Raw genomic sequence first — 59,851 nt, forward strand, 5'->3', positions numbered from 1 at the left:
CCTTCCTTTTGTTGATAAACTTGTATTGGCTAAGAAGTTTCATCACATAAAACATGCAATTTTTTTCACAAAATATATAAAAATATATTGATTGGAAGTGATTTCTGATAACTTTACATATGTATCTAAAATGATCTTGTTTATGATTTTTGACTGAAATTTGTTTTACATAAAATAGGCCCAAAAGCTGTAACGATGGAGGATTTCTGGAGGATGACATGGCAAAACAATTGTGGAAAAATTGTCATGCTGGCAAATCTAGTGGAACTTGGAAAGGTAAAACCCGATTTCTTAAGATTGAGTTTTTTGTAAATTAAGCATTACAGGGAACATTGATGTAAGTGGTTTTGTTGTGTTTATTACGACACGTAATGATTGGGAACAATCCACTATGATTCACATTTAGCTTGATTGCACGTAAAGGTGTACAACAAATACGCAGCCACGGCTATGACATGATTTTGTTTTTTAATCATACACAATAAGAGACATGGTTTTGTTACTGTCAATCTGGTTCTTCATTGTCAGTTACAGTTGTTTTTAATAATGAATGTAAAAGTTCTTAATATAGTACAATCACCTTTAGGTTAAATGTACGACATACTGGACAGGAGATGATGGACACCCCTTGGAGCTTGGTCTATTTCAAGTGACAATGCAGGAAGAGATGACTTATGCATTCTATACCATTAGGAAACTTTCAGTGAAGAACAAAGAAGTGAGTATTATCCTCATCATTTCTCCTAATAGACCTCTGAATCTAATATTTGAGAAGTCACGCAGTGTGGCCTGAGGTTAATGTACGAAATTGTCAATGATGTCAATGTGACTATGAATTAATATATATATGACACTAAAGTTGTAGATAAATGCTGAAATATGGATTAATTTATAGACAAACAGCACAAGACAAATAACACAGTACCACTTCACAAGATGGCCAGACCACGGAGTACCGGAACCTTTTGAACTCCTTCAATTCCAAAAGCGAGTGTCGAGTGGACATACCAAACATAAAGGTCCTTTAATTGTACACTGCAGGTATTTAACAGAGATGTTTAAGTGAAAAGGCTTATAAATCGGATTTTATCCATAACAATTACATGAGTAAACATATGTATAGATATAAAGGCAAGAACAAGAAATCTTATTTTCATTTTACTAAGAATAATGTTTATGATATGGAATGTGTTTAGGAATGGTTGCGGAGAAAACAACATACTTATTTTCTGTCTGAGTTAACAAACATTATGTTTTGTGTTGCGGATATTTTCAGTGCTGGTATTGGACGAACTGGCACTTACATTGCACTCGACGCTTTGTTACTGGATGGAAAGAACAATGGAGATATTGACGTATTTGCGTACACTGAAACAATGAGGAAAGACCGAATGAATATGATACAAACGGCGGTAGGATTACTTGCTTAATATTATTATGTATTTTACAAAGGCCACATTTGTATAGTATTTATTAATACAAATTTAAAGTAAGAAACAATAGAACAAAGCAACGAATTAAACTGCATCATACAGCTATTTCGTCCTTCTAGCACTCGTCAGTGATGCTACGTCATACGGCTGTTTAGTCCTTCTAGCACTCGTAAGTGATGCTACATCATACAGCTGTTTCGTCCTTCTAGCACTCGTAAGTGATGTTAAGGGCCTAAAGTTTGAAGCGAAGGGGGCGACTAAGAGAAAACTAAAGTGATCGGAAGAAAAGTCAAAATTTAGACTGGGAGGTGCTGCAGCATATATTAGCTATAGAAAAAGTCTACTTCCCTGTCACAAACACACTTATTGAATTATTTGGAGTTGGTAAAATAAATGTAAGATCTTGCTTTTTCCTGTTGGATTTAATAAGAAATACTGTTATACAGACATATGAATAGCGCTGAAAGTCGATCGCAGAAGTGCGTCAATATTTAGGAAGTCATTGTAACAATAATGAGAGAAAACAAACGTTTGCAAAGGTGCGCCTTGAAAATATCAGTCAACACAGTTTGCATACGGTTCACATGGATGACATATGAAGCTATGTTTTTATATCTTGTATGTTAAATCATTTCAGAAACAGTACGAAATGCTTCATTATGTACTATTGGAGGCTTTAAAAGTTGAAACGGAAAGCATGTCAAAGACGGACTTTTGTAAGGCTATCGCGGACATGTTTGAGGACAACATTCCAACCCAGCAGTATGCAGTAAGTAGTGCTTATTCAATAAAAACAACGTATCGGTATAATATACCCTACACAAACACAACATAATAGCATGACATAATAATGCATAGCATGATATTACTTAATATATTATCTATTCACCTTCATTGCATATGATAATACATAATGTTTTGCAAAGTTACGGGGAACAGTAACATTAAATGCGACAATACATAAACGTTAAACTGCAAAAAAAAAAAAATCCCTCTTTGTTGTAATTATTACTCAATCTGTACACAAATATAATGTTTTCGTTTTATCTGAAGGTAAATTACACCCAAGAATTTTATAGTAATTCATCTGTTTGTCAATGAAAGACTACACAACACAAAGTTTATTCAAACAATTGACTATTCAATATAACATGTGATTGTTCGTAACTAAAATTAGTTTTATTAGCAATACTTTATCTTGTAGATGGTAAATTTAGAAAGACCTGAATATAATACCAGTGACTATAAGACAGCTTTAACGAACAAGAAGAAGAACCGGGACCCATCAATCTTAGCAGGTTTGTACAGACTCAAAGGTGTTTTTACCGGTCATAGAAAATTTACGATTTGTCGCTTGTAGCTTATTTGATCCAGGAAGGAATGGTTGTTTGAAACAAGACATCTAAAAGTACCGATAAAAAACTTACCAACATTTAAAAAAATATATTGTTTTCAGAGTTAAATCAATTTGAAATAGAATGAGTATAACTTATAACAAACATGATTCATAACTTAATCATCTCTTGCATTTTATAATACTTTCAGCAAATGTGAGAGAGGAATATCGTTTGATGCTCGCCTGATGGTTCTGTTTTTTTATACCCTGTTAACATTTGAGAACGTGACATTAGTCAATTGGATTGACTTAGATTTGCATGGCGGGTGTCGTCGATGAAACACAGGGTCTTGTTCGTCTTTTGCTTTTTCAAGAGTCTTCGTGTAAACCTTTTTGTTCCTATTCGGGCTAGTTTTATTGAATTTGAGTTTGGATTCTGATTGTGTCGACATGTTGGTATTTTCTTGTTGTTTATTAAACATATCCGTGTAGTTTAAGTAAGTTTTGAAGAAACATAACACTAGTATCATCTTTTTATTCTGGAAAAATGCACCCTTTACTTAAAAATGAAAGCTGTGTCTTATCCTTACAGTTGAAAAGTACAGGACACGTCTAATGTCTACGCCATCGGGGTATATCAACGCTGTCAACATACCGGTAGGAGGACATGTATTTAAGATAATTCTATTTCAAGGCACAATGTAGAAAATGTCAATATATTTTAACTGGATATATGTACTTTAGTATCTTAATCAAGAATTTGAAATATTTTATTCTTCCGAGTATTCCACAATTTACTTTTACGGTTTCTATGAAATACAATTTTTGCTTTTAGTTTTGATATCATTAAAGGAATTGTCAAAATACACAATGTCAAATGTGTATCGATTCTTCAAAAAGCAACATCTTCATTATAGTTAGATAATGAGTTAAACTACATTACATCCTGATAAGACCTGTTGAAATCTAGGAGGGAATCATGGATATTTGAAATAAGCTGAACATATTTCATATTATAAATAGCATGATGCCAGAACACATGAAATCAATATCATGTTAACATTATTTGGTTCCGTTGTCAAACATGCATGTACAAAAATATTGGTATTTTCATTTTTTAAGAACACGTCTATCTGTATTTTTCTGCCCGTTGATCTATACCAAAATTCAAAGTTTTAAATATTAAAAGGTCTTACTAAATATGCTAGGCAGTTCTTGATAATTATACTTATCTGACTCTGACCTTCACCCTCTTTCGTATTTCTCTCTTCTGTTAAGATTTGTTTCTTTATGAACTTTCTAAACTAAACTGAATGCATTAAAATTCATCTGGATAAGTTAATCATAATTGCAACAACTATCTGCATTGTGTATATATCGCCGCCCTGAATGTAAATTCGTGAGAATTTTAATTCTTTAAGTGATGGAATTGGTTCACTTCCATATCTACATTCCACGCTTTTGTGTGATATGGTATTAATAGGTGCTATTAACTTGTGTCTTTTATACAACACTTAAACATTTTCCGTTGTGTCTATTTAGTATAAATGTATCCATAAATGATGACTGAATTTGTTACTACAGGGATACAGAACCCCGTATGGTTACATACTTACTCAGCATCCCCTGGACTACACCGTCACTGACTTCCTATCTTTGGTGGCAGAGGAACGATCGGGAATAGTGGTGTCAATTGGTTCTTTAGAGGTTTGAAAAACTATCTGAACTAACCATCAATCTTTTTATACATGTAAATTGACGGTTGTATATGCCATTTTATCATTGATATATGTGGGACATTTTCATTACTCTTTGATATTTTATTTGTTTTATTGACCTATTTATAAATATTCTAAAGTAAAATGAACATTCCACAGCGGTTGGTAAAATGAACACGAGGAGAAGTAATTTATCAGAGAAAGAGACTCCATATATTGAATGTCTTTCCTTCCAGAGTAATCCGAGTTGGCCTACAACAGCAGGATCTCAGGCAAAGTTTGGCAACTTTCTTATTACAAATATTCAAAGTAATCACCATTCTCTTGGATCTGAGCGAGTTGAAGAACGGCAGCTTGCCATAGAAAATAAAGTAAGAACTCTTTCTTTGGTTACAAAATGTTTCATTCAATAAGTTACCTGTGTTTCTAACTGACTCCTCGAAAAAAATCAATTTTTCTTTTCAAAACAGGAAACCGGGGCTGACACAAAGATAACACTTTTCGAAACACCTTCTTGGGGTAGAACATTGCCAAAGTCAAGCTTTATGATGGAACTGATACAGACAATCCAGTGTAAGCGAGGATTAGATGCACCCGCTGTTATCATCACATGCAGGTGAACTTGCATTTTGTACTAGTTAGATATAATGTAATCTTTTTTTATTTCAAATAGAGTAACAACTTTAGATAGCCGTTGCCACGTTAGGTAGCCATGGACGAAACGTGATAAAAGAATCTTCTTAAAACTGTTGTAACATTTATATAACCATTAATATCAGGATTACACCAGGTTGGTGTGTGACATCAGGTTATTTGATCTGTCGACAACTTAGTCATGGCTTAGTCTGGAGAAAATTCTACACATAGAGCTAGAAAGAAGTTAATATTGTTGGTTGATCATCACATCTATACTTACATTAACTTTTAACATCAGTTCCAGACTCCTTTCCTGAATTTCGAAACCCTTCGATATATATATACAGATATTTAATCACTCACATATTTCATATTTATAAATAATGGATTCTATGTTTTCTTGTACAATCTTTTCCGGATTGGTGTACATTTGTTTTACTATATTCAGTTTCGCCTTAGCTTTTCATACTCTGCTATTAAATTATTGAAGCTAATTTGGTGTTTAATGAACGATTAAAATGACATCGAATACTTTACATTAAATACTACAAAAAAAAAAAAAAAAATCCCAAAAAACAAAAAAACAAAAATATTAATTTCAGAGATGGCGCTACAGAAAGCGGTCTCTTATGTGTACTGTGTAATGTAATGGAGCGCCTAGAAGTCCACGGTGACGTAGACATCATGGCAGCGGTCAGACAGATCCAGATTCGGCGACCACAGTGTATCTCCAGCAAGGTATTGCATGTAAAATAATATACTACAGTTAATCAAACTACGTGATGAACTGGCCCAGCAACGTCGTCATTACTGTCAGTATATTCTGAATGCATATTCATTATTTAATTTATCATGTCTTGGGACTCTCTATGATGAATATTGTTAGAGCGACGAATTCATTTTGGAATAGTTTACAGGGTGTTTTAAACACAATCCATTGCTATCTTACTTATCTTTTTGATAGATAGTTACAGTGCAACATACAAGTTTCTTACAATAGCCGTATTTTTTACTTGAAATTAAACATATGTTTGATATCAATTGTTGACATAATGCAATGATAATGGGGCCAGACGTTTCTAAATTCTAATTGTCTCCTGTACCATCGATAAAGTAAGTCATGTAGATCTTAGTAAGTCATGATGTCAAAGTACTACAGAGTAGGTACAAAACAACAGGAAAACACCAACATCTCAACATAATTATAATTCCAACTCCAATTCAATAAAATTAACGCAAAAAAGAACAAAAGAAAGATCTACACGGAGACTCCTGAAAAAGTGCGAGGAGAATAAATCCAGGTGTTACAGAAGAGTAAGCATTTTCCGCTTCATCGACGACATGTATTAGGTAAATCTGGGTCTATGTAATTAACATCATGTCCTCAAATAAGAAGGTTAAAACAATATAACCAATAGACAAGCTATCGAGTATTAAACACGTTCAGCTTCATATCACACAAAAAAGATACTATTCGCAATGATATCACTATATCGACCGTAAAATTTACCCACAATTTTTATCTCCAACATTTGAAACCATGTGTTGACAATTTGCTGCATGAAAATCGCGATAAGGGAAAAAGACCCTTGAATATCGAATCGCTGCGACATGCTAACATCCTTGGTTGGGGATTCAAAGTTTTTGCTATCCAGAAATGGAACATTCACAATAGGGAAGTTAAAGTCAACAAGATTATCATACAACTTCGTGGAAAGCTGTTTATGTTGGACACGTTGAAGGAAATGATCGATATCAGGGGCTGATATAAAAGAGTTTGTAATGACCTTCACTTCTAGTTCTGATGGGTATATACGATGCGCGTGATCAATAAATTTTTTGTTATATAAAGACAAAACGTCATTAAAATATCTGTAAGTGAAATTAAACTTTGTAAGGTCTAAGGTCTGTTTTTATAAGCTCTTCAATATATTCAGCCTCGCATGAAAACAAAAAGTCAGCCAGCAGAGGGGCACAGTTAGTTCCTTTAGGTATGCCGAGGATATTGCCAACGAATTGGACGTTGTCAAGAGAAACTCAATCCTTTTTATGATTTCGTCCTCCGTATATTTTTTTATTTGAACGTTTTTTCCCCTCGAAAAGCGCCTCAGGATAGTTCACAACCATATATTTGTACCGTCGTTCATCTGTCTTGGAAAGGAACGTCCTCATAAGAGCACGAACAAAATCCTTCATTTTAGAATGGGATATGATGGTATACAGAGTTGAAAAATCCAATCATACTTTAGCAGGTATTTAAACAAATATCGGACACGTCGAACGAACAAATCGGGAATGAAATACCCCATCCCCCCCCCCCCTTAAAAAAAGTCGCTGATAAACATCACACACTTGCAACCCTTGATAAAATTCTAAAGAAGTTTGGCTTCAACTGTCGGCATTGTTCACAAAAATCGTTAGATTAGGAACAAACCTTTGAATATAATAACAACTAAGACATGCTAATACTGCAGGACAATTAAGGAGAAAACTTTTATTCAACTATGCAAGAAAAACAAACAAAATAAGAAAAGTAGACAGAAAATCATGCTTTTCATACGGCAATTGGTAACGTGCTCCTGTCAGCTACACTGTCCGAACTATTTAAAGTTTTCTCTTGCGTAGTTTGTGATAATGTTATGTTTCAGTTTATGAGAGAACATGTATGTTATTTACATTTTTCAAAATTCGTACTATCTCATTTGTTATACACAGATAGTGTTGTCCATTTAATTACTTCACTTCTTGTCTTATTTTTGTTATATTACAGGAACAGTACATATTTTGCTACAGATTAATACAGGACTACCTGGAGGCGAGCACTGTCTACGCCAATGTGTAAGAAATCGGTAAAGCATATAGACAATGGGAGTTCTTGTGAATTTGAAATAATATTTAGATGTTTGCAATTCCATGACCAATTCTGATAGCCTTGCAATATTCATATCAAGCAACAACAAAGCAATACTAGTATACAGTTAAAGAACTTTCAAGTTGTTTGTCAGTCTTCGTATTTATCTACAGCTGTCCTAAAATCGACCACCTATTAAGATTGTTCTCATCAACATCATTTGATTTACATACAAAGCAACATTCTTTATATCTTAGTAATTTGCCATATGGTATATTTAATCATATATGCTAAAGCACTATGAATACACCAAGCAAAATTACGATGAGGTGGAAGAAAATGAGGTTTTATTTGGATTTTATGATGACATACACATTAAATACCATTATTTTATCGCCAGGAAAACTTCAATATGTGCACGGTTATTTTATATGAAAATATGCTAGCTTATTTGTTTATTTTGATAATTCAGTATTTACTGTCGGGGAAGGTATTTTTAAGAATATATAAAGCTTTCATGCTAATTAAGTTATGTCCTGACCTTATTACAAGACCAATCTATCATATAAGGAAAAACTAAATTCCATTTGTGGAATGTGTAAATGTAAGCATAATAATCGATTGTTTTGGAACATTTTAATACGTTGTAATGTAATGTTAACCTTAGTTTTGTAATGACATTTGTATTTCATTACGTTTACTCATGTTATTGAAAATGTCTATATATACTGCGGGAGATAGCTCCATCGCCTGTACCAGTCTGTTCACAAATAGTTTACCTGTAGAGTAAACTTAGCCTTCACCTTGTGCACTATAAATGCACTTTTAAATATTATAAGGTGAAAAAGAACAGTTTGCGCTTTCTATAAAATATCAATTCAGGTTGTTGTTGAGCGCAAACGACAATCTTGACCGCAGTTCGCCGAGTGGACGAAAGTGTTAATTCACCTGTAAATTGTGTATGCCAGACATATTTTCAGTTCCATTTAGACTTTTTCTGTATAAAATATCTCGAAACAAATTCCTGCTTGATTTAAATGTAAGAAGTTAACTTATTTTGTCTTGCTAAGCTTTCCGTTTCAGTCTGTTGATGTTAGATGAACTGGTTCGAAAAGCGATATTTATTTATTTCAGTCATGTTCCTGATTAAATAAAAATTTCGTTTGATGCGTTAGTCGACACACGTCGGTTATCAACTTTTACTTTGATATGCTCTAAACTTTAATCAGGTGTGAATAATCACTATATTCCCAGTAAATAAAGGTTTACATTCTTTGACACTTGCTTATTAATTTTTTACATGCCAATGCGGAACTATTCAAAAGAAATAATCCGCGATAGGAACCGAAACAGCCAGGAATTTTAATCTTAAACTTAACGAAAACTGAAACGTTTAGTTTATATATATACATATATATGTTAATTTTTGAAAGCATAGATTCTGTAAGAAAAGAAAATAATAAAGGCGAAATAGGTTACACTTTCCGAAATCATGTCTTTCCAAAAGGATAGACTTGTCATAATCATATTGAATTGTGTGTCGTGATAAACACGTTTAGCATATTACTAACGAAAACACTGTGGTGTGCCTTTCACGTTTATTACAGAATTGTTAATAATGTCATCAGCAGTGGGTCGATTCTCCTATCAATTTATACTAGTTAGATTGTATTACGTTGGTTATTAATGCTTTGTCTTTATATGCCCAAGGTATCTTATCAGTGTCATTTATCATTAAACATAATTTTGAAAAATGAATATATCTTAGAAACTCTTTAACTGTTGCATAATTAAAGTGGTATTGAATAGCATATATAGATATACTTACTCAATCTGTAAAGATTAAACAAACTAAAAAAGTCTGAAAATTTCAAGAGGAAATTGCGATTTCGGATGATATATGATTTAAGAAATCCTTATGATGGCAAAAATAAATACAATATTCATAATAATTGAGAAACATGTCATCACTTACAGCTATTCTAAAACAATATTTTGATATACATGTATTTGAATAAATTGACATTGTATTAATTTGATGTTGATCCCTGAATGCTTTATGCTTTTGCACACTCTCTCTCTATATATATTTACAATAAAAACCTTTTCACATAACATTTATTGTTTATTCTTTTTTAATACATTCCTTTTCGTTTTTCCATAATACTCATTGCTTATCAATAAACGAACAAATCGAAAGCGTGTCCAAGAACAGAAATGCCATCAACTATCAAAATTCCCAAGGCAAAGAGAATTTCAAGATTTCACAAAGAAGAAATACCCTTAATAGGACCTAAACCTCAACTATATATATATAAATGAAAGTGATAATGAATGGTGGTGCTACTCTCTGAGACGATCAAACCATATGTACAAAAAGCGGCTGTTTAATTAAATAGGATGAATCTCAAATGATAAGTATCAAATTCTAATAATCATATAATTGAAATAATTCCATCTCAACATCGATCGTATAGATCATTGAGATAGTACTTATAGTAGAGGTCTTCATCCGTACAATCGTTTTCTCCGAGTAATCCATGGTTTATTCAGTTTTCGATAATGAACAAATAATTTCTTCGATGAGAGATGTGATGTGAGTATACAAATGGTTCCAGTCGTGATTCGTAATTGATAATGGTTTCAGATGGTTTATAAAGAGGACTTAACTACAAATATTAATATAACGATATAATAACTGACATCAGCTGTATTAACTAAAGTTAATCTTATTATCAATTGTGAGGACTTCTGTTTTCACAGAAAAAAAATATGATACAACGTTATCTTACGGACCAAGGTTGATATTAATATGCAATGAGATCTTTTAATCTGACAGCGCAGCAAATATTCCTATTCACTGCCTTTGCTATTATTAGGTTTCGGCGCTTTCAATGAGTTTAGCCCAAAATGACGGATGTAGTCATGCATTATGTAAAATAAAAATTGTTTTAAATGCTGTCTACTCTAAATTTCCGTTCAAAATGCGCTGTTTGTTACCCGCATTGAAAGCATTATAACCCTTTGATGTTCATTAAAATCAATCTACTTTTTAATACAAATATGAAACAGGAGTAGCATATTTTGTATGTATATGAAACTGAGCTGCTGTATCATACAATATCAGGTGTAACTGAGTTGCTGTAGCATGCAATATCAGTTGTAACTGACCTGCTGTGTCAGCAAAATACCAGCTGTAACTGTGATGTCGTATCACACAATATCAGGTGTAAATGAACTGCTGTATCATACATCATTTGTAACTGAACAGCTGTATCATACATCATTTGTAACGGAGTTGTTGTAGCATACAATATCAGTTGTAACTGACCTACTGTGTCAGCAAAATACCAGCTGTAACTGTGATGTCATATCACACAATATCAGGTGTAAATGAACTGCTGTATCAAACAACATCAGTTGTAATTGAATTGCTGTATCATACATAATATGCAACTGAACAGCTGTATCACACAACATTTGTAACGGAGTTGCTGTATCATACAATATCAGTTGTAACTGACCTGCTGTGTCAGTAAAATACCAGCTGTAACTGTGATGTCGTATCACACAATATCAGGTGTAAATAAACAACTGTATCAAACGACATCAGATGTAATCGAACTGCTGTATCATACAATATCAGTTATAACTGAACTGCTGTATCATGCAAATCAGGTGTAACTGAGCTGTTGTATCATACATCAGTATATGCAACTTGAATGCTGTACTATACAATACCGAGTGAAGTTAGCGATAATATCGCTTAACACCAGGTGTAACTGACTTGATATGTAACACAGCACTTATCCTGAATTGTGAAATACAGAACTAAAATATTAAACCTTCATTAAATTATAACAACAACACAATTAAGTGTACGGTTATATCAGGAATGTTTATTCAAGAGCATTGCATTTCATATGCATGAATGGTTATTCTTTTATATGTTTATGCCAGGAGAAATATCTTCACAGCTCATGAAAATGTATATATATATATCTTTGTAACTATATATATATGAAAATGCAATAGGTAAAAAAGTAAATCGGTAAAAAATTGAATTGCGTCATTAGTAAAAATCATGAAAAGATGAAATAACAAATAGGTTGTTTAATCAAAAGTCCCAAACTAATTCTGTAACTTCCATGTAACCTCAAATGAATTGCCGATCCGAATTTTGTTTTTGTTGATGATCGTCCCTTACTGACCCGTTAAGTAAATTGCCTATTCTGACAGAATTATACCACATCTCAGTGGTGCTTCTTAGCAAACATTTATATCAATCACTACAAAATCAATATTTCAATAATATAATCTGGTGAACACAAAGCTACTTTTCGAGCAAAAACATCGTTTAGATTGATAGGTGTATGGGAAAGTTCATTGGATATTCAGGTTAACATAATTGTGTTATGAAGGGACTCCCTAAATTTTATGTTGTGAAAGTTGCCAGATCTCAATAAGTATGACTATGACTTGCGAAATAAAAAACGATATAAAAAATAAATATTTGCAAATGAAATATATCCCTGCTTTGTGGAATACGCCCTGGATATCATGTACGCAACAATCAGGTATAAAACATTTATAATAATCTTTATTATGCCAAACTAATTCTATGTCTTTGTAGGACGTGGTATGTTTGTACTTTGGTGTTTTTCGTTAAAACACAGGTAGTAGAATATAAGTTACATATCATTTGATAGGTATTTTTGTTACTGATTATCTTGAAGTCGTGATGCTAACCTGCCTCAAATGTGTGACCGAATTGCTAGTCAAGAAGATTTGATATCTGTATATTGGAGATTATATATTCGCAACTTCAGAAGAAAAAAAACAACATGGGTATACTGATACTTACAAATGTGTAAAATTGCACCTTTGAACAACGTAATAAATGATAATGACGAATACAATGCTAGCAACGTATGTACTACTTACATATTATAAAAAAAACATACAAAGTGCATGAGATCAGCACATTTCATTAAACAGCTATGATACTTTATGGATAGATGACATGTCTTGTTTCAAAACTGTATTTCACAGTTACTGTTGTTTTGGTATTATCGATATGCATATTTATTCTGCTATCAAATTGGCAACATATAACAACAGATATATATAATGCATTATTCAGACAGATGATGCAACTATAGAACTATAACAATAATCGATATATTTATACAATAATTACAATTAATACAACAACAGCAAATTATGAAAAAGAAATATTTGCACGCACACCTCTTAAAAACTAAAAGGAGGATAAGACCAGGTGATCCAGATGAGCGCTCGTCTTCTGCTTCGCACCTGTCATTTATATATATTTATTGATACATCCGAGTTGGCAAGTAGGTTTAAACGAGTGAAGACGAAACGAATATGCAAACTATAGAGCATCAAACAAGTCTAGCTTCATATCACAAAAAAGATATTTCCTATAAGATCTCTATGACATTCACATCTATTTAGTCACTACGGTTAAAACATTGAAGCATGAATAGTATATTTTAAACGCCTTTTCAATTGAGAATATTTTATCTATTATACAAATACTTTTAATTGTTGATCAATAAAACGATATTTTTAAGAGACATTTAACAGAATTAATGTACAAGCATATAAGAATTGAAATTAATGAATGAAGGTAAAGTTAAAAGTGTGCATACTTTGTGAGTATATTCCGCGTTGGTGATCAAACAGCATAGTGGAGATTTCAACTCAGATCTAAAGTACCTTATCAAACATATATGTCATTAAAAGCATTTCAGCTTTGGCAGGCACACCATATAAATAGCAACCACATTTAATTTTTGCTGGACAATTAATTACAAATCGAAGTGAAAGAAACAACGTTACTTTTTTCAATCAATGTTCACAATTTTATTTTTTTATCCAAAAGACGTCAAACCTGCCCCCTTGTCTTTAGTTGATGTATACGTTAGTTGAATCGAGGTACTGTCCGATGAAGCTGTAACAATACTGGTATTGTTCCTAAACAATAAATAAAAAAGTAATTAATACAAACGGTTTATGTAGCTCGCTTTATACGTGCAAAACACGGACTGATATGCAAAATTAAAAGCATTGAAAGTAACATTGAATGTTTCTTTAAGATAATGAATGATGCATCATTTAAATAAAAACACTCAAAATTCGTGCTGAAATTGAACAATAACGCACAGTAATCGGTCTATTAAGTAAATAAGGTATAGTAAATATCTACCCCTAACAGTCGTCAGTAATGTTCGATATCTAAAGATCTATAAAAATACAAATTTGCTGTTTTTTAATCTATTTTTTACGTTATGTGTGTATAGCGGAATAACTCACCGCTTATGTATACGCTTGCGATTATAATTATATTAACCTGGCAATTAACTTGTTGTATATATTTTTTAAAAATTTTAAACCGTTGCTCTCATTCCAGTAGTGCAGTGGTCATGAACTCGTCATCATTTGGGAGTGGTAACCAAATAAACACAGCCATGTCTAAAAGCTATTTGTCGTCAATCTTTTTAAAACAACTTTTATGAAATACAACACAACCGTGAAGGAAACTGAAATATGATTTCTGTAAATGTCATTATAGGATTTTTTTTGCAAAGAATTACGTATTGTTTAAAACAAATACGCTTCAATCCTAAATGAGATTCAAATTTCACCTAATGGTATGTATATCCGATAAGAGAGTAGATATCACCACTTACAATGTTTCCGAGAGCTTGTGGCCGTCGAATCTGAAGTTGTCTACAGTTTTGAAATATGTCGACTTCATCGTCCATCTTCATCTGATCTCTTGCGTTTGAAATACAACAGAACAGTCCACTCTGTTTGCACCCATCCCTGTTCGGTGAAAAAGATTATGTGTGAAATGTCGTGTATAGTAGATTTTAAAACACTAACGATTAAAGAAGATTTTATTTCGATGAATATGTAGCAAAATAAATTGCATGCAATGTCACCAACGCATGGCGGGGTGAAAGGATAATCCACTGGTTGTTCCATCAAGTGGATATCATTACGCTTTTCTTACATTAGGAGATCGTTTATATCATAAAGTGGTTATCCACGAACATTTAAAGATATGGTGATGTCAATGCGCCCGAAATATAAGTGTTAAAGAGATAAAATGTTACTAAGATAACCGATTCGTTAACTAACCCGTATATAAGCATCAATTTTCGAAACGCAAATATAACGTATACGTTGAAACATTAATCGCTTCATTTTCTTGAATGGGTCAGGCCGTGAACTTACCGACACATGACGATCACTGGTTTGGTATTGTCTGACCGGCGCCTGCTGTCCAGTTGTTCCAGGAGGAGGAGAAGTGACGAGTCAGAGGGGGGCAATAAGGAATCGGAGGACCATTGCTTCATCGTGAACACCCGTATTGGAGTGTCACTATGGGACATCTGTAACTCATACAAATATAAAGTTAGTGCCTGGTGCAGGAATTCAGATCAATACAAATATAATTAACCAATTAAAAAAGAATATCCAGTTTTCTTGTCGTATATCAAACGTTTGGTGATTATATAGATATTTTCAGTTACTTATAAGTTTTGTAAAACTCTCTGGATCAGGTGTCAACATTTTTAGTGAAATCCGTCAGGTGTGAAATTTAAAGACAGTCAAATAGAACGAAACAGAGTTCTTAAATTTAATCGATATTTGTTCAGCTGAATTAGCAAAACAAAGATCCATGTTATATTTAGTTATCACTTAAGTTTAATAATATTATCAAAATATACACAATCTTACAAAGCACAATTAATATTACGACATGTATTCGTGAGTCAATATTTTTGAAGATTGGTCTACAAAACAAGAAAATCGCAAAATTCAAACTCAAAATTGATGATACAGGAAATATCACAAAACAGTATCTTAAATGTGTGGGACCAAAGACTTACGATCTGCCTTACAACTGGGTGTAACGTGTTTGTTATTACCTTGCTTGTGATTACATAATCGACAATATCCACATCAGTAATCACCTCCAGACTGTTATCTTTCTTCACATATACTTCATGGGCATTATCTGTCTCACTCTCCTCACGGAGCCAGTGCTATGACATTGCATAATGTATATGGAATAAGAATATAAACGTTAAAAATATTTTTCGATATCATTAATTTACTTATAACTTATTTACTAAAACTTATTAAGGAATAGTTTGAAAATAATATTTCGTCTTATGATACATGAATTAGTAATTAGAATTAGAAAATAAAAACACTAAATACAACTGCATCATAAGCTATTGCGTCCTTGTAGGACTCGCCAATTATTCTACGCACCTAATATATTTAAAGTTAGCAATATTAACACAACTGTAGTGTTAGTAAGTTGCTCACCTCCGAGGGTGTTCCTAAGACAACGATGTTTTCACAGTTGTAATCAACCACTAATGTCCAGAAGTCATCAATTGTGTCCTTTAATGGGAATTGGGTAATAAGATAGCCAGTCTTCGATCTGTGTGACTAACAGCAAATAAATGAAAGATTAATTAATGATCATGGTAAGAGACATAATTTGCATTAGACTATGGTTTAATAGTATATTCAACAAATACCAATATATTTACCTGTAACAAAACGGCATTGATGTAATCAGTCCTACCACGTCCTTGAGACCGCAGGAACGCTCTAAACATGTCAACTAAATAGAATAATAATACAACTTTATAATAAATATGAATATATAAACTTGCGATTTATCTTTGTTCCCTTCACTTCTATGCTTTAGTAGCTGCGGTGGCGGACTGATCGGCCTGGCCAGAGCCATTCTGTCAGTCAGTTAGAAGTAAATCATACTTTCTTAATAACATAACACTAATAATAAATATTAATAATGTTTCATTAAAAAAAAACTCACCAGCCATTTGGAAGATTACACTGCTTTTAATGACATTGATTCAGATGTGCTGTTTTATTTTCATCCTATTTGGGGATGAGAATGGTTTGCAAATAAAGGGTGATACTTAAGTTATAAATATATGTAGCTTAAACATGCGTTCCGTTTTCAAAATTTCACCAATTTTTTTTTTAATTTAAGTTAGCATAATCAATTTCTATTACTATTTGTTTTGAAAAGATTAGTTAGGTAATTTTGAGGCTTCAATAAAACCTTATATCATGCAATCAGAGAATTCTACTTGTCAAAGTCACTCAGTACACTAATTACGGTATGATTTTGCCGATAAATGTTGGCGATATATCAACATGCAAAATCAGCAATGTTTATTTCAAGTATCGTTTTACTACAAATATATCATACATTGGCACAACATTTCTGCGAGCCTTGAGTCTTGAACAATAGTTTAGATTATAACGCTTTTCCGCTAATTCAAAATTCAACTTTGGGATTTTTTAATTTGACAAGATTTTGGAAAATATCTTTTTGTTGGTTCGTAACCTTATCACCATGAGAAACAGTGTCATCTTGTTCCTCGCTATGCTTATATTTATATAATCCTAGTTTCGACATTCAAAAATGTTGAAGAAAATAAATGACGACGAATATAAGATTTTTATAACATTTTTTATTCATTTTAATACTGCGGAAAAATAATGCTGTCATGTTTGACGAGATCGATGTCTTTTATTTTGAAAATCTATGCAACAATCCCAAAAGTATAATTTGCTTATATGTTTAATAACAGACGAACTATGAGATAAAACGATTGAACTCTATGTCTATTAGACATTTATGCTGAGTGAAACATGTCGGCATTTATTCTTATAGAATCTATTAGAAGCAACTCGTTTATTATCGTTTTAGGTTTTTCAGTAATGTTAAATATGATAGACATAAAGCGAAACAATGCGTACATCAAAGTCAGATTGTTTAGTGACAATGTCAATCTAAATAAATTTCAAACATGTCATACATTACATGTGATATATGAAAATACATACCTGCAATATTTGACATTGTTCTGTTTTTGTCCTTGTTTTTTGCCATCATTCCTGCTGTGTAGGAATCCGAATTATATATTGGAATGAGGGTCTGCAGTTTCTGAAAACAGTTAAAAAATGTTATCATAATTTTTTGAGAAAGAAAAAATGTATATATTGTCATAATAACAGAATCATAGTTCAAACATATGAACAAACCTTCAAATGGGGACTCCTAAAAATAAAACAAAAAATATGAACTGGTATCCCGGAAAGGTAATTGTCTTCTGCAAAACCGGTCATGTAATTTTGGTAAATGTTAGTAAATAGTATCACGTTCCAAAAAGAATACAAGGCAAATATTCCTGGGACTACCTGACAACACGAGACACGTGCAAATTCATATCGTGCAAAGAAAAAGAAGTTAATTTAATGTTATAATTTTATCTAACACTTACTCCAAATTCTATTCGCAATTTTGTTTGATTGGTTGGCTTCCCTGCAGGTAGAATATTTTGCAGGGCGTCAGGAAATTTCATTCTGGAAATCAGGGTGTTCGATAGATCTGCTGCTTCAACAAGCAATTCGTGAAGAGCGATATACTGCTCCTGCAATACAAATCAATTTAGATAAAAAACAAAAACAAAAAAACAAGCGTTCCTACATCATTTGTTCTTACCTCGCCTTCATCATAATGAATTGATTCAAATGTACCACATGTTATTCATCCTGTAATTTAGCAGGCATATCATTTAAGTATTGATCCAGTAATTCTATGTTTTGGTTTGTATCGTTTTGTTTGGATATATGCTGACCTTCATACATATAAATACATATCTTACATGGGTTTGAATCATATTCATTCTGTCCTTCCTCATTGTCCTGATGTACTCTAATATATCCACTCGTCCCGACTCCCTTTCCGCCTTGGAAAGAGCATCAAGGCCTATGAAGGTCCCTGTTCTCCCTAGTCCAGCACTAAGACCAATAACAGAAACATATTTTATCAAAGTTTGTTTCTATGTTGTTTTAATCGGTGTAACTTAATTACTGGATATGCTATTTTCACAATGGCGTTGTTCATTGAAATTGAAGTTGTGACTTGTATTGAAAACCATAATTGTGGTTGCTGCCATCACAAAACGAGAAAAGACTAGATTTGGCAGACAGACTTCGAGCGTCAGCTGCAGCAAATACACTGTATTACTAAATGAAAGTAGAATGTCATATTTTGCATTGTACCGCGATATTTAGTTTAACATGCTTAACATGAAGCAGAAATCCTGTCAAAATACATTTCTTTATAAAAGAAAAACTTGTTTTCTTGTCATACGGTAATTATATTATTTCTTGGGCCTTTCATGAAGGAAGTTATGGTGCGTATGCCTTCTGTTATCAACTGTACCTGCAATGTACCACCATTTGGCCCGTCAAATGTGTGACACATGACGTCACACGACGGTGAAAAAGAACCAGTTCAATGTTGTTCGGAGTACCGTGATCCGGCCACGCAGTAAAATGGAACTGATGAACTTGGCGTTCTTCCTTTGTCTGTCGGATAAAGGAAAAGAAACGATTGACTAGATATTTCTTCAGCTTCAAAATTGTCTTGGTAGTTGTACTTGTAATACAAGAAAAAAACTTTTCACTTCATGGTTTTGTGAAGGCTATAAAATGGGTAATAAATATAAATGACCTACTGTAGTTAATTGTGCTATTGTTTTCAATCATATATATATACACACACAACTATTTACTGTTGATAAAGTATGATGCAAAATAATGGTTCGATAATATTGTTCTTTAGATATATATTTCATGAAGACGATTCTTTTGTGTATATATTTTTGACAGACAAGAAAATATCTGTTCACAGAAAAGCTTTCATCCTCAGAAGAAATGAATAATGTGATGGTATCCATTCGTACTGCCAATGAAGTTGCTGAAGGTTTGTTTAAAATAAATGAGTAAATCACATGTACTTGATTATATTACGACTTGAGTTTGATAATTTTCTATTTGTGTGACTTAAATGGGTTTTTTTTTTTTTTTTTTTGTTTTTGTTGATTTTGGTTAATTTCACCAGCAACACACGATGTTTCTTAGACACAAATGGTATTGCACTACATGTATTCAGATACAGGGTGTGAGCACAGCGCATAGTCAGCATATGTTAATTTTCTTAAATATTTTAGAACGACAAGAAGTCGTTTTCATTAAAAACACGAATGAAATGAAAAAAAAAAAGAAAAGTCAAAAGCATTAAAACTGTATAAACTGCAAGTGGTCTGCTGATTAGGAAAAAAGTATAATGAAATCCGTACTAATTAATGATACGTTAATGACCCAATCTTATCCATAACAGAATGCCATCTTTTTACCGTTTTCTTGCTCAGAGAAATCTCCCGTATAACATAAAATGCATATGTTCTCTCCCGATCTAGTGTGATGTTGAAATGCCTCGTATCCAGCGGTGAACCTTCGTTAGGCCAGTATTGGTAACATTTGACCTGATGGTAGAAATATGAGAAATATTTCAAGTTATTAATTTAAAAAATAGATAAAATACAGCCACGACACGTTAGCGAACCAAAATATTGTAATTTAGATCATTTTTGTTTTGTTTATTGTTTTGCGGTTTTAATGCTATTTTTAACATATAAATTAAGTAAGCTAAGACTAATATTTCCATCGGTAGTTACACGGTTACAAGTTTATAATTGCTTACATGAAATAATTCTTAAAGCGTAGAAAAAGAAAAAACCACTAATTACATGTCCACCTTCTACAAGGTTTGTCACCATAACGATCTTTCCTGTGTTCAATTGCCATATCATTCTCCAAAAGTCGTTTACGGTTTTTTCCTTTGGGCCTGCAAATATTCAATTTACATGTAAGCACACTGTATCAATACAATCACTTAAGCTACGTTTTAAATTATTCTTTCAAGGCTCTCATCTTTACAAAATTGCAACTATACTTTCCGAATGTATACTTCAAAGAACATACACTTTATCTGTAACGTATTAGATATAGAAAAAAGATGATTGAAATTATTGTTATCCATGTATACCAACACCATCCCTTTTTTTGTCTAATAGTTTTTTTCCGAATCTAAGAAATGATTGCCCGGCCCTAATTTTGTTTCATCTTTGGTTGAAATTCACTTTGGTGTTAAGAAGGGTAGCTTTTAAATGATAATTTCATAGATGCCGCACGGCATCGACGATAGATGAAACACTATGACTATAAATAGTAATAAAGAAAAAGAATCATCATTGATATATAAAATTGTTTTTACCTTGACAAGCCACGTACACATTGTCGGCGTCGACACTCTTCCATTAAAAAATAAAAGTTGATAGATGTGAAAAAAGGAAAAAAAATCATAATGTTTTCTATTTAAATTGTATACATGTATCTTAACATTCAGGAGAAGTCTGACAAGTAGATTTACATAGATTGTTAGCCTAATGATTATATTGTAGAACCAGTGATAGATCGATACGAAATAGTCAGTGAATGCATTGTTGGGCAGTAATAATATAGAGCAAAAGAAAGACACTTACATCAATGAAGTTGGCGTTGATGTATGTTGAGTCGGGATCATTCCCAATTTTATTGAGTATTACTCGAGAATGGTCATCTAAAATCAAAGACTCAGTATTCTAAAAAGGTTCCATTAGGTTATGATCTTAGCTGGTAATTGCCAGATTTTGGATAAATATTATCTCTGGTCCTCAGATTAAACGATGCTTCAATCACGAATCATTATGAAGTGTTTGTTGAGCATCTTCACAAAAACGACCACTAATCGCGCTTTATATGAACCTGGATTCGGGGGTCCAACACTTACATGAATAATTAATTTGCGATTGTTTTGCGCAATTTGTAATGACAAGTCCATTTTTTTTGTTCCGTTTGTACAATCCCTTTAATTATTACCAGTTGAATTACTATCATAAAAACGACAACGAACACACGAATATGTCAACAGAACCTTCATCAAAACCGACATTTTTGAAACTAGGGCAAATTATAAAAAAGTTAGATGGTTATACATTGTTTGGCTCTACTGTATCTTACTCTAATTTATGAAAAGGTGCTATTAGCTTGTAACTCTTTTGTACACTCTTTATGATAGCAGGTGATAGAACTGCTGGTGGACTTTAAGTCCCCGAAGATTGGCGTAACTTGCTTGACACATTTCAACTCCTTAGAATAGTTGCATGGTTCATAAAATACAAATGTACTTGACACTGTTATAAAATTATCTGGTTTATGAAAATTATGAAATCTATCTATTTATGGGGCTGCTACACCTCCTCATCTAGATGTTGACTTTTCTTTTGATCACTTTGGATTTTCCTTAGTCGCCACGTAGGCTTCAAATGTTAGGTACTTGGCATCCCTGTAGAGTCCAAGAAGGATGAAATAGCTGTATGATGCAGTTTATTTAATTGTTTGGCTCTGCTGCATCTTAATTTAAATGATTAAAATGTGTTATTCACATGTGAATCTTTAATAAAATCTTTAAGATAGCAGGTGGTAGACACTATTGGTGGATTCTAAGTCCCTTGGATTAGCCGTAACCACATTTTATTTTTTTCGAATAATGGTACAGTTCAGAACATACACACGTACTTGACGTTGTTCTAGAATTATATGATGTATGAAAATTACGAAATTTATTTAATTAAAGAGCTGCTGCATCTCCCCGTCTTAGATTTTGACTTTCCTTTTGATCACTTTGGGTTTTCCTTAGTCACCTTGAAGGATTCAAATTGTAGGGCCTTAGCATCGCTTGTGAGTCCTAGAAGGACGAAACAGCTGTATGATGCAGTTTAATTCATTGGTTGTTTTAACTGTATCTTTCTCTAAATTATGAAAAGGTATTATTCACTGATGTCTTTTGTACAGTCTTACAAGTGGAATCCTGATAAAAGCACAGGAAGTATAAGACATGGTGTTCCCAAAAGGTAAATGTCTTCTTTACCGACGACATCCGCTATTTAAATCAGCAAGTAGAAGGGAACAATTTATTGTCATAGTATGCAAAAAGTCTGTAAGAAAATCTAACTAAGGTATTTAAAGAAATGTTCGATATTCGAGCATTTTGATGATTTTGTTCTCCCTTTTTTCCTTCTAAATTTCACGCCCTTTATTAATATAAAATACGCTTCAATATACTCCATAGCCATATATTTATACTACCGTTCACCGTTAATGGAAGGGAAAGCTCTAATAACAAGATAACGGGGGGGTTTTAGAAGGAATAAGGTACGGTAGTGCACAGATTGGACAAAAAATCAAATAAATTATGATTATGATTATAAAAGAGAGTTTTGAAGATTCGTTTAACCTCTTTGGAGTCATTTCAAATTCATATGTCATTGATTTCACTTCTTCCGTAAACGGTATCACAATAAAACTGTAACTCTAATTTGATTGTACTCAAAAGCTTTAGTAAAAGATCGTTTGATCCAACAATAAAACAATGTTTGCATGGATACTTGTGGAGGTTAATAATACAATATAAACGAGAGAGTTTCCATTTCATTACCATCAACAGGCAGTTTAAATGATTGCAATGATGGTATATTTGCAAGTTGACAATGGTTATGAAAACCAGCAATGATGTGATCTTTTGAATAAGAATACATTGAATAAAAGGTTATAATTTACATTATTTGTGTTTCAAATAATACAGAAATTAACAAAAAAAAAAAAAAAAAAATACGTTAAAACAATTATTATGATACGCACCCTTTACAAACAAACAAAAAACAAAATTTAAAAAAAAGGGGGGGGGGGGGGGGGGGGGGGGGGGGGGGGGCAAAGAATTGTCTCTAGTTTATAGATATCAATACATACATGGGAAAGTTGTCTTGAATCTGTTCTTTGCTTTGTTTGCTGGTTTAGCACCTTCAAGATGAGGATGTACTGCACCCCAGGGTAACACCTGAATATTGCATGCAATATTATTTTGATTATATCTAACAATAAACATTTTCGCGACAATTATTTACACATGAACGATACACAGTTACTAATGATACCGTACAAATGAAAGAATTTATTGATGTTGTTTTTTATTGTAGAAGGATGCATTAGTGTTCGACATAAAATGACTTATTGTGTCATCGATGTTGCTAATGAAGTGGCACCGATATCAGTATTATTTCAACCTACTTGGATCCCTATTTGAACCATCTTTATCTCATCATACCTTGAATTCATTCTTAAACACCTCTTGTCCGTTTTTCATCTTTTTTGGGATCATTGCCCGGATGTCTTCAATGGAGTCGCCATTCATAGCTTTTACATTACTGTAAGCCACCTGTTCCATGTTTCCAACGTCGCCAACGTTCATATATGCGATTCTGTCGTCATTTGCTGGAGCTTTAAAGTTAAAAGTACGAAAACTGTTTAACTGATTACAAAAAACCCAGCTTATTGTAAGTATAGTATGACCGCGTTGAATGTCATGCTGGGGACTTTCGTCTGTATGTTTCAGTCTAGAAGCCCATTAAGGTTCTGCATTATCACAATATGCTTACACAAATAAACCGCAGTCTTCTTCAAAATAACTCAATCAGCACATACATTCATCTCCTACAGACTGGGCAGCCGTCTTCAAATTACCAAGGTTGTTGATGGGACAATTTAAACAGTGTAAACCAAACGATTTAGTTTGCTTAGCTTTTGAATGACTGATTTTGTTTGAATTAGAATATGATGTAATATCATTTTTAAAGGAATAATGGTAATTATATTTTAAAACATTAGAGCACTGAAATAACGTTAAATACAATTAAGACTATACTTACTCGTGTATACCTACATCATAAAATTATATTAATAGGTCATACACTATACCGTCTTGACCTTTCTTTAACTATCAGCTACTCATGACGTCTGATGTTGTGATGTCTTTTTTTTTATTCACGACTGCTAATTTATCAAGAAATTAAAATAGGATTTCTTCTTAATTTTTTCGTTGTAAACTTAAATCCCTGGTTGATCGCAGGACTTCAAAAGATATAGAATCATATTATGCCCATGCCCATGATAATATTGTGTAGTGCTGATGATAGTGTAGTTTAGATCAAATCCCCTCCTCCTTTTTTTAAGTTCCATTAGACAATAATACACAAAAAAAAAAAAATCATCATAACATTTCTGTCTACGTTTTCAAAACTAAGCTTCAAGGACTGTGAGACCAAAAAACATATCAAAATCGACAATGCCTTACCACATGCACTACTAAGGAACCAAAAATAATACAATTGTGGTTACGCACAACGCACCAAAACCGTCGTGCGCACAGTGCATACATAATGGACACAACGTGCGCACACACGCACTATATAGTATCATGAACACAAATTTCCGATAGGATCATACATTTAGTGCGGTTTAATAGAAACAGTTGGCTGATATAACGGATTCAAACTTAAACGGAAATCTCGTTTTGTTATGACTAATTTGCGATAATAGTTATATCAAAATCGATAGGTGATTATAAAAGTAATTCACTTCGACAGTTTTCGAAATAACACTGGACCCTGCATTGATTAGTCTTTTCGTATATTGTTTCACACCTCAGAGAGTGGCGAGTGGCAACAAAATTTACCTGTATACGGGCGTATACATGATAGGTCTGGATCCGTACCGGCTAAGTTGCACGTGTAACAAACACAACACCTAAATCTTACTTAAGTATATATTTTCTTGTTTTCAAAAGGAAAATGAGAGAAATACAGAAGTAATGAAATATAATGTCCTTTCTGACGCTTTGATGATTTATTCCCGAGACAAAATGAAACGTCCATTTAATGTTTACACATATGATGTATATAATGATTGTCCGTACTTCAAGGCTGATCACATGTAGCACTTTGTAAACAAAACACTTTAAATTACGAGTGTATATAAATAGGTATCTGATCCGTCTACTAGTGTCCAATCTATATATAAATGACTAAGTTAGGAGATCTACGTAGTTGTACACTATGTACACATTTATTTAGAAAATAAATAAACCCTATCCCACACTTACCTAAATGATTTTTAAATTTATATTAACCGCAATAGAAGAATCTGTGCAATAGAACCGCATAACGTGCACAGAAATGTGCTATAGCTTATTGTATCCAGTTTTTCTATTGTGCATACATCGTGTACACATCCTGAAATGTTCCCACAACTGTATGTTAAAGCACTGGTGTAGGAGAGTTGCTATTACAAAATTTGCTATGTCAACAAATTGATTTTTCATACGGGAATAACGCGATAAGGACCGTAGGTCAAGTGGCCTTCTTTATATCATCCTGTTGTGACCGTAACATATGACAAGTTACAAAACCATTCAACCAGCGGTTAAGGAGTAGTATTATTAAAAAGACAAACATGGCGATTAAGATTTATATCCTCATTCTTGTTTTTGGTGAAGTTTGATTAATAACATAGATTATCCAACGGCGCATTGGACTAATATGAACAGCCCCTACTTTTATATTCAAATATTTTATTGGCATCACTTTAAGCATAACAACATATCGACATAATTATTTTTGTCTGATGATAATCTTTCAAATCAGAGTATAATACCTACGCGTTTGCCTCTGTGATACCGCGTGGCTATCGAGCCTTTGTTGTTTTGGCGGCTGTGATAATGTTCTTATGTCTGAATCATCATCGAATTGTGATGTCGTGCTCTCCTTAGATTGGCTTTTTCGTCTATAAACATAAAAAATCAAATGTAGTGATGAGGCAATTCCAAACTTAATAGTTTGAAGAAATAGGTTGAAAAATCATCCATTGCATCATACATGTGTAGTTGTAATTGGTCGATCAGTTTTCGAAGTAATTACTGGAATTATTCATAATTAAATTGAATTATCTATGTGGTTTTTACTGCGTGTAATTGGAAATTTGCATTGAAATGTGTTATTCACTTATTTTTCTTGTAAACATATATTATAAACAAAACTTTAATTGTGGTCCTGATTTTTTTGTAAACTTAAGCAAAGTCTTTGATTTTTGGTAAATCATTATTATATCTTATGATGTAGTCCAGACTGAAAAGCTTATAATGGTGAGTTTACAACTAACTGGTAAAAGATAAATGTTCGTTATTGTTCATTTATTAATTATGGCAATGTTGATCAATTATAACATTGAAATGTATTCATTTTACAATTATGGATAGTGTTATGTACTTGGAAAAGGAAAAACCTTTGTTTTGCTGAGGAACTTCTACTTTACCATGGAAACATATCCGAAGTATTGCTATCATTGTGCATGTTGCATAGTAATAAGACTTGAGGTCAGTAAAAGTATGTAAGAAGTGCTCTGTCATGTTCAGCAATGCGATGTACTTTAAATAAGTACTTGTTGAATTACTTTTCACATTTCTTAACTTATTCAACTTTTTATTGTGGTGTTGTATCATACAGAAGAAACAGACTCAAATCACATTATTTTCATCTTGGGCAAACAAACTGTATTGGCAGATCATGACATCCATTGATCAAATAAATAAGGATTATAATAATAAAAACATTTAAGATGTTCACATCCATTTGACTACAATTTGAAGGTAAAGGCCTTTGATAATGAGATCGTTATATGTTATATGTACTCACCGTCTCAAAACTACAACAACCAGTACAATAACTACAATGATGAGGACAGCCGTTCCAACACCAACTCCGGCATGTGTTCCAATTTGGCTATCAGGATCGCTTGTCAAAGCCTCGATTTCTTAATATAGTAAGGGAGAATTCATTATTTATTTCTTTTATTAAATCAGTGGACATTAGTATCGATTGAAATCATAATTTCCAGTGCTTTAAAACCAAAAAGACATAGAAAAAGACGACAAGACAGGAAGAGGGAAACAGCTAGGAGAGACATACAGACAACAAATAGGGAGATAATAATGGAAAGACAGTGAAGAAGGAGAATCAGCGACAAACAGAAATATAGAGAAATATCGAAAGTGACCAACACAGAGCTAGACTGAAAATGCATAGAGATCAACAAAATGGGAAAGATACTAATAAAAGGACACGAAGATGGAAGGGTGAAGGCAGGTAGATGGGAGGGTTGGCAAGAATCAAGAAATGAAATGCTTTCTTTTTTGTTTAAGTTGAAAATAAAGGCTATGTTATACCTAGGCACCGTCCATCTTGCATGATGCAAATGTTGTTTTTACAGTTTGTGGGGCACGTCTGGTTGCAGAGACTACCATGAAATCCAGGTTCACATTCTGTGATATAAACGTAGTGTATGAATAGCGAAAATGATAAACGTTTTACCAAAACACACCTAATGAAAAGACATTGCCAGTAGCAGATAGTAAAATAACTGGTTTTTCATAAGCAAAAGTTAATCACTATTGAAACGAGACATCGGACAGTTTCACACACTGATTATATGCTTAAGCATTGAATTATGGAACTTCACAAAAGTTCCAACTTCCATTAAAATAAGACCAATAGATTCCGCCACTAAAAGTATATCATTAAAGTATATGAAGCATATATCATATGTCAGGCTTACGTACTTCAAGTATCAATAGAATATTTCTTCAAGAGCTTAAGAATAAAGACATCATAAACTATTCTATATCCGCAAATTAGTAAATGTTGCTTTTGAGGTTTTCTCATTAATTGTGATAGTTTATTCTACATTCCATACATTGTTTCGGTGAAAATGTCGATATTTGGTAAAATATCAACATCTCTTTTGTAAATAATCCTGAATGAATCCTGATTTACCATTTCACAATTGAAATGAGTGCTGATAGAAGATAAGTATTACTTGTGAAATGGCCTTTATTCAGACAACAAGCATTATCCTTGCAGTTTTTATGGCACTATTTGTTACAATTGCTACCACAAAAACCGATATTATATTTTGCAAAGAAAAAAGTATAACAAACATAACTTTACATCATATAGTGATGTATGTCAATGAAGCCTGCGTTGCCCTCGATTATTAAAATTGTGTTGACATGTCGGTACTTTTTCTAACCTTCCCTTTAAGAAAAGGCTGTTTTCCTATTTAACTATAAGATACACACGACATTCAAATAAACTGATCGTTTTTTATATTCCAGACAGTTCATTACACATCAAGATTGAAGAGCACCCTCAATGTAACCCGATCATCTGTCATCCTCGTGATATCGCTTTGATAAGAATACACATTTCTTGATATGTCGATGAGGAATTTTTAAGTAGCAAAGGAATGGCTACTTAGTCAATTAATAATTCTTTAAGTTCATATTTTCTAAACTTAGATCACTTTTATAAGCATTCTGACGTTTCGTGCATGGTTGAGCATACAAATTTTCAATTTTCCAAAACTTCTTGACTGTTTTGGACACATCATTACAATAACTGTTTTTTCTACTCATTCGTTTCTAACGAGAACAACTCATTCTACAACGTTTTAACTGCATGTGTGTTTGGTTTACAATTTCTGTTTCTGTAGGATAAATGATCATTTTCAATTAATGACATTCATCATTCTTGAAATTAACATAAAGATAAAGAGTGTCTTACCTGTGCATTCAGCACTGTCTATGTTACAAATGCGACCTTTGCAGTTAACTGGACATGACTGATTACAATGAATGTTGAAGTAGCCATCATTGCATTCTAAAACGAAATAAACCAAAATATGCATAAAAATAAGTATATTTACGATATATCGTACAATAAGAATAAACGTCTTTTGTCATCAAGTTAGCGACAAATGTTCCATTCCACTTTACGAATTAATCGCAAAATATAGCACATTCATGAGTTTATGAATTGTAGCGTTTCAAAAACATTATTATGTGAAAGAGGAAATGAAAAGTGTTTATGTCAAAAGAAATGTTAGAGGAGTAGATTTGATAAATTCGAGTAATATCTTTACACAAATAATTCGCTAGTTACAATATCATTAACACTACAGCCATATGGCATTTCAAGGTAAATTACGGAAGTTTATTCAGAATATGCTTGGTGAAAATGTGTATTACAGTTTGAAATGAATAAAGTTTTCTTTTTAAATTACTCTTTCCTTTAACACGAGTGTTATACCATTTCTTGTAGATGCCGCCCGGAGAAATTTTACCTTATGTCAACCAATACCTGATGACTTGCCCCATTACTTGATCAAGACAAATATTTCGATACATAAAAAGGGTTAATATTAATGTTAATGCTGTATGAATACTATATATTTTCGAAACATAAGAACTATGATCAAAATGAATAGAATGACAATACTATGTCTGTGCGTCATCGTTCAAAAGAGGTGTCTTATACCTTATGTCCAAATCCTCTAAATTTATGATGTGCAAAAACATTAACCTGAAATGTTTTGAAAACATGTTTTGTGTCTATTACATTCTTTGATTCATTACCATACTCGTAAAGAAAAAACGTTGATTGGGAATAATTTGATGAAAAAAAACCCCAATAATTTCAAATGTCTTTCCAGATGTAAAATAGTCACTGCGGTTTTCATTAAATTATTCAATTTCTACATTCCATTGACGAGACGGTAATAAATTATGCTATATTAGTAAACTATATTTAAAATTCTTTGAGAAAACATATATTTTGTTTCGTGTTTAAGGTAAACAAAGCATTGAACCGACCCCTACATAAAAACAATTACGTGTCCCGAAGAAAAGGCAAGAATCATTGAGCATATTCCTTCTTATAATATTGAATAGTCAATGGCATTTCAACGTCGTATACTTTTTAGAAAAAATTGGTTTGATAATGTATCCAAACAATATACAATTAACACCTAAGTAATTGTCATATTTCTCCTGATTGGCCGCAATTATCCAATTATCAGAACACAACAAGCAGTTCTGAAAAGGTAATAGAAGATAAAAAAAGGATTTAAATGAATGATTTTAGCAGTGTAACACAATAACATAAACATCATTGACGTTTTCTATTTTCAAAATAAGAATAAACTTAAACTTCTCTTTTCTCATTTCTCAAATTTCTAATAATTTTCTTATTAGATAAGGATATTCGATTCCGTATGAAAGTCTGACTCATTTGCTTGTAGAAGGCAAAGTATTAACAGTATTTACCTAAACAATAACCGGAAGTCTTGTTGCATGCATTATTGCGACAGCTATCGGGACATGGAGTACAGAATTGTCCGTAGTATCCGTCATTACAGTCTGAAATTTTAAATAATATATTAATGTGTCACATTTCAAGTTCTTCACAGATGGTTTAAACAAGAGGAAAGACGACTGATGTTAAACAGTTGATACAGTATAATTTCATAGTCAGCACATATATTGATATATTAATCAATAATCAAGTGACTAATTTACTTTATTTTAGAAAGATGTGTGGTGAGATTAGACAAATTGTTAACTATATGCTGAAGATTGGTATAACCTTCGATACTCATCAATCAAAGTATTCATAGTTATGAATGGTAATATCTTCTCTTTTTTCGTTTTACAAAATACGTATTTTCCCGAAGTTATTTGAGTTTGACAGTATACGATTAAGTGCTGAAGGATTTACTAAAGAAAGGCTGTAATATTTTACTCCAATGGTTGACGTCGCCCCTTGGGCATCAGTTAGTGATTTAAGGACAAAATAGGCAAGTTTTACCTAATAATCATCATTGACTTTAAGCATAAGATTTACATATTTTCAAAGATACATCCAAAAATGCTATTTACAAGTGTAATTCTTTGGCACAATATTATAAAACATCAAATGTTTCACACATACGCCATGCAATACAGGCATCTTCCAGTTCTCATATTGTAAAAATATTGTTTTGGCACAATTCACTTTTAACACGGTGTCATGTCAATAAGTAAATTACAGAAAGTATGGAATCATGCATTCATCTGGATTGATATATTAACAATTCTGATTTCGCAAATAGCGCAATCATATTTTAAGAAAATATTTTTAGCGTGAAATGGACGTATTCAAAATAATCATAATCTTCACAGTAGATTAACATGGATGCGAAAGCTATTGGAGTTTTTAACACTACCAAACAAAAACTATTTTACCGTTACAATACCCGGTATCCGCTGGGCAGGTTTCATCTCTACAATTGGCTGGACATCTACAGTATGTGCCCGAGAATCCAGGTGTACATGCTGGAATGAATATTAGCAATATACACTTGTAATGTACGATAAATGAACATTAAAATTACAAGACATACTCATGGTATCGTACACTCACTAGCCTATACAAGCAAACCACTGGTAGTCAAAAGTTTTGACAGAGGGTATGATATCACCGACATCTGTTCTGATTACTTATCAAACGACTATTTAGGCATAGGGCATTTGAGAGTATTAAAATAAACCACAATTCTATTCGACTATCTGATCATTATTTATGACAAGTTTATGCCAGGTAACTCGGATATAATATCATGTACTTTAGGTTGAAAAAATATAATATTCTTCTCGCAAATAATTTCAAACAATAAAATTCTTAAGTCATTTAAAGCTTGCTCAATTCGTAAAATCTTTTATCTTTTGTAACACTTTTATTGTCAATGTGGACATACATTATTAAACTCGTGAAACTTGATTTGCAGCCCCATTGTTTTATGTGGTTATGAATTACAATTCCAATAGACTGATTGTCTGATTCACAGTGTCATTATTAATATATTGCAGTGTACAGAAAGATATGATACATAATTTACAAATAAAAACGTCGATTAGCAGATTTTTTCAACTAGAACATCATTGGGGGTAATATGCAGATTAGCAGCCTCCGACGTAAAGTTAAGGATGGGCAGGAAAGTACAGTATTTCAATAGAATTTTGGCGGAAAAGCAGAATTTGAATCGCTGTTAACTGACAACAACACACAAGGGTTCTTTTTTTCATTTGTTTTCTATCCTTAAGTTATTGTAAAATCAAAGATGGCCGCCTCTCATAATTTTTCCCGATTAGTTCCAAAAGCGAAAGGACACAACTCTTCTTAAGGACCTAGGGGAATCTATATATAAGAAATCTAAGAGAAGATTCATCCCTTACTTCTAAAGAAATAACGAAAGCAAGAATTATTAACCGATTGACAGACGCAGACGGAACACTAATTCACGTCTGGCAAATTTTATATGCGAATAATTGTCACTCGAATGCAATTATATATACAAATAATATCCGATTAATATCATATTAGATATTTTCCTTAGCAATTTATTCATTCTCTAAGATGTCTTACCTATGCATTCACCACTGGTTCTGTTACACCCCATGTTATCACAGTTATTAGGACAGACCAAATCACAGCGAATGCCATAGTAACCAATATCACACTCTGAAAAAAAATCAAATTAAATCATCAATGACCATATCACTGTTCTTATTCGAGCAGATCTATTCCTAACTAGCAGATGTATACGTCACTGCAGTAAATATGTAATCATCTTTCAACAACAAGCAACAATTCAAAGTCATCAAAACTGTTGAGCAAATTCACACATCTATCGATTTGCTACAGTGAAACAAGACAACGTTACTACTATTTTTTAAACGGCTGTTGTATCTGAATTTCTCAGCTTAATAAATCAGAGGTTTCACGTGTTTTTTTGATATCTAGTCAATACTTTCTTATAAAGGAGGAGTGCCAATTTGGGCCTTCTGGCGGCCATGACCGATATTTTTTATTTCTTGTGTAGGAATTCCTTGGGGTTAGGCGGTCATGATATGACATAAAATTAAGGTCAGATCTGAGCCATTCATTAGTTATGGGGGGGGGGGGGGGGGTAAAGTGGGGGGTAAAATTCATAAACAGCTCCATTATGACAAACCTACGTTATATTTTTGGATTTTTTCTTCTTAATTTTCATGTAATAATCCATATCAAAACATTCATTAGTAAAATTGATTGAAAAAAATATTCCATTGTTGAAAAGTAGGTCATGGTAATTAAGCTCATTAATTGCTAATTATATTAAAGATGAACATAATTTTCTGCCTTAATGCACATAAAAACAATACCTTTATCATGTGTCATGCTTTAGTAAGATTTATTTTTGAATACTTTATAGAAAATGGAGAATTAATTAATGGGAGGGGGCGGGTTCACACTTTTGACAACTTTTGGTTGATATCAGAGTTGTCTTATGTAATTATATTAGATAATAAATATCTAATAAATAAATGTTAAATTGTACTGCATTAAGAACTGTTTAAAATAAATTGCTTGATAAATGTAGAGATATTTAAACCAGTTTGGTACGGCTGGTTGAGCTTTAAGCTAAAATGGCGGGATATAATGCTATCCCCTGACATATACCTTGTTAAGGATCTTTGTGTCTACCGGTGAGTATACATGTGCACCTTGTCTCAGACAGTTCATATACCCTTATATATACAATTAATACGTGGCAACTGCACTTCACAACCTCAGCGATTTTAGTATACTTTCTTGGTTTGACTGTCACTGATATTGTACATATAATTTAGACATATAATTGTAATTCAACTGTTGTTCATAATTTTGTTCATCCAAATTAAGGTTTTAATAAGGAGTGTTTTCTAAGTTTATGCCCTGTTTTCTTTTCTTTTATCAATATGCCAGTGCACAGGCAGTGCGCTTGTTGTAAAGCACAATATAAAGTAAGGCTCTGTTGTCTGAATAAAACAGACATTCTGTCTTACTTGAAAGCAAATATTAATGATGCCTTAAGGTTTGGTGACCCCGTATGTAAAAAATGCAGGGGAAGATACTACAATCACCATTCATCTACTGAACATCCTAGTAGCGATGTAGAGCACCAGCTTGAGTCACCTGAAAACAAAAAAATCAAACTTGACATTCCACGGGCTACATTAGGTGAATCTCGATGTTTCATTTGTAAAATGTTAAGAGAGGAATGTAAAAGTAAAATGGTAATGCTCTCAACAGAAATGCGAGTAAAGATTTTTATTAAGACAGGTATCCTTGTCCCAAACACCTGCAGATGTTGTTCTTCCCACATAGTGAATGGTGATTTCCCATCTGATAGTCTATCTTCACTCGCATATTCCAGCAAAGACACTGAACTGGATTCTTCTGAAATATCAGAGATCCTTTTGACACTTAGGGCAGCTGCTTCAAAGAAAAGTTGTTTAGACTTTGATTCCTCAGATGGATTAACTGATCAAGATTACTACCGTCTCACAGGTCTGTATAAAAATCAATTTTCTGACCTTTTACGATCAGTTAATCCCTCTCTTTACTCTACACTGAACAGAAGCGCAAGGACTGCATTAGCCATCCTGCTTGTGAAGTTGAGGACTGGCATGTCTTTATCAATATTAGCTTCTCTGTTCAACATGACAAAGAGAATATGTGGAAAATGTATTCATTCAGCTCGCCAAGCATTGATGACCCACTTCGTTCCTTCACACCTTGGCCTGCAACACATCACTAGAGAACAAGTAATTCAAAACCATACAACGGTATTTGCAAGGAAGATGTTTACCTCTGGTGAAGATGTCGCTATAGCTGTTGCTGATGGCACATATATTTATGTTGAAAAGTCCAGCAACTATACTTTCCAACGACGCTCTTTTTCGATGCACAAAGGACGCCCTCTCCTGAAACCAATGCTTCTTGTGGCCTCAGATGGCTATATACTGTCTGTCCTAGGCCCATATTTAGCAGACGGTCGAAATAATGACGCCAACATTACAAAACACATGTTGAAAACTAACACTGAGAACATCAAGGATTGGTTTCAAGATGATGATGTTCTTGTCGTTGACAGAGGCTTCAGAGATGTGACAGAACTGTTGAATGATGCTGGCATCAAAACAGAAATGCCATTTTTCTTGCCAAAGGGGCAGAAACAACACACACATACTGAGGCAAACGAATCTCGTCTTGTAACAAAGGTAAGGTGGGTTGTGGAGTCGGCAAATGGGCGGATTAAGCAGTGGAAGACCTTGGGACATGTTTTGCCCAACACTCTCATTCCAGTTGTAGGTGATTTTGTGAGAATTGTGTGTGCAATTTGTAATGCTTTTCCCCCCACTTGCCTCTGATTCTCCCAATGACCTCATCATTGCTGAGCGAATGTTGGCTCTGTCAAAATGTCCCAATAAATTGCAAATTCAAGTTGAAAAAGAAGGTTTGGCTAGGAAAAGAGCCATTTGGGTCAAGCTTGATGAGGCCAGTTTGCCTGACTTTCCTCAGCTGACAGAACCGGAGTTGAGAGATCTTACCATGGGAGTATATCAGTTGAAGCAGGCAAAGTCATATACCATGGAGCACTTGTCTGAAGATGGCCAGTATGAATTAATGGCATGCAGGGAAAAGCCTGGCTTAATTAAAGTTCAGATTCGTTCCAGACATGTTGCTTCGAAACTGTACAACCTGTGGATTGAGTATTCCCCTGGTTTGACTCCTATATCTGGTTGGTATTGCCAGTGTAAGGTTGGTGCCAGGGTAGTGGGCTGCTGTGCCCATATTGCATCTGTTCTCTGGTACCTTTCTTATGAGCGACACCAGCCTAGGATAGCACACCCAACTGCCTCATCAAGCTACCTCAGCTGTGCTGATGACGCAATGATGATTGAGGACTGGTCTGAGTCTGACGGTGACAATGAGTAACTAACTATGTGTACGACCATTGTATGTATAGTGGAGTGAAATGCAACACTAGAGGTTAAGATTGATATCTTTCATTAGCCATTTCTGTGTTAATACTTCGGTAAAACCACTAGATACAGACATATGGTCAAAGTTGTCGAACTAAAATTCAAAGCACCGCCTCTTCTTTGTTTTCTTTAAAGTATGCAAAAATATTTCTTATTAAAACATGGTACATGATAAAGGTATTGTTTTTATGTACATTAAGGCAGAAAATTAAGTTCATCTTTAATATAATTCGCAATTAATGAGCTTAATTACCATGACCTACTTTTCAACAATGGAATATTTTTTTCAATCAATTTTACTAATGAATGTTTTGATATGGATTATTACATGAAAATTAAGAAGAAAAAATCCAAAAATATAATGTAGGTTTGTCATAATGGAGCTGTTTATGAATTTTACCCCCCACTTTACCCCCCCCATAACTAATGAATGGCTCAGATCTGACCTTAATTTTATGTCATATCATGACCGCCTAACCCCAAGGAATTCCTACACAAGAAATAAAAAATATCGGTCATGGCCGCCAGAAGGCCCAAATTGGCACTCCTCCTTTTGGATGAAGATTTGCATGTGTTGTCTACTGAAGGTAAAGGATACAAATGTTACTTATCAAAGAAATAACCAGACATATGGTAGTCACCCTGGACATCGACATGGTCACTGTCTTTAAAAGTTTTTTTGGCAGGTTTTCACCATCAAAACCGGATAATCACCACCAAGAAGAGAAGCTGATTGGATAACTGAATCTTTGATAAAATTTTTGTTCTTTTATTTTTTCATTTTAGCAACATTCTTTCAAGCAACAATGGATTACAAATAGAGGGGTACATTTAATTAGTAAATAGTTGAAGCATTTATATGAAATGTTAACTATGCCGAACCATAGTTTTCATATTCATGGCGCCGAAAAGGTGTTTGTTTGTTTTTTTTTTACTTTTTGTAACCAGTCTTACGTTAAGACTTTTATATCAAAGTTTTTTTTGTTAGTTTTCAAAGGGTGTATTGCGGACTTTAGGGCAGACAACTAAAAAAGAAGTTCCCTTATTAAATGGTAGCAAACTTGCTTTCCTGTAATGCAAATTTTATGCCGCAAGAAACAAATAATTGTTTTATTTCATTAGTTTTTTTTCAAGTAGTATATTATCCCTAATATCATTGCAGTTGATTATTAAAAACAGTTGTTTTTGTATCAGCTTTCGTCAATATGATGAACATAATCTGTCATATTTATATGACCGAAAAGAGTTTAATATCTGTTATCATACTTTGGGATCAATGCTTGTGTTTAAGTGTACGTTTTAGGTATTTTTAACATCAATATTTGTCGTCCACACTCAATATTTGATATGCCGAACATCACTTCTTAATCCTATTGTTGTATATAGTGCATCTATTCCATAGTGTTAATTGCTGCTTAACACAGACGGGTTGTGAAGGCGGTTGAGATGTTATTCTCATTAACTTTTAATATAGACTATCAATGTCATACTCTTTTCAATGTTATATGTATTGTTATAATCTTCCCTAAAGGTCGTTGTTTAAAAGACAGCTTTTAATTGAACATGTTCGAATTAAGATAATTTGATGATGTAATTTCCCTGAAATATCATGTCGCAGGAAAACGAAACCTACCGTACTGACAAGAGAATGGGAATGATATGTTTCATTGTCTAGACCACTTAGACATTACAATATAAAGGCTATCGACCAAGATTTGTTTTAATCTTTCAATTTAATAATACATCTTATAACTACCATATCAATGCTGTTAGGAAAATGTTTCAAATTTACATTTACAGGTTTACAACTAAAACAACAATTTATTCATCGCGAGGTTAGTTGGAATTAAAAAAAAAGTATACATTGATTCTTTGCAAATATCACTAAGATACGTGTATATTAGTTCGTTTATCATATAATATTCGGTATGCTGAAAGTATATTTAAAATGCATGAATGTTACATAGGTGTGTAGTGTGTAAATCATGTTTAGGGTTGCGGTTATTCAATACAAATTATGTAATGTGTACATTATTTCAAGGACACTTTATCAAACCTCTGTTAAGATATTTTAAGTGTTTTCAATAATGCCCAGACCAACAGTTGGGAAATCAATAAGAAATATTACGAGTATGGAATTGTTCCCGAGCAGCATGAACTCTAAATATTGATTTCGTAGGTTTAATTTACTTTGGTAAATTTGGTATGAAATGTAAGCGCAGTACATTTGCATATTCTCATTTAAGGTTATGTTGTAAGTTTGCAGTGGAAATATATATTTTTCACATTGCTTCTTGAATTAAAGTATATGGGAAAATTATTCGAGATTTTATCACAAACAAATTAAAGTTATGTTACCGTTACAATAATCGCCAGGGCAGCTTTGATCTCTACAGTTGGCTGGACATCTACAGTGTGTGCCGAAGAATCCAGGTTTACACGCTGAAAATATGTACAACATACATTATGTTCTTATGAATTGATGTTTATTGTACATTAAATATTATCAAGTACGTAAACAAAATTTCATCATTGAGGAATAATGTTGTTAAAATAACATGTGTATGGGTAACAGAGGTACGCTTAACTAATGCTTGCCATTGTAGTGATGTTGCAGATATTGGTATACAAGGAAACATATATAAAAGTAAATACTATAAAGCTTTTATAGGACCACTATCTTGGCAATGATAACATGCCTTAAAATATAAGAATATCCGCAAATCCAACATGCATTCCTGTAATCTGATTTTTGACCTTAGGTCATCTTATCTCTCTGACAATTGTTTGTCTTTCATGCTGATTATGAATGTACCTTTCTTTCTATTTGTTTTGGCGATTGCTGTATAATTGAAATAAAATTGTCTTATTCAATATACAATACATGGACATGACATATAAATGTGCATTTTAACGTAAGGAATAAAGATTAAACAGGAATAGGTGTTGCAACTGATTTAAGTTGAGAAAAAGACATGGTAATAGGTAGTCTATTGTCAAATTAGTATGGTGAAGCATCCCGATACACGCGTTTGCTAATGCGCAAAAATCCTAGCAACACCTCAACAGAAAAACCGTGAGGAAAATGGGTCAGCCTTTCAATTCGTAAAGTGAATTAAAAAACATAGTTTTTAAAAACCAATTCTACAATTCTATATTGTGTTCTATCTATAGTCCAATTACTATAGTAATTATACACGTACTATAAATTAACAATGTTCAGTGTAAATGCACGGTGTTCAATACTGAAGGAATAAATATTGTCTTACCTGTGCACTGACCATTGCTTCTGGCACACACATTAGTTAAACAGTTACTCGGACAAGTCAGATTACAACGATCTCCATAGAAGCTATCAAAACATTCTAAAACGAAGAAATCAAAAACTGTTTACAATTTAAAAAGATTGACATAATAGCTTTTATTCTAACAGGTTTATTCGTAAGCGGTCTGCTTTGTACATCTATAATGTTAGCAAACTTGTAACATTCTTCCAAAAGTAAACAACAGACCAAAGCCGAAAAAGTTACTTACTGATTCCAATCATCGTAGGACAACAATCAGTTACTAAGTAAGCATAGTTATAGAAGATAATCAAGTGTGACCTTTGCAGGTTATATATCGATTTGCATGGTCGCTGTTACCAACACGTAATACGCACACACTGACGGACGCACAGCCGCAGAGATCGCAATAAATAACTCATTATATGTTGATAAACATAAAAGGCACTTATAAAGGCATGTCACATTCAGATGACAATTATCATTCATGACAAGATACACCCAAACAACATCCCATTAAAAACTCTTTGATACACCTTTCCCCTTTGAAAGTCATATTCACTCTCAATTAATAAATAATTGCCTAACCTGTGCACTGACCATTGCTTCTGACACACACATTACTTATACAGTTTCTCGGACAAGTCAGATTACAACGATATCCATAGTAACTATCAACGCATTCTAACCAAAAAAATGTGTTTTAATTCAAAACATTTCACTTAATTACTCGTATTGCAACAAGTTTATTCCGAAGCTGGTCTCTCTACTTTATACATCTATAACTTCAACACACCTGTAATATTTTACATTCTATATACAAGCCTTATGTAATGTGGCACGCAGCGGAATCTATATCAGACATTCGCTTAATTGAAAAATTATGTTAATTGTTGTCTGTGTCTTCAACTCATTCATCATGATCTCTTTGTTTCCAATCGTGCAATGATGATATAACGAATTTGGTCGCGACCTGTGGGCAATGCTCACTGAGCATACCATCTCCGTAAGGACTTTCTCCATGGAATTCTGACGGAGTTTGGCTTCGATGAGAACAATGCTTGTAGACCAGATAATAATATCACTTTTACCCAAATATTGTTTGGTGAAATCTCAGCGTTCCAGGATAGCGCCTTATTGAAACTCCTCTTAATGAAGGCAGCGCGTTATGTTTTCAGCGTCACGCGCTCTCTTTCAAATGTCCGGTTGGAGTACTGAAGGACAATGAATGTACAGAGACACTTCGCGTGCGCGATATAAAATATTTGTTATGCCATGATTTACGCTGTCTGAACTTTGAGTTTTCATGATTTTTATTTCATTTTTTAATAAAACATCTCCTTAAAGAGGAAATAAAAAACTTTGATGATGATGATGATGATGTAATACGGACACACTGACAGACGCACACCTGCAGAGACGAGAAAAACGTTTCGTTTGGCTGCGTGATTTTTACTGTATTGATAACAAATTCCCAGATTTCTTAAAGACGATATCTTCAGATTAAGACTATTTGATGCTGGCATGTTAAAAAAAAAATGGCGTGTCGTAAGCAAATGGCGACATCTCACTCCAGCATACTATAAATAGAATGATTGAGATACGGTTCATACACCAAATGCCAATCAGGTATCGGTAGCTAAAGAACATTTAGAATATCATGCCTCTGGAGAGAACCAATCAATTGGAAAGTAAAGTATCTAACCGTGTACAGGGATTTATAATACAAACGACAGATGAAGGTAGTAAAATTGCCTGAATATTGTTCCGTGTATCTTCGTGCCAATGATAAAGCAGACACACGTTTTAATATATTAATTCTTAATTTATTCTTTTTTTCACTTTTATAATTGTTTAATATGCTTAACGAAAATAAATAATTATGTTAAGAAAAAAATTCAATTTGACACCTTCTGTGATATAACGAAAGTTGTAGCATCAGCTTACACAGGGTCTTTATGGAAAAGACAATAGGCATCCATTATTTGTACTGATTACGCTTTAACAGGCGTATCATAAAAGATATAATACAAAAACGAACAAATAAGTAGCAAATTTCAATGCATGTTATGCTATATACGCATCATTTCCAAATATTTGGTGGAACTTCATCATACATATGTTAGACATTACCAGTACAATAGCCGGTGGGTAGAGGACAGCTAGCATCTTTACAGTTGAGTGGACATCTACAGTATGTGCCGGAAAATCCAGGTGAACATTCTTAAAAGAAAGTGCAACATACTTTTAGTTTGATGAATTTTTGAAACTATGGTATTAAGGAGAATATCTTCTGCTGGGCAACGAGCGGGATAAGACAGGTGTTATTAAGGACTGTTCCAGTTGATTAAAAATGAGAAATGGTCATAACCATCATCCAGTTAATGTTAATTTTTAGTTGTTTTGGGCAGCATGAAAAATGCGGGTGGGAAATATGGGTACTGTATTTCCTAGATTAAACAGATAAACAGATGTATGATATGAACCCGATTACTTCATTAGTTATAGAAAGGTTCAGGGAAGCTTAATCTTCATTATATTATGCAGTTTACATATATCATACGCTAACATATTCTAATCCCGGAGAAATTCAACATAGTGTTTAATTCGGACAGAGTGACAAAATTGATTTTATTTCAAAGACTCGATGTAAAGAAGAAAATTGTGATTAAGATTAAACAATTAAAATTATCACAAGTGATTTTGTTTTTCTTTTCGGGACTGATATGCAGATATGTCAACGCGTTGGCGAAAACAATATTGGTCAATACATACTGTATGTCACCTTCTGCATATAACATAACCAAGGCCCAAAGAGACATTATCTCCCATATAGCTTTGTTTGCCTGAAATTAACTAAAGCAACTAGAGAAAAAGAGTGCCAAAGGTGAACATCTACATCCCCATTTCGCTCTATCCTTCTGCCTCCAGGGATGCAGCAAGAACATTCGGACAAAAATCTCCTCCATAAAAGAAAGAGGGCCGAAACCTACTATTCTTATCAAATATATTTCCCATGATCCAAGGAAGCTTTGAACCGAATTGTGATATTAGCTATGTATTCCGTCTTATTATGCAAAATTAATTCCCAGTCGCCTTAGGACTCATCGGACCAAATTGGGAAATATTTCTTACAGGTTCTGGCACAGGTGTGGAATGCAGATGGAATCAAATAAAGCTTCATTATTATTATGACAAATTTATATAACCTTTCCCCTTATGCACAATCACAGTAAAAAGGAAGAAATACGTGCATTGTTGGTGTAATATCTAACCACACCGGTATCATATGAGAATATATCAACTTGGTAGGATTTTCTTACCTATGCAGGCTCCAGAATCACTCGCACAAAAATTGTCCTTACAATTAACTGGACATGGAACGCAACTTTGAGAATAATATCCAGGTGCACAAATATCTGAAAATCGTGTATCAACCGATATCACATATAGAAAATAACAAGAAAATAAACAACAACAAAAATATCGACATGTCACATTAATCTCAATGAAAATCAAAATTTAATACAACTACGTCAAAATATGAACAAAAAGAACACTTAAACGAAGAAGAATTACAAGGAGAACAAGACCACGTGTTCTTAAAGTGTAAGCGACATTTGGTCGATCGACAATACCTGTCATGTAAACCATGGTCAATCAAAGTAAAAAGCGTCACATTCCCAAATGAGAATACAGCAAATAACAACGGAAGCTCCAAGCCAACTTTCGAACATCAAGGAGTTCCAACTACATACTGCACACAGAAATATAATATTTCCACATGAAATCATTATAACAACTGTTAAATTTCTTTGCAAGCATCTCTCAAGAGTTTGCGTTGTGAATTTGTATCATGATGTGTGTCGTGATGCCGATATTCGTGAAAATGAGAACATGTCCTTAAGGATTGAATCAACTGCGACACTACAGTTAACATTATAAGATGAGGATTTAGGATTTCCATTTCTTTTGGATATATACGGTCGACATTATCAATAAATATCTTGTTATTGAAAGACAAGACGTCACCAATATGCATTGTATCTGAAAGTGATATAGAAGGACTTCGCAAAGCCTCTGTGACCTTTTTGGTAAACTCTTCTACATTGTTCTTTTTTCCTCGTATGAAAAAATCAAGTCAGCAAAGAGAGTACATGTATGCCAAATGTTTGTTAGAAGATCTTGTCACCGATCCCGACGACGATTTGATTTTTTCTTTGCTTCAGTATTCTTCACAACTATATTATTTGACTGTTCTGCCTTTCCTTGAAAATAAGACTCTCATATTACTAGCACGAAAGTACGTTCCAATCTAACGCATATTCATCAAGTAAACTGATGACTATCTAACCCATACCTGTGTAGTTCAGCCAATGAACGGCCTTTGATAGAAATCGTTGATGGATTATTCCTGGAAATACGTAAATCACACACACACACCATCACACGAACACGCACACGCACGCAAGCACACAGCAGGCCGCTTAAGAAAGGTGGCGCAGTGGTAACGCATATGTCCAGTATATGTCATGTATCACTGAAATGCCGACAGCGAATCTTTTTTAAGATACAATTCAGCAGATCAATAGCAGAAATCGATAAGCCATGAAACCTAAAGCAAAATTGACAGAAAAAAGACTCATGTAAGTTAATAGAGATACATGATCATGAGTTGAATTCTTCAAGTAACGTTTTAGTATTTTGTCGATATTAAGGAAACAGCATGTACGGAATGTGTGTGTAATTTATTATGTAGATGATTTGTATATATTTACGTACCACACATATTGGATGATGGTTTGCACGTATACCCATAATTAGTGCAGGTTGTACAGTCACTGTCGCAGTTTCCTTCTCCGTACTTACCAACCGGACAACCTGCAACAACAAGTGAAACTTCTGAAGACAAACAGATAATTACATTTATGAACGTGAATGCTTTCAAAGCAAGGATTTATTATTAATCTATATTAGAGATGAAAGATCTGACACATTTTACAAAAGTTATGTTTTTGTCGCCACACGTATAACGCGATACATTTAAATCTTTCTTTTATTCTAATTTTATAATAGATACAGAGCGGCGTGATATGAAGAATAATGATGTATAGTTTGTTTTAGTTTCAGTTCCGAAATTTGGTGAGACCGAATATCGATACTGCTGCAAACATCTTTTTCTTTTTAAATTCGTCATTCTTTTGGATACAAATATAATGCAATGTCTTTGTTTAAAATTACATCAATAAATACAATTTGATTATCTGAACACTTATCAAAACAATGAAAAGATAGCACAATGGATTATTTCCAATATTTGTGGTTTTCTAATCTCCCAGGATGAAGCAATTGTATTACGCAATGCAATACATTATTTCATGACACTGTATACAATTTTTTATATCGGAAGGTGCTTTTCACTTGTGTGTCTTTTTGTACAATCTTCGAGAATACAAGTAAGTAGTAGACATTGCTTCAAAAAGTGGACATCAGTACACTGAACTTGCTGTTCTATTCAAATCATTCAATGTATGAATGCAGTTTCATTCATTGCTTGGCTATACTCTATCAATTTCCAAATGCATTGAAATATGATATTCACGTGCATATTGTGTGTACACTATTCAAGGATGACTTCTTGCTTTGCCTTAAGCTGAATTAGTTAATATGCGGAGAATTGGTGAAGTATGTAACGTGCACCCTTATGGTAGCGTGCGTGAACGCCGGGCTCTCAATTTATACGGAGCTACCTGCTCCAGAGGCGATCGGGATACCTCGGCTACCTGGCCGTACAGTTCAACAAAATAACACAAACAATATATCAATATACACTACAATAGAATGGACAGTACCCCTGTCCTCCCTACACCGCCGCCTGGACGTAGATCACACCACAAGGCTACAATACACAACAACACTCAACAGCCTGCCAGCACCACGACACTGTCACTACTACAGGCACGTTGCCGAGCTGACCACCGTACAGCTCCGACGTTGCCTGCCAGTGTCCAGCTGTTACAAAGTACTAAGGTAAGGTGTCAGTTTTTGTATCAGCAGCCAGGCGTACCAGAGCAGCCTTTGCAGGCGACTCCTTATCCAGGAGCTTCTGGCGTACCTGACTCGTCAATTTACTGGCACCAACCACACTGTTACCCGAGTAATCTTATTCAGGCAACCCCTTATGCAGGAGCTTCTGGTAACAGTATGCAGCCAACGCTTACCTTATCGTTTCCGCTGTACACTCTGTGTGGCTTCAGAACTTTCAGCCCCCTGTACTGGTTTCAATTAGCCTTTACATAAAATTTGGTGTAACATTCTGGGTGTCATTATTTTGCAGATTAACAAAGCACCAAAACCTATCTCATAACCCAAAATACGTAAGACGTATATATTTATTCACTTATAAAGTATGATTACATATATAGAAAACACCAGTTTTCTTTACAAATCACTCAATCATTGTTAATTACATTAATTAGGTATATTACATGAAGGGAGATAACTCAAACTGAATAAAATCATCACAAAGTATAACATTTTAAAGGTTTTCGTCAAAGGTGAAGATGATATGAATAAGATAAAACGTGGCATGCATATTACAGCAACCCTCGGGCGCCAAAAGCCCACCAGTCGTGTCTACTACATGCTTTCTCGAAGATTGTACAGAAGGTACAAATGTAAATAACACTTTCAAATACATTTTTGAACAAGATACAATAGAGTCAGACCATTATTTGAACTGTAACATACAACTGTCTCGTCCTTCTAGGACTTGCCAGCAATGTCAAGGTTACTAAATTTTGAAGCCTATGTGGCGACTATTGAAAATCGGAATGTGTACTAGCCCTGGAAGTTAATCTGCAGTCATCACCGTTTTTAGTATACATTATTACACCATGACAACAATTAATCAAAATTAACACATAAACTCATGAAATCTACGGTACATTTCGCTCCTTTATGTGCAGACTGTTAGTATAATAGTTGTGGTGTTTGGCAGATTAAAAGAAACGTCGGATCTATAGTCATGAATACCAACATTGTTATCGAGGAATATATCTATATGTGTTATCAATTTAACCTTGTCATTGCTTTGTTCAGCCATCACATCGATTTATTTACAGGAAATTCTGTTGTCGTCGAAGGGCTCAATTGTTCGAGCTATATTTGAGGTAATACGACGTTAGATGTTTTTCATCAAATCTAAAATGACTACACTAAACGATCGCTACTGGAAATTATTAATTAAATACGCATCTTCACAATACATGGAATATTTTCTTTTTGTTTTCTACTTCATTCTTTTAAACGACAAGACGACGAAGACTACGATTATACCGTCGACAATGGTGAGTTAAAGTACGATAAAAGTGATGTAAGTTTGAATGTGATTTAGAAACAGAATGAGATTCATATACACAATGTCATGTAATTCTTAGAAATGTAAGGACTTCATTACACTAAGGAAGCCTATTCGAATATTTTCAATTCTACTTATCTTCTTATATCACTATATAAATTATTTGATTACACAATTTTTACAGAATGTTATCTAGCACTAACGAGATAGATAAGGTTATAATGATATAATCTATCACATTATAATGAGAAAAATTATTTATTAATAATTAGATGAGGACACATTCAAGATGACAAATATATGCTTCGTAAACAAAGGTTTACATATTATTCTCTTCAAACTGAAATGATTCTATGACGAATCTAACTTTTTTAACTCCCGTAAGCCTAAAAAAATGAGGTCAAGGTCATTTGTATGAAAACATCTTACAGCACTCAACACACGAGTACCGTTGGTCTTACGTAACTCTTAAACGTGAGACACATTTGGCTCCTGTTACCTTAAACCTAGGTAAATATCATTTCAACAAAGACATGTAACTTTATAGCATACCATCCGAGAAACTGTCTGACCAAACATGTTTTCTCCAACTTGATAGGAAGATCTTTCATTTTCTAAACATATTGGACACGTGTTACTTCGCAAATAGGTCAAGGTCATTTATCTTAAAGAATCTTTTCAGCGCTCCACCCTAGATGCAAGCTGACATAATATCTGGACTATGGCTCTGAAGGAACTTCATTATTCAAGCATATTTGGCCCGGATACTACCTTGAACATATATCGAATTCATTTTCAAAAGATACTTTCAGGACAATTATCAGAATTCTGTGTTTTCAAAAACCAGACGTTTGAAAGACATTCGAGTCCTGTGGTTTTAACAATATGTCAAGGTCATTTATGTGAGGAAAGTTCTCGCACTCTCTTCATATAGCATACCTCCTCTATAAATACATCTGTCCTGTTGATCCTGAGATTTTCAATAGGTAAGACCTTCACAATAGGTCGAGGTCAGTCATATGAGAAAATAATGGAGACAAATATCATGATTAATCAAGATTTTCCATGTTTGTAGATCTTTACATTTTGAGTCTGCATTTATTGTTTGTCTGGAAACGTGTAGTTGGTAGATTTATTTTTTGAAATTATCATATTAAAGATTATTGGTCTTTGTCTATATGTGCAAACCAATATATTTACTGATAACAAGGTTTTGAAATTAAAACCTCTATACCCAGTAATTGCCTTTCATAACCAATACAGTCAATTAAGGTATTTGCTCCCTTTTCCCAAATTTAGTGGGTCTTTACAGTTATATGTGTAGTGTTCTGCGCAAGTCATCAAGTCAAGTCAGAGTTACAGGCCTTTTGTGTATTATCTTCAGAGTTAATACAGTTTCATGTTACGCAGCCATTTTGTGTTGGTGTTGATGTTGATTCAATTCGCCTGTGATTTGATTCGTCGTGGTAGGTCTACACATTGGGACCAACGATAAGAATCGCTACAATATTGAACTCGTTTAATGCTAGTCGCAATATACAGCTCGGCTATAGACCTGGTACGATTGAACGTAATAATAGTAAGCCAAATGTCCAGGGTATGAATCCAAGTGCTGTCATTGAAATTGATAATGACCTCTGTTACATGTACTTTATAAAGAACTTACCTTGTTGATTATTTAGTTAGAGGCATTTTGTCTCCGCAATCGACAAGTGTCTTAAGAATTACTGTCGTATTGAATTCTATATCTGTATAGGTACATATGTCTTATCCATAAATTTTTCATTACTCAAATCGTTATATAAGATCATATATTGATAAATTTGTTAGAAGTAAGATATAATAATGATGAAATGTCCATTCTCTCCCCAGCTCATTAATATCTATAGTGTATTAAAGTAATACACTGCTTTCAGTGACGTTCTTCATTGAATTGGCATTCCTCTGTCCATGAATACCAGATGAAAGCAGTTCAGTGTGTATATATGTAATTTTCAATCTTGATATGATACGGTTACATGGTAGGAATGTCTACCCACGGTAAATATTTTGGAATGAATATAACGGAACTCATTAGGATAAATAAGTCAACAACATAAGATACATTATACAAATATTGGCAACAGTTAAGTTCATCATTATGATATTATTATGTACTTACCGTAAACGTTCACTTCACACAGTTCCAAAACGGCATCATCCGAATACCACGACTTCGACTTCATCCGACGATCGTTGTAGATGGTTACATAGCGAGCGACTCCTGAACATCGAACGTGTGGTGTCGCTGTCATGGACTGCAGGTAAGCAGTATTATCCTTATAACACCGGACTCCTGATCTCCAGTCAGATGTGTAAGACAGGTATATCTCAAACCCAGCAAGTCTTTTAAGTGTGTTCTCTTCTATAATAAACGGTTATTATTTATATAATGCATGTGTCCTAATAAAACAAGGCCCAGACAAGTTGATATTTATCATGACGTACATGTTCAACAGTATTTGAATGTGTTATATTTTCGGATACGAGGCTAAAATTATTTTATTCATTATCAAGATTGGGAAACAGCCAGTTTCAATTTGTGAGATGGATTCTTTCAATGACCTTCAGTGATGTAAGCATGGTGTCCGGATTACGAGGTTTATATACAAAATAATGTATATAATTCGCTGTGAAATATTCATACCAATTAATCTCTCTCATTTTTGAAAATGTTTTCTTATAGAAGTGCTTCCGATCATATCGGCATGTGGGTTGGGGGTTGGGGGTTGGGGGGGATGATATCAAAAGATATTTTCTCTTTGGTAACCAACCAACACTGAACATCAATGTGAAATAAAGGAACTGTTGATTAAGAAGGGTGTTTTGTTAACAAACATATCAAGTCATACTGATGTAATTCACAGTATCTAAAAAACAGAGTCACATATTTATGTGTAAAGAAAATGTATACCGTCCCATGTTTAAACCTGTTTAATGGACACAAAAAGTTGTAGTCAAAGATAAAGATCTATTGCAAATTATGATATAAAGTTTGTGTAATGATATTTTACATCGTCTTTCATCCAACGAAATATCAAATGTAATAAGGCATATTTATAAAATGTCGGTCAGAATTGTCCAGTTTATTCCACGACTTATCAGTTTTAAATATTTTGTCCAGAGAAAAATGGCAACGGTCTTCGGAATAAATGCAGGAGTGATACCAGGTTTTAACAATTCATCTATTTATATAAGCGGTTCTACAGTCCATTCTGACATTGCATTGCATAATTTCATCTTTTTTTTTTCAATTTTAAAGTTGAAGACGTATCTTCTCTAAAAGAAACATATGTACATATAGCAGTTATGTTAGGGATGATAATTTACGACTGAAGGAAAACATATTTTTTATGTATTTGTGCATTTATGTCGTCTGGTTACTGTATTCTTCATCAATGGTTATTTTTTGCAAGACAATCGTCATTGTATATAGTACAGAGATTTTCCTTCCAAACAAATTATGATTTCCTGATATATGTGCAGTACAACATATGACATATAAATGATATGGTGATTAAGCGGCTATTTCCTTATATTTCAACATCGGGAAATGGAGAATTCGGCTTATAAACAATAAAATATATCCATAATAAAGGGATACACGCGCCTATGACGTCCAATTTCTTTTTTTGTACATGTTTTCGGCGTCGGAACATTGTTTATCTTGATTATTGTTTATAAACATGTTCACGCTCGGTTGATTAGGAAGAAAGCCGAGTGGGTCACATGGCTTGTCACGTGACAAAGTCATTTACTTTCACCTCAAAGAAAAAAATAGATTACGAGGTAAACAAACGCATATGTCTTATGTATGACACTTGCTTTTGCGTCTTTCTACTAATTTTTGTTTGCAGTAAATGATTCTAAAGTGTTATAATGTATAATTTTTAACAATTAGTCTTAGTTATTCGTTTCGTTTTAGCTTTGTCATGCGAGAATTATGTATGTCAATCGCGGGCGCTAAACTAATGGGGCCCCAAGGGGGTAATTACAATCGGATAAGAAAAAAAACTCATTGTGCAGAAATGCGCAGGAATTGATACTTTGTCTGTACATTTTAATATATATTCCACTGTTTTTTATGAAGTCTATGTTTATCATCACGGTTGTTATTCTTACAGTAACACCAGTACCGTCATATTTTCACACTTAGAACGAATACCCCCAATCGGGCCCACCTTGCAGTCAACAACAAACACACGTTGCCGATAGTAAATTAAAGCGAATAGCACAACTATTTTCATTCAACATTTATCAGATAACACTTTAAGTAGTGTTGTTCATAACATATTCACGCGTCAAACACTGAATATTGGATCATAATCGATGACAGGCGGATACGTTATAATCATATGACTGACGTTAAGCTAACCAGTCAAGCAACAGCTTCGCAAATTCAGTCCAAGATCCTCCTTCATCTTTCGATCTATCGATCTCCTGTCTAATATAAAGTCTTGTCTGTCCTCTTTTCTGATCTGACTTCTTCCTCTTACACTTTCTGGCACTTTCTGTAAGGTAACTTTTAGGTCGCTTTTTCGTATTTGCGTCTGTCATCATGCTGCTTTCTAGGCTTATACGCATGCGCAGCATCAATGTTACGAGCGGTAATGTATGAATTAGATCAAGAACGCAATGTTTACTTCCTTTATTTTTAGATATCAATAAAAATGGTTGCAGTGACTTTTAATTTAAGTAATTAACAGATAGTTTTAGTTTTGTAACATACTATTGGAAAATAGAACGTTTTATATCGTTTTCTCGTAGTGTTTTTTTTTAAACATAATAGTCGCTTTAAATTTAGAGATTGTATCACTGACAGGTTTAGCAGAATATGTCTGTTAGGTAACTTAACGTTATGTGACTGAGAGCTGTTCTATCATCATAACTCCGTCGAAAATTTACCAGTCTGAATTGTGTCTATATCTGATCTATCAGAATCGTATCATGTGTATTAGATCGTTGAGTGACCTGTACTCCTTTCAGTTTCGGGGTGATTGACACAGGTTACATCAAGAAATGTTGATTTTTTCCCATCCTTTGTATAATTTTATATATTCTTCTGTTCCTTTCTTGTGTTTCGTTTAGCTGTCATATCCTTGACTATTACTACTTCGCTTTCTCTTACACTTGTTTGGCATGGTCCAGCAATGGTCTCTCATTTATGTTTGCCAGGATTAATGGCATTTGATCCTGACTTTCCTAATCAAAATAAACATTCGTTAGTTAAAGTGAGACTTATTCCTTTTAACATTACATTCCTGACTGTTAAGTATGAAATTTCATCTTTTTACACCGCAATGCCTTCAGATTTCTGTGTGGTTTGGGGTCGAGATCTGCGTCGACTTTGATTCGTCTATAGAAGTGTCTATTTGCTGTGTAATAACCAAAGAGTTTCCTGGCAATGGGTTGAACAGGGCCTCCATATTCACTACCAAGTCTTATATATGTACTATTACGACATGTTTCATAAACTTTTTCGGTAGCACACAGTACCGGTATACGTTGAAATCGTATTTAGTGTCACTGGAAGCTTGCTTGATAGATTTTATTACGGCCTTTCGATGTTTCCAAGCTGTTGATATAATTAATTTGATTGTTATATTCGTTTACTACTTACACAAGCGGTTTATCTTGCTCTCATTGTTGACTGTATGCTTCTCCTCGTTTGTTCTCGTTCCATTTGACGATCAAGTGGTTCGGTCGGGTCAGAAACGGTAATTCGACTTGTTTGTTTATCTTTGTGTCGTTTTACTTCAACCTTCTACACTTTTCTGTTGTTCTGTTGTACTTGTCTTATAAACTTCCCCGATTTCTTTCTGATTTCACACGTTCTTAGCCTCATCAAAACTCATCAAAACCTTAGACAACACACCAAGTTCCTTCAACAATTTTTCTATGTTCAGTGGTGTAGTCGCTGTCGCTCCTCCATTGCCTATCATTCGCATGTTTTCTACTCGCAAACATTTTGCTACATGATCATTTGCTGTCACTTACTCGATAAACGGCCTAAGTTGTCTTGTCATTCGCAAAGGTGAATGTCACACATCTTTGACGCATGGCGTTGATAAAATTATGCAGGAATGTTTGGTGAATGTCCTGCCATATGTCTGATGTTCATTGTTCTCTTAGAATCCCTTGCCTAAAATATTGGAAATTCGAGGAAAAAAAATAGCTGAGCATTGAAGCGTAACGAAAGCAAGGTTCCAACTATTCAATTCAAACAATTTTAACAAGTTTTCAAAAATTCAAAAGATATTTACAAAATGTTCTAAAAGAAAATTTATTCTGATTATTTTTTCTTAAATTTTCAAGTGCATGCCAGTTCTTTTTCTCTTTCCTTTTGATATATTTCCAATACTTTGTACAGCAAATATGATGACATTAATAGCAACCGATCTATAACACACGTGCGTACATAAAATTTAGATAAGTGGATTATCCTTAAGGCTTGAATTGTTTCCGTCATAATCAACAAGACACATCACATAGGCACTTTCGAGTACTTTTCTTGAAAAGCTCAGCTGAACCATAGTCCGAAAATCCTGCGTATCATAGAACTGTTGTTGGTAAGAATTTGCAACTTCTTCCATCCATGTCAATTGTGGACTGATTCTGATATCGTCCCTTTTCATACTTCTTCCGCAAAGATCACAAACATTGATCCATTATCCGACATTATCACACTTGAAGATTTCCTTTAGAAATGTATTCTCTGTTAAACTCTGAACAACTTCGAGCTGACAACTCGCCGATTGTGTTTGACATGTATAGTGACAGTAAAATCTACCTCTGTTTCTATGAAAGGTACATAATCTGACTTTCTCGAATTGAGAAGTAGGTGATGGTTGAGGTGGGGTATACGCCTTGTCCTACATTTCTATAAAATACACCTATTTTCCGTAACGTAGTTCCAATAAAGATGGAATAAAGGATTTCTAAAGTTATAAAGTGATCATTTCACCTTCGTCATATCGGATCACTTACCAAAATCCTGTTAAATATAAGTGCAGCAAATAAAAAAAGGAAATGGAACGTTAATTTTAGACTGCATAACATTTCCATAATCACTGTTTTGAAAGATCGAAACATCACTTAATATGTTCCCATCACCAGCAAGTGACTGTAACGATTACTTATATATGCTGGAGCTTCTTCCCTCATGCTGGGTATAAATATTGAAAGCTCTAGCGATGTGAATACATCTTACTAAGTGTACTGTGTATGGAAGCTTTGTTGAACAACCAATGAAGTATCGTCCTAGTTATTGTTCCTGCGACATTGGTAAGAACGTGCAGCGCAGCCTAAAGCGTGCCTTTTGGCTCCAAAGTCGTGGAAGTTATTATTTGTACAGGGATAAATGTATTTCATTGACTAGAAGATATCTTGGTTAAACATTGTACATACACATTCCTTAACATTGCTCTTATCCAATCAAGTTTTAAACTTTCAGGTTGACTAAACCCCTTGGATGTCCACTTGTATGTGATTGTGAAGGGTGATAATAGTTTTCTGTCACGTAACAGTTTATACCATCACAGGACAGCAAATGCTACTAATAAAACCAAACACTTATTTATAAGTAACTACCAGTCTTAAAACAATTTTATCAGCATCACTGAAATTGTCGAAACTAATACAGGCCAGTACCGTTGTCAACGTCGCTGATTGGTCAATTCTTCTTTACGAAACCAACGTGCATGTGCGAAATGACGTGTTGAAGAGAGTGCTCGCCATAGTTAATGTATTGAAATTAATTTTAAAACTGTTTCCACACACAAGCCCCAGTTTTCGTCGCGGAAGTACTGTTTAAAATAAAGTACACGTCAAGCGTAAGTTTAGATATATAATGCGGTTTACGTAATTGATACCTGTACCGTAGATAAATGAGTTTCCGAACGATCTTTTTATTTTAATACACAGCTGCCGTAGCATGTTGTATTCCCTCAATTTACGCTACAACTGGATAATTTCCGAAACCTCTTCTTTTCACTTATACCATTTCATCTCAATCCCTCTCATTTTATTTCTTCAATTTTCACAATCACACACGCCCACATGCACTTATTCCTTCTTACTGTCTGATGCCGTATCGGATGTGCGACAGAAATGCAGACAACATTTTGTATGTGTAAAAACTGTTTCCGAGTTTGATTTAAATATCAATAAGCTCATATTGTATAATGTATACAGAGTACGTAAATCTGTTCAAATTAATAAAATTACATTTATATCAAAAGTGTGTACACAAACAACCGAGTGTCATTATCTATATGTAAATATGTAAATGGTAAGTTATTTGCCTACGTGCGTGATATACTATTATAGACCATGTTATATATGTTACTTACCATCAAAACTGCAAATATGATGCAATTGCGAAAGCTCATTGGGAATACACTTTTCACAGAAGAAAATGGATCCCTAATGTGTTTAATAAATATTACCAAAATAATGTTTGATCGGTTATTCTATTGTCAACAAGCAATCATGAGCATTTGGCCATATTGATACAAACTGAAACTTACTTCTGTATATTATATAGACGGATTCTATGACAGACAGTTGTTGTAGATCTACCTGCCACCAGACCTCGGTCTGTCCGCCCGCAGTGTGTATACAGCAATCGGAATTTACAGTTTGCGTGGAACATCCATCTACGGCTTTAGAGCTGTCCCACCTTGCGTTGAAATCAGAACTTTGACTTGTGGGTTTATCCAGTGCAAGGTTTACTGAAAAAAGAAGTTTAATTAAATAAAAAAAGAAAGGTTTATTAGATTTAATGACAAATTTTTTGTCTAAAAGTTCCTTGTGTATAACATTTTGTATGTAAAAGTTATTAGTGGTGTGTATGTTATCTACAATGGAATAAGTGCTGAATACTTCAAATTACATTGAATACAGTTACAAACCTACATGTACATAAAGAACATTACAGTTTATCAGCGCGGTACACAAACAGTACAAAACCCGTGATTCCTTTTGAACCTGAAAGTATTAATTTGTATTCTTCAGCCTCGGATGGCGAATTCCGCTTAACCGCTTCACAATGAACTTATATCCGTATGTCGATATCACAATAAAACAAGATATGTTCATATTATATTTTATTGTATCTCACAGTCCCAATATAAATGTTGAGACAATGTAATGAGAAACGATTTTTTCTGTAATTTACTTTTTTACCTATCGGTATCATTAAGAATATAGATTTTTCTATACAGTTTACGTATCTTACAGTGAAACAAATTACGAGTGTGCTTACATTCCTTACATAACCTGAAAAGTAATACCTTGTAGAGTAAAGAATTAATAATATTAATAAAGTAATAATGTCCTGACAGACTAAACAAAATTGGCTACTCAATTGTCAAGATTATAATTGTGGCTATTTTGGAACTATATGTGTATTTCACTCAAGGTATTGGGTTTAATAGCTTAAGATCAGTTATGAAATTACAAAGATACAAACATGTTTATTTTAACTAGAACAATAGTACATTGATGATTACTGACACATTGCAGTACATCTGTATCGTCCGTACGGGATATATTCTTTGGTCCATCATTTAATGATATATTGGGTACATTATATGTACATGTAATGATCAGGGCATATACAAGTTCAACCTGTGACTTATGTTTCATCTGTCTTGCAATTGATATATGTTGGCAATGACATAACGTTTTATGACATCGATAAAGAATTGTTAAATCTTATTCAAATCATACCTTCCTCGTCCTAATTGTTCCTTCGTAGTTTAGTATCAAAAGAAAGAATATCCTAACTGAGTAAAAAAACCTTGAAAACATTTACGCCTTTGGAATTTATGCTTCATTTAAAATCGGGCTTATCTCATGCCTACACCTAGTATTTTGATTCAGTTGTTCTTTGGCATATTGATATCATGTCCGGTTTTATATATGCTGGAACACATAGATGTATATATGTGAGTGATTTTATTGTTATAAACTGTTAATGAAAACACCTTAACTATGTTGTATGGTGCTATGATGAAATGAAGGGTTTCAATGAAGTTACACACATTATAGGGATGGTGATATGAGAATGGTGTGTGTATGGGTTTGTGTGAGGCTGTGTGGAGGTGGATGTGGACAGGAGTGGGGGTGAGGGTGTGGGGGATGTGGAAGGAAGTGGAGTTGAGGGGGGTGTGGAGGATGTGGAAGGAAGAGGGGGTGGGGGTGTGGGAGATGTGGCATGAAATGGGATGAAGGTGTGGGGGATGAGGAAGGAAGTGGGGGTGAGGGTGTGGGGAATGTGGAAGGAAGTGGGGTGAGGGTGTGGGGATGTGGAAGGAAGAGGGGGTGATGGTGAGGGTGCGGGAGATATGGAAGGAAGTGGAGTGAGGGTGTGGGAGATGTAAAAGGAAGTAGGGGGTGATGGTGTGGGGGATAAGGAAGGAAGTGGGGGTGAGGGTGTGGGGGATGTGGAAGGAAGTGGGGGTGAGGGTTTGGGGGATGAGGAAGGAAGTGGGGGGTGAGGGTGTGGGGGATGTGGAAGGAAGTGGGGTGATGATGTGGGGGATATGAATGGAAGTGGGGTGAAGATTTTGAGGATGAGGAAGGAAGTGGGTGATGTGGAAGGAAGTAGGGGTGAGGGTGTGGGGGATCTGGCATGAAGTGGGGTGAAGGTGTGGGGGATGAGGAAGGAAGTGGGGGATGAGGGTGTGGGGATGTGGAAGAAAGTGAGGGTGAGGGTATGGCGGGTGTGGAAGGAAGTGGGGTGAGGGTGTGGGAGATGTAAAAGGAAGTAGGGAGTGATGGTGTGGGGGATGTGGAAGGAAGTAGGGGTGAGGGTGTGGGAGAAGTGGCATGAAATGGGGTGAAGGTGTGGGGGATGAGGAAGGAAGTGGGGGTGAGGGTGTGGGGGATGTGGAATGAAGTGGGGTGAGGGTGCGGGGGATGTGGACGGAAGTGGGGTTAAGGGTGTGGGGGATGTGGAAGAAAGTGGGAGTCAATGTGTGGGGGATGTGGAAGGAAGTGGGGGTGAGGGTATGGGGGATGTGGAAGGAAGTGGGAGAGAGGGTGTGGGGGATGTGGAAGGAAGTGAGAGAGAGGGTGTGGTGGATGTGGAAGAAAGTGGGTGCGGGGGATGTGGAAGGAAGTGGGGTTGAGGGTATGGAGGATGTGGAAGGAAGTGGAGTTGAGGGTGTGGGGGATGAGGAAGGAAGTGGGGGTGATGGTGTGGGGGATGTGGAAGGAAGTGGGGGTAATGGTGTGTGAGATGTGGAAGGAAGTAGGGGTGAGGGTGTGGGGGATGTGGCAGGAAGTGGGGTGAAGGTGTGGGGGATGTGGAAGGAAGTGGTAGTGAGGGTGTGGGGGATGTAGAAGGAAGTGGGGGTAATAGTGTGGGGGATGAGGAATGAATTGAGGGTGTGGGGGATGTGAAAGGAAGTGGGGTTGATTGGGTATGGGATGAGGAAGGAAGTGGGGGTGAGGGTGTGGGGGATATGGAAGGAAGTGGGTGTGAGGGTGAGGGTGTGGGGGATGTAGAAGGAAGTGGGGGTGATAGTGTGGGGGATGAGGAAGAAAGTGGGAGTCAATGTGTGGGGGATGTGGAAGGAAGTGGGGGTGAGGGTATGGGGGATGTGGAAGGAAGTGAGAGAGAGGGTGTGGTGGATGTGGAAGAAAGTGGGAGTGCGGGGGATGTGGAAGGAAGTGGGGTTGAGGGTATGGAGGATGTGGAAGGAAGTGGAGTTGAGGGTGTGGGGGATGAGGAAGGAAGTGGGGGTGATGGTGTGGGGGATGTGGAAGGAAGTGGGGATAATGGTGTGTGAGATGTGGAAGGAAGTAGGGGTGAGGGTGTGGGGGATGTGGCAGGAAGTGGGGTGAAGGTGTGGGGGATGTGGAAGGAAGTGGTAGTGAGGGTGTGGGGGATGCAGAAGGAAGTGGGGGTGATAGTGTGGGGGATGAGGAATGAATTGAGGGTGTGGGGGATGTGAAAGGAAGTGGGGTTGATTGGGTATGGGATGAGGAAGGAAGTGGGGGTGAGGGTGTGGGGGATATGGAAGGAAGTGGGTGTGAGGGTGAGGGTGTGGGGGATGTGGAAGGAAGTGGAAGTGTGGGTGTGGGGGATGTAGAAGGAAGTGGGGGTGATAGTGTGGGGGATGAGGAATGAAGTGGGAGTCAATGTGGGAAGGAAGTGGGTGAGGGTGTGGGGGTGACGAAGGAAGTAGGGGGGGTGAGGGGTGGGGGATGTGGAAGGAAGTGGGGGTGAGGGTGTGGGGGATATGGAAGGAAGTGGGGTTGAGGGTGTGGGGGATGTGGAAGGAAGTGGGAGTGAGGGTTTGGTGGATGTGGAAGGAAGTGGGGGTGTGGGGGATGTGAAAGGATGTGGGGGGTGAGGGTGTGGGGGATGTGGAAGGAAGTGGGGGTGAGGGTGTGGGGCATGTGGAAGGAAGTGGGTGTGAGTAGGGTGAAGGGGATGTGGAAGGAAGTGTGGTGAAGGTGTGGGGGATGTGGAAGGAAGTGGGGTTGAGGGTGTTGGGGATTTGGAAGGAAGTGGGGTTGATGGTGCGGGGGATGTGGAATGAAGTGGGGTTGAAGGGGTATGGGATGAGGAAGGAAGTGGGGGTGAGGGTG

General features: G+C 34.6%; 3 protein-coding genes across 3 annotated transcripts in view; 2 read left to right on the top strand and 1 right to left on the bottom strand.

Annotated features, from left to right (window-relative positions):
• LOC132545233 (receptor-type tyrosine-protein phosphatase delta-like) overlaps positions 1-7,965 on the top strand; it is an 11,874-nt gene extending 3,909 nt beyond the window's left edge. Inside the window, exons 8-19 of the mRNA XM_060208909.1 lie at positions 179-276; positions 587-718; positions 896-1,041; positions 1,277-1,412; positions 2,071-2,202; positions 2,638-2,731; positions 3,362-3,426; positions 4,354-4,476; positions 4,724-4,858; positions 4,958-5,103; positions 5,726-5,861; positions 7,894-7,965. Coding sequence (XP_060064892.1) covers positions 179-276; positions 587-718; positions 896-1,041; positions 1,277-1,412; positions 2,071-2,202; positions 2,638-2,731; positions 3,362-3,426; positions 4,354-4,476; positions 4,724-4,858; positions 4,958-5,103; positions 5,726-5,861; positions 7,894-7,965 — 1,415 coding nt within the window. The remainder of the gene's footprint in view (positions 1-178; positions 277-586; positions 719-895; positions 1,042-1,276; positions 1,413-2,070; positions 2,203-2,637; positions 2,732-3,361; positions 3,427-4,353; positions 4,477-4,723; positions 4,859-4,957; positions 5,104-5,725; positions 5,862-7,893) is intronic.
• An 8,335-nt stretch (positions 7,966-16,300) lies between these two features.
• On the bottom strand, positions 16,301-49,478 carry LOC132545238 (receptor-type tyrosine-protein phosphatase alpha-like). The gene is made up of 25 exons (XM_060208915.1): positions 49,371-49,478; positions 44,632-44,730; positions 43,173-43,268; positions 41,983-42,072; positions 39,835-39,930; positions 38,924-39,007; positions 33,141-33,236; positions 31,961-32,050; positions 31,004-31,096; positions 29,463-29,558; positions 28,067-28,162; positions 27,537-27,654; positions 26,504-26,628; positions 24,116-24,288; positions 23,761-23,848; positions 21,456-21,532; positions 21,188-21,224; positions 20,661-20,758; positions 20,268-20,396; positions 19,292-19,437; positions 18,729-18,864; positions 18,345-18,494; positions 17,908-18,007; positions 16,575-16,648; positions 16,301-16,470 (listed from the first exon to the last, which is right to left on the bottom strand). The coding sequence occupies exons 1-25, from the start codon at positions 49,432-49,434 to the stop codon at positions 16,312-16,314; spliced, it is 2,610 nt and encodes an 869-aa protein (XP_060064898.1). The 5' UTR covers positions 49,435-49,478; the 3' UTR covers positions 16,301-16,311.
• An 8,668-nt stretch (positions 49,479-58,146) lies between these two features.
• Positions 58,147-59,387, top strand: LOC132545234 (PE-PGRS family protein PE_PGRS16-like). Its single transcript, XM_060208910.1, has 3 exons — positions 58,147-58,282; positions 58,661-58,939; positions 59,215-59,387. The coding sequence occupies exons 1-3, from the start codon at positions 58,147-58,149 to the stop codon at positions 59,385-59,387; spliced, it is 588 nt and encodes a 195-aa protein (XP_060064893.1).
• Positions 59,388-59,851: the final 464 nt, after the last annotated feature.

This window comes from Ylistrum balloti, unplaced genomic scaffold, assembly GCF_031769215.1.
Source record: "Ylistrum balloti isolate Yb309-2 unplaced genomic scaffold, AGI_CSIRO_Ybal_v1 Utg369832, whole genome shotgun sequence".
In the NCBI taxonomy this organism is placed as follows: Eukaryota; Metazoa; Mollusca; class Bivalvia; order Pectinida; family Pectinidae; genus Ylistrum; species Ylistrum balloti.

What these genes read in the sequence shown, in the direction of transcription:
- LOC132545238 (XM_060208915.1), bottom strand. Translation starts at nt 49,434, where the DNA reads ATGAAGTCGAAGTCGTGGTATTCGGATGATGCCGTTTTGGAACTGTGT. An exon ending in AAGCAATGGTCAGTGCACAG is followed by an intron (nt 39,008 to 39,834) that starts GTAAGACAATAT and finishes ACATATTTTCAG; the next exon opens with CGTGTAAACCTGGATTCTTC. An exon ending in CCCTGGCGATTATTGTAACG is followed by an intron (nt 33,237 to 38,923) that starts GTAACATAACTT and finishes ATTTTTTTTCAG; the next exon opens with AGTGTGATATTGGTTACTAT.
- LOC132545234 (XM_060208910.1), top strand. Translation starts at nt 58,147, where the DNA reads ATGAAGTGGGGTGAGGGTGCGGGGGATGTGGACGGAAGTGGGGTTAAG. An exon ending in TATGGGGGATGTGGAAGGAA is followed by an intron (nt 58,283 to 58,660) that starts GTGGGAGAGAGG and finishes GGGATGTGAAAG; the next exon opens with GAAGTGGGGTTGATTGGGTA. An exon ending in GGAAGGAAGTGGGGTTGAGG is followed by an intron (nt 58,940 to 59,214) that starts GTATGGAGGATG and finishes GGGATGTGAAAG; the next exon opens with GAAGTGGGGTTGATTGGGTA.